General features: G+C 39.0%; 1 protein-coding gene across 1 annotated transcript; it reads right to left on the bottom strand.

Moving 5' to 3' along the window:
* Window positions 1-30,142: 30,142 nt before the first annotated feature.
* Window positions 30,143-57,031, bottom strand: TTLL6 (tubulin tyrosine ligase like 6). The gene is made up of 13 exons (XM_067470001.1): window positions 56,913-57,031; window positions 56,513-56,643; window positions 55,850-56,006; window positions 54,193-54,336; window positions 52,113-52,198; window positions 49,496-49,721; window positions 47,093-47,274; window positions 44,771-44,959; window positions 38,736-38,892; window positions 36,218-36,502; window positions 34,948-35,314; window positions 33,092-33,293; window positions 30,143-30,956 (listed from the first exon to the last, which is right to left on the bottom strand). Exons 1-13 carry the CDS (start codon window positions 57,012-57,014, stop codon window positions 30,950-30,952), a joined length of 2,235 nt encoding a protein of 744 aa, XP_067326102.1. The 5' UTR covers window positions 57,015-57,031; the 3' UTR covers window positions 30,143-30,949.
* Window positions 57,032-72,089: the final 15,058 nt, after the last annotated feature.

Genomic DNA, 72,089 nt, shown 5'->3' with positions numbered 1-72,089 from the left:
ATGTCAAAAATACGTAGTATGGTTTTACATAAGTTTTGTGCTACATTAGAACATTAAAGACAAATATCACTACTAACACAGCCATAAGGGGGAAAATAAGTAATTAAATAATAATACTAACCTTCCTTCACTCTGACCCTCAATCACCCCCCTCTTTTTTTCTCTTTTTTTTCTTTTTTCCCTTTTCCCCTCTTTTTTCTTTTCCTTTTCTCCCCCCTACCTTTTTCCCCCTATCCTAATCCCCAATACTTTTAATATTAAAATATAGCATGCTGATGAATAACAACTCTCAGATGTACCCTTGAAAACCTACAATAAAATTATATTAAAAATACGTAGTATGGTTTTACATAAGTTTTGTGCTACATTAGAACATTAAAGAAAAATATCAATTAAAATAAACATTAAATATTAAATAACAAAAAATAATATGTAAAACTAAACTAATCTTGGAATCTGCTGTTGCAACACATCTAATGAGGCCTTGATAATCTGAAATGTAGGGCTGTGTGGAAGGACTCTAAGGTCCCTTTGAGGACCCTTCCACACAACCCTATATCCCAGAATATTAAGGCAGAAAATCCCACAATATCTGCTTTGGACTGGGTTATCTGAGTCCACAGATAATGTGGGATTTTCTTCCTTGGTATTCTGGGGTATAGGGCTGTGTAGAAGTGTGCCCAGGCAGCCAAATAAATCCCACATTATTGGCTTTGATATGGCAGTATGGACTCAGATAACCCAGGGCCCTTCCACACAGCCATATAACCCAGAATATAAATGCAGAAAATCCCACAATATTGGTTTTAAGCTGGGTTTTCTGAGTCCATACTGCCATATAACCCAATTCAAAAGCAGATAATGTAGAATTTTATTGAGCTGTGTGGAAGGGGGTCCAGTTCAAAGAAGATATTGTGGGATTTTCTGCCTTGATATTCTGGATTATATGGCTGTGTGGAAGGGCCCAAATCAACAAACCACCTCTGAATATTCCTTGCCTAAGAAAGTCCTATGAAATTATTGCGGTTTCCACAAGTTCAAAGGCAACTGAGACATATATACTGAGAGAGAAATATGTGAAAGTCTCCCACCAATTGCATCATGATATTCATTTGGTATAGTCATTCCCAATATATGAAATTCTCATTCAGAAAATAGTTCATGCCAATATATACTGTTCATTTTCTAAAAGACAAGGGAGCACAAATTTAGGACTTGTTCCAAATGATATACATGCTCAATCTTCTAGATCTGAATGAAAAAAAATAGCGGTAAGCAAGATTTTTCAATCCATTCACTTAAAGTGCTTACACTGCACTCAGTCTTGTTTATTCTCACAGGCATCTGGTCATTTCCCTGCCTAAGATATTTGATTTACAGGCAAAGGAAACAAATTCATTATTGAAATTGTATAACCATCCAGGCCAGGTATGCCCCCAGTCATTTACATTGTAATTTATTTTTTATATTGCTGTCATGGGCAAAATGATTCAGCGGCACATTTATGTGCAAGTGGCATACGCATTTATCCCAGTTTAAGAATATATTCCTCCAAGCCCAGAAAACTTTAATGTTAAGGAGTTGTTTTAGAATTGGTTTGAAGATGGTATCCAGCATCACATAAATTCCATTTATGGACCAATGATTTACAAAGTATTGCTGAAAAAAATGAGGCAAAGCTGAATAATGCCTTAAGGTATTATACAAAATACCTTAAGGTATTATATTTTCTGTATTCAGAATCATTTAGTCCATTTCTTGCATTCTGATCTTACGACACTCACCTTAGGTGCTATGCTTCGGAAGTAATGCCGCAAAGGAGAAATAGTTAATTGTCTTTTCCAAACTGCAGCAAACTTTCAAATGGGATGAAATGGAGGAATTAATGTCCTGCTAGAAAAGTTTCATAAGAGATGGGAAATATTAACTACAGATAAGATCTCACCCCAGTAAAGGACATAGCTAATCTTTAAATTTAATGGTCCTTTTATAGAAAATGTTGCTTGGTTTTAAATGTAATAGACTAGGCTAACTGGAAATATAAAAAGATTTCTTGGGTCCTTTTCAATCATTGTTTATGGTTGAAGAAGATAAAAGTGATATATTTGTTATTAAATTGTTTTGTGTATGTATCTAAGCAAAGCTTTGTTGTACCTTTTCTGTTACAGATTAGTCTGATTTCCTACCTTGATAGCTGCTTATTACTTCATGTACTCTTAGTTGGGATTTAGACTTAGCCATGCTTAAATAAATAATAATAATAATAATAATAATAATTATTATTATTATTATTATTATTTATACCCCACCACCATCTCCCCCAACGAGGACTCGGAGCGGCTTACATGGGGCCAAGCCCGAACAACAGATTGCAATACAAAAAATACAAAATTACAATAAAATAAACAACATAACATTAAAGTATAAAACATCAAAGCATATAAACAATATACATAGAACATAAGAACCAAACATAAGGACAAAATCTACCCTCTGTTATTCTAAATTGTGTCTTCCCAAAGAGAGATGGACCTTACATTTTTTTAAAAGTGTATTTAATTAATTATTTTATTTTCATATTACAACACACCTACAATACACATATAAAAACATGTTTAATAATAATAATAATAATAATAATAATCTTTATTTATACCTCGCCACCAAGGGAACTTGAGGCGGCTTACATGAGGCCAAGCCCAACAATTACAACAAGGCAAACATGCAACATACAAATACAGCAATAAAATATAATGAAAATAAAGATACAAATGAAAAATAAAATACAAAAAACAATACAAAGTAAACATAGAATGCAATATAAAATCACAATAATTGAAAACCATGGGCAGGGCCAATTGCAAATATTAAAAGTTTAAAAGCGCTGGGTGAGATGAGCAATGTAGTGTATCTGGAAGGAGGATCAGATGGGACAAACAATGGGGTTTAATTGCACTAGAGGATAAAATAAAGTGTATTCAAGGGCATATTTATACATGGTTTGGTCAAGGTCAAGAATTGTTGTTCATTCATTGAAGGCACACTGGAACATCCAGGTTTTTAGGCTCTTCCTGAAGACTGCCAGGGTGGGCACTTGTCTAATTTCTCCGTGGAGCAAGTTCCAGAGCCAAGGGGCCACCACAGAGAAGGCCTTCTCCCTCGTCCCCACAAGTGGCATTTGCAACGGGGGCAAGAGCAAGAGATCGAAGAGATCATGTAGGTTTGCAGAAGTCATACATAGTCAACCCACCATCCATGTTGCAGTCACCCCTCATCCCATGCCTAGTGCACCCACGACCTTGGCTTTCATCACTAATCCTTGTAGAGTTTATGATAATTTTATTTACCCCCCTATACATCTAGGTCAATAGATTCCTGTTTATTTGGGGATTCAAAATTCTAAGTATAAGAATAAGAGAGGACAAACAAATTAAAGGGTTCAAAGTAAGGGGTCAGGAAATCAAAACTAGAACATATGTGGATGATATGGTTTGTATTCTATATAACTCAACAGAGAGCATTCCAAAACTATTAGAGTCAATCAAATCATATGGTGAGGTATCGAGATTTAAAATACACAAAGATAAATCTAAATTTATTACAAAAAATATAGACTCAAAAATGATTAGGAAATTAGAAGTGGCAGCTAAATGTAAAGTAGCCCCAAAGGTAAAATATCCAGGAATCATGATTACAAGCAAAAACATTAACTTATTACAAGATATGAAAAGGTGTGGGCGGAGATCAGAAGAAACCTGGATAACTGGCAGAGCCTGCCATTAACAGGGCTGGGCAGGTTAGCAATAATCATTTTAAAAAAAATTCAGAATATACCCATCATTAAAGGGACCAAAATCTTTAATCTATGGAAAAGGGACATCATGAAATTCCTTTGAGCAAGGGGGAAAAAAAGCTAGAATTGCATACAAGAACTAAATTGATGCCAAAGAGAGAGGGGGACTAAATTTACCAGACTTAAAAACCTACTATGAAGCCACGTGCATGAGTTGACTTAAAGATTGGATACAACTAAAGATTGTAAAGTGCATTTTTAAGCATGTGGGAAGATATTAAATTATTATTTGAATGTCCAATTGGAGGCCCCAAACTGCAGATGACTGTGTTTACATGAAAGTCTGGCACTGCAAGAGGTCCATGGTTAGGCTCTTACACAAAGTACAGGGTGTTCCAAAAGTTGTCATACATACATAACACATACCATATATACTCGAGTATAAGCTGACCCGAATATAAGCCAAGGCACTTAATTTTAAAACAAAAAACTGGAAAAATTGATTGACTCGAGTATAAGCTGAAGGCAGGAAATGCAGCAGCTACTGGAAAATTTCAAAATAAAAATAGATATCATTACAATTACACCAATTGAGGCATCAGTAGGTTAAATATTTTTGAATATTTGCATAAAACTAGAATTTAAGATAAGACTGCCCAACTCTGATTAAACCATTATTCTAACCTTCTTCAATGTAAATGGGCTTACTTATCCTTCCAATAATAATAAAGAGAATAAAATAATAAATGTAATAATAATAGAGGAAAATAATGGAAATGTAATAATAATAGAGGAAAATAATGGAAATGTAATAATAACAGTAATAATAGAATAAAATAATAAATGTAATAACAATAATAAAGAGAGTAAAATAATAAATGTAATAATAACAACAATAATAAAATAAAATAATAAATGTAATAATAGAGTAAAATGATAAATGTAATAATAATAATTAATAGAGTAAAATAACAAATGTAATAAATAATAATAATAATAATAATAATAATAACAACAACAACAACCAAGGGCTGAGAGCGGCGGTTAACAAATGCAGCAAATAAACAACAACAGAGTAAAATAATAAATAACCTTGATTCAAGTATAAGCTGAGGGGGACTTTTTCAGCCTAAAAAAAGGACTGAAAAACTAGGCTTATACTCATAGAATCAAAGAGTTGGAAGAGACCTCATGGGCCATCCAGTCCAACCCCCTGCCAAGAAGCAGGAATATTGCATTCAAATCACCCCTGACAGATGGCCATCCAGCCTCTGTTTAAAAGCTTCCAAAGAAGAAGCCTCCACCACACTCCGGGGCAGAGAGTTCCACTGCTGAACGGCTCTCACAGTCAAGAAGTTCTTCCTCATGTTCAGATGGAATCTCCTCTCTTGTAGTTTGAACTATACTCAACTATATAGAGTATGCATAATATGAGTTTGTTAATTCTTCCTATTTATGAAGATTTTGGGGGCATCTTGTATAAAGCACAATTCTAAGACCTTTAAAAGATCAACTGAGTGGTTTAAAGCTTTGCAAGCTTCAAGCCAATTTCATCATGAAACAGGTCCACAATAGGCAATACTACTTCACAAGATCTGCTGGATTTGAAGGTTCCACAAGATCTTTTTTTTTTTAGTTTGCTTTTCTGCTGCAACAAATGCCCATAGCTTCTTTTTAACAAGGCAAAACTGTAAAATAATAATGTTTTAGAAGCACTTTCTCTTAACTTTTTAAAAAAATCCTGACACAGATGTCCAGTTCTGAGCAAATATCAGAGACAGCTCAAAAGGGTTTCGGCTTATTTGCAGGGCTCTTTAAAAGGGTGGCAAAGGATATGTCAACAGAGCAGGTGTATGTCTAGCACCAGCAGCCAGCCAGCCAGTCAAGCAAAGAATTTTAAAAGGTCAAAGGTAGATGGTTTCAGTTGCTTAAAAACACACACCCATCATGGAGCGCCTTGTTTGCTTGGAAGGCGGGAGAGACTAGGCAGACATTATGTGAGAAGTAGGGAAGGGGACAGAATTCAGGTAGACAAAGACAGGAGTTATCACATTTTCCTCTTGGTGCGAAAAAAAAAAGCCATGGCTCACGTTCAGGATCTGTTTCAATAGTACAGTTGAATCCTTACTTATGTGGCATGCCTTTAAGAGTGTGTCTTTCCACACTACTGAATAATCCTAGTCTGATTTAAGAAGCATATTGAGGAGTCGCCATATTGGCAACGCAGAAAAATATATGAAAACCCACAAAACAGTGGTACCATTATTGTGCCTCAGTGGTGCAATGGGTTAACCCTAACCCTAACACTGGCCTCTGCAGACCCCTGTAGAGCCTCCGGAGCCACACTGGCAGCAGCAGGCCAGGGAGGCAGGCCTTCCCCGCCGCACTTCCAGGGTCCCTGGTCTCCACTGGACGTAAATATTTTGTATTTTATATTAATATTTTCAAAAACCAGCAAAACAGCGAGTCTGCTAAAAGTGAACTGCGAAGTAGCGAGGGAACACTCTACTGGATTACAGCTCCTTGGATCTCAACCAGCATGGTGGCTGTGGAATTCTAGGAACTATCTTTCAGAAATAATTTTTCCAAGCTCTGTCTCCACCTGTGGAAATCCATTCCACCATGAATCAAATCTTTGAAAGCATTACTCATGTGAGAATAGTTGACAAGACACTTGATCCATGTCGTCAAAGATGATAGCAGACCCTGTCAGCTGTCAGCCAGTCTAGTCTGTGCCTTCAGCAAAGCTTCCGCATGCAAGCTCTGCCCAAGAAATGGTATAGCTTTGAAATGAAGGGCACAGTGGGTCTCTTTTACAAATCCACACACAGAGCCTGAATGAACTTGAAAGGGCATCTTGATGGAACACCATTCCCACTATCCTAGATAATGACAGAGGAAACAAGGTTGCATTCTCAGGTTCACAACACTGGAAGGACCTCAAAACAGATGGTGATATTCCTGAGAATATGTTTGTTTGTTTTCTTGTTTACCACATTTGTATACCACCTTTCTCTGCCCAGAGATGACTCAAGGCGGTTCACAGTTGGCAACAATGCAATGCCTCAAAAATTATAAAAAATACTGTTAAAACAATTATAAAATTCAATTAAACATTTAACATATAATATAAAAAACTGTACAAGGCCATAAAAACATAATCATCAGTGTCTCCTTATGTTGGCTTATGTTGGGTATAAGCCTCCCAAAAGGGTGCCGACCACTGTCTACCACTGCAAATTGCTGCTTTTGTGCAGACAGATAGTATTGGCACTGGGCCTGTTGATTCTGATCCTGCACCCAGTAATCCCATCTCCAGATTTCAGTAGTTAAAAATCAGAAACTAAGATGATATATGGCTTTCATTGGTTGGTGCAGTCATATCCACTCTGGCTTTTATTCCAGAGGTTAAGGGATCTTTTTAAGATGCTGAATCCTATAACCATAATAGGTTCATAAACTACTCTAGTTTATTTTTTCAAGAAAACACTGCATTTTAGGAATTTTATAATTTTCAATTTTTAATAATTTTATTCATGAGATTTTTATGTACTGTTACTATACTTATGTCATTGTATTTATACTTACGTATGTGAGCCACCCCAAGTCCCTTTAGAGATGGTGCTGGGGTACAAATAAAGATTATTATTATTATTATTATTATTATTATTAACAGTTCACTCAACTTCCTGCTATATTAGTGTGCTAGAGCCCCTGGTGGTGCAATGGGTTAAACCCTTGTGCCGGCAGAAGACCGACAGGTCAGAGGTTCAAATCCAGGGAGAGCGTGGATGAGCTCCCTCTGTCAGCTCTGACTCCCCATGTGGGGACATGAGAGAAACCTCCCACAAGAATGGTAAAACATCACAACATCAGTACGTCCCCTGGCCAATGTCCTTGAAGATGGCCAATACTCTCACACCAAAAGCGACTTGCAGTTTCTCAAGTTGTTCCTGACACAGGGGGAAAAGAGTTTGCTACATGCAGTGATTGTGATTTTTCTTATATATCTCAGCATGGAAATTATGGAACACTACAAATTAAAAGTACATCTACACTATAAAATTAATTCAGTTTGGCACCATTTGAAATACCATGATTCCTGATTCCATAGCATTGAGCTATAGTGGGAAACGTGATATCAGACTGCATTAATTCTACAATGTAGATGTACCCTAGGATTTCCAGTGTCCCATATTATAAGGAATGACCTTTATTTAAGATCTCAAAAGCTTATACCTTATAGGATTGCCAAGTGTCCTTTATTATAAGGGATGTTCCCTATCTGAAGGTTGAAAACTTTTTCCTTTCATACAGACCAAATTAGACAACAAAACATCATGTATTTTTGAGTGGGGCACTTCATGAAGACAGAAGTGCATGCGTCATGTCATTGTGAATGTGAACATATGTTGAAAATACTGAGAAACATATAGCCAAGTGACCTGAAAATATTGCTTTTATTTGATATTTAGGAAATATATTTAGGGAAATAAAGCTACTTCCTGACTGCCAACCCTAGATGCCAAGAATTTAGAGCAGGGGTCCACAAACTTTTTAAACCGAGGGCCAGGTCACAGTCCCTCAAACTGTTGGAGGGCCGGATTATAATTTGAAAAAAAGCATGAATCAATTCCTATGCACACTGCACATATCATATCTTGTAGTGCAAAAAACACTTAAATGCAATACAATAATTAAGATGAAGAACAATTTTAACAAATATAAACTTATTAGTATTTCAATGGGAAGTGTGGACTTGCTTTTGGCTGATGAGATGGGATTGTTATTGTGTGCTTTCAAGTCGTTTCAGACTTAGGTTGACCCTGAGCGAGGGCTGGGTAAATGACCTTGGAGGGCTGTATCCAGCCCCCGCGCCTTAGTTTGAGGACCCCTGATTTAGAGTATCACTTACAGCTGTCTTGAAACTCAAATAATGCTATTCCAGATGTTGTTAAATTCCAACTAGCAGCAGCCCTCACTGTTGGCTGTATTGGTGGGGACTTCTGGAATTTGCACCGCAAAAACATCTGGAGGGTCACACAGTTCCCACTCCAGTTTATATGCTTATTTGACGGATGTTTGCCAGTATAACCAACATCTATTCATGTAGTGTTCTCACTAGTACTTTTGACTTCTCATCTGCTGCCTAGAGAAACTGTATTCTTCGCTGATATTCTCCTCCCAAGTGCATTCCTCTCCCTCTCCTCGTTTGTTTGCAGCTATATAACCAAACTGTTCCAGATGCTCAAGGTGATGTTCTTATTACGGTACTATTCTAACTTTGCCTGGGCTGCATGAGTACCCTTTATGGTATATACAAATCATGCTATTATACCTTCAGCTTATAAATGTCTTCTGAACAGAGGCAATGAAATAACCAAATGGAAATGTTGTCAGATGAGTGTTGTTGTTTTTAATTAAATGCCTCACAAGTAAATAATCTTAACAATGGCTGCAGATTGACTGCTCTCCGAAGAGCCCTTTCCAACAACTTTAACTAGAGTTTCACATGTATTGTGCTTTATTTCATTGATGCATGTGGAATCTCTAAACTTTGTTATGATGTTATGTACCTTTTGATTCCGGAAACACACAGAGGTAGCAGGATATGAGATTTGGATGACCATGTCTTATGGTCAGCAGGGATGCCCTTGACATATCAAGAGGACAAGGCTGGACCAAGGAAGTAATGCTATCCCTCTATTCTGCTTTGGTTAGACCACACCTGGAATATTGTGTCCAATTCTGGGCACCACAATTGAAGAGAGATATTGACAAGCTGGAATGTGTCCAGAGGAGAGCGACTAAAATGATCAAGGGTCTGGAGAACAAACCCTATGAGGAGTGACTTAAGGAGCTGGGCATGTTTAGCCTGAAGAAGAGAAGGCTGAGAGGAGATATGATAGCCATATAAAAATATGTGAGAGGAAGCCACAGGGAGAAGGGAGCAAGCTTGTTTTCTGCTTCACTGGAGACTAGGACGCGGAACAATGGCTTCAAACTACAAGAAAGGAGATTCCATCTGAACATGAAGAAGAACTTCCTGACTGTGAGAGCCGTTCAGCAGTGGAACTCTCTGCCCCGGAGTGTGGTGGAGGCTCCTTCTTTGGAAGCTTTTAAACAGAGGCTGGATGACCATCTGTCAGGGGTGATTTGAAAGCAATATTCCTGCTTCTTGGCAGGGGGTTGGACTGGATGACCCATGAGGTCTCTTCCAACTCTTTGATTCTATGATGCAGTTGTTCCAGTCATACTTCTCAAGCAGGTTCCAGGTGGCAGTGCTTGGGGATAGTTGCTCCTCAAAAAAGGAGCTCTTATATGGTATCTGACTGGGCGTCATTGTACCCCGATGGTTTTTAACTTTTACATGAAACAGCTGGAAGAAATCATCTGTAGGCATGGGCAGGATGCTATCAGTATGCTGATGATACCCAACTATATTTCTTCATGCCTTCCAAAACAGTTGTAGCTAAGGGTAGAGTGTCTTCTGTGAATGAATGCCTGAAACCACCCTGGCAGCCTTTAGAAAAAGTTAAAAACCTGGCTTTTCTGGTGTGCTTTGGGGGACTGAACAATCAATTTCCATGCCACATCCCTTCCCCAGTCCAACTTGCCTCTCGGATGCCCTTCATCTTATCCCTCAGTTAAAGATTCCATCTGAGCCCCCCACAAATCATAGCACTTTCTACCTATCTCACTCATGGGTTTCATCAAACTCTTTCCATTTTTATCCATGGGCCTCGCTCTCTTTGTCTAAGTCTATTACCATTTTATCATTTGTTTTTTAATTATGATTTTGTTATTTTCATTTCATTACTATATTTTTATTAAGTATTTTATTTAATGTTATTGTTTTGTTTATATGTACTTTTCCTCTATTGTAATTTGTTTGGGCTTGGCCTCATGCTAGGTGCCCCGAGTCCCTTAGGGAAGATGGTGGTGGGGTATAAATAAAGACGACGACGATGATAATGATGATGATGATTATTATTATTATGAAGGTAATGGGCTGGATGAAGAAAAAAAAATTGAAATTGAATCCAGACATAAAGCCAGAGGTGCTTGCCATTAAGGGTCCTAATCTGGGGCAGGAGGTGTGTCAACCAGTTCTGGATGGGGTTACACTCCCCGAAAGACTGTGTTTGCTGCTTGGGAGTGCTCTTGGAGCCGTCTCTCCAAATGTCAGCCCAGGTTTATGCAAGGTCTGCTTCCCACCCGGATCCACAGCTGTTTCAATACACTGCGATGTTTTGGTGCTAAATTTGTAAATAGAGCAATTACTATAGAATATTATTGTGTATTTATTTATTTATTTGCCATATTTATATCCTGCCGTTCTCTACCCCAGCATAAGGACTCTAGGTGGATTACAGTTGCATATACACAGTGCCTCAAAACAACAAATTCACCTTAAAATAGTTTAAAATTACAACATGTTTGAAATGGTTAAAATAATGAGAATCGTGTACGCATGAATGTGGAGACAAAAGGAAATACTCTATACAGATTTATAGATAGCCAAGATGTTGGATATTATGAGTATGGATAAACTGACCTTTTTAGTAGCAAAAACACAAGGCAGATACTTGAAAACAACGAATTGGACATTAGTTATAGATTACATGAAAGAGATTAAAATTAATTTGAAGATTTAAAGAATATCCGCTGGTAGATAGCAATAAGAAGAAGAAGGGAAAAAAATAAACAACAGCTCCAAGACATCAGGGGGAAGAGGAGCAAAGGGAAAAATAAATAAAACCACAAAGATGAAGATTGGGAAGATCAACACAATAATTTTTTAAATTATTTTTCCCTTTCCTTTCTATTTCCTTTTGCTTCCTTTTTGCTTTCTTTTTTTCTTTCTCTTAAAGTCTTTTTAAATCTATACTGTAAAAAACCACAATAAAATTATTACAAAAAATGGTCAAAATACATTCAAAGTTAAAAACACGCCATCCAGAGTTCAAGCTCTAAGGCCATCCCAAGGTCAAATTGCACATAATTCTATATTTGGGATACTGCATTGCCCTAATTTTCAAAAGCCTGCTTTTTCTGTCGATTTGTTATAAAACATGATGTTTTGGTGCTTAGTTTGTAAAATCATAATGTAATCTGAGGTTTAATAGGCTTTTCCTTAATTCGTCCTTATTATCCAACATTTTCACTTATCTAATGTTCTGCCGGCTGGTTTATGTTGGATAAGCGAGACTCTATTGTAGTACGTTATGAATTCAACTAATGCCGGGCCTAAAATCCACATTAGATATGTATATAGAAGATGTAAAAGTAAAGTGTCTGTATCACTTTGATTGTCTTGCTATAGTTATGGCAAAATAGTTAAAGATAACAGTGTAGAAAAGTTACTTCTGGATTGCAATCCTCAGCCTTGTTTGTTGTCCAAAAAGGTAGCCTTTCATGCCTCACAGTGAATGCTGTTCAAATATGTTGGCACTTGGCGTGGGGTTCTCTTTTCCAGTATTGAATGTATCCCGAGACTGATGTTTAAAACACATTATGGAGCCTATTTGAACATGTGACACCTCGTTCAGTGTGTTCTATGACTATGCAAGCATGCAAAGATATAATAATTCCAGTGTCAAACTGCGAAAATAAGCCATGCACTTAACGTTAGACATGTTTATAATTATATAACAATAATGAATATTGTAAAATGTTGCTTCAATAAACCAAGCTACTTTGAAAAAAGAATTCTTTCCTAAACTATTTCCAAATAGCTAAGGCTAACATAGGACCTTTCCGATCTCCAAACATTTTTGATTTCTTGGGAAAGTCTTAGCAACATGCTTAATAAGATATAATAAACAAAGAATTAACACAGGCTGGATCTACACTGCCATATAATTCAGATTATCAAAGCTGAGAATCCACATTATTTTGCCTAACAAATGCATCATATGACGCTAACATCATAAAAACAACCACAGTACAATCAAAATATTAAAAATTAAAACAACAATACTGCCATATAATCTATTTTAAAGCAGATAATCTGGATTTTATATGGCAGTGCAGAAGGAGTCTCAATGGCCTGAATTCTGTTGCTAGAGAAGACTTATTTTCCTATATTGTTGAAGCACAACCACAATCCAACAATTGATCAATGGGTCTACTCTACTTGAGGCTCACCAACAAAATTTCAGTTACTGTTACATATAATAGTTCTTACCATGCCAGCAACTGAAAACAAGTTTACTTGGCTCCGGGTTCTTCTCCAAAATTTCTGCAACTCAAGGTCAGATTGTGTGGCTTTATAGCAGTTGAATATTACTCATATGTCACAAGATGCAGAAATAATTGTCTTGCTGGAAATACATGAACCACTTTGTTAAAATGCGTAGATTATACTTTTCATCAAATTTGCCTGGAGCAACTGCATTATTAAATAAAAATCCAAAAGACTTCCCATTGGCCAAATGACAAAAATGGATTCTGGTCAGTAGGAGTAATCTGCTCCAAGACTAGAAATCTCACTTCCTTTGGTTAAATAATTGGCTGCCTGAAAACAAACTGTTCTTAATGCTTTTAGGTTTCACAAGATGGATCATAAGGACACATATGGGGCCAAGTTTTATCTTCTTCTGGTATATATCACCCATACCTGAGAGTTTTCAAAGAAGTATTCAAGTTAGTCCTATATACACGCACACACACCATCTTGCACCAGCTCCATTGATTGCCAGTCAAAGTGCTGGCTTTAGCCTATAAAGCCCTAAAAGGTTCAGGCCCAGAACATGTCTCCCTCTATGAAACATCTCAGAGGTTAAGATATTCTGGGGAGGCCCTGCTCTCGATCCCACCTCCTTCGCAGGTGCAACTGGTGGGGATGAGAGACAGGGCCTTCTCAGTGGTGGCCCTTTGGATGTATAACTCAGTCCACAGTGAAATTTGATCAGCTCCCTCCCTTCTGACCTTCAGAAAGAAAGTGAAGACATGGATGTGGTACCAAGCCTTTGGACAGTAATCAATGCAAGAAGTGACTATGGGATAGTTGGGGCACCTTATGTGGGCCATGGAAACCCATTGTGAGTTAGTCACACTGTCTCAGCCTCAGAAGAAGGCAAAGGCAAACTCTCCTTAGGTCACCATGGCTTGGAAGCCAACAGCAAAATGTTCAGATATTATCTGAAGAACTTGGAAAAATACACATGACAAGTGGGGGGGGGGGGGGGCTTCTCCTGTACAAGCCCTGCTGCTCAGTAAGGTTATGGGTTCACCTGGATTCAAGGATACATTTATTTATTTATTTATTTACAGTATTTATATTCCGCCCTCACCCCGCAGGGGACTCAGAGCGGATTACAATGTATACATACATGGCAAACATTCAATGCCATAGACACACAACATATATAGACAGACACAGAGCAATTTAACATTCCAGCTTTTCATGAGGGTATTCTGGCCACCAGGGGAGCTGTCCCTTCACCAACCATTTGTGACACTGATGAAGTACTTCCTCATTCTTTGCATGCTTGCTACAGATTTTTATGGCCTTGTAAATTAGTTAAATTTGCCTCCCCACATAAGCGGTACCTAAATTTCCTACGTGACAGATGCAACTGTCTTTCGGGCTGCAAAGGTCGACAGCAACCTACACAAATTGGTCGGAAGCTCACTCCGACCCGGGCTGGCTTCGAACTCATGACCTTTCGGTCAGTAGTGATATTAATGCAGCTGACTCCCAGCCAGCTGCACCACAGTACTGAAATGGAAGTTTTGGGAACTTGGATCTTATCTCATTCCTCCAAAGAGCTCCATTTTTCATCTTTTGTAAATGTTTGCCTTTGGAGAAGGAAGGAAGGAAGGAAGGAAGGAAGGAAGGAAGGATCTTCCCTCCTCCTTCTGAGGCAAGGCCGTTAAAAAACAAACAATGTAGAATTGATGCAGTTTCACGCCACTTTAGCTGCCATGGCTCAATGCTATGGAATCATGAGAGTTGAAGTTTCAAAAGTACTTTAGCCTTGGTAAGGTAAAATAAAATTTTATCTCCATTTTTATCTTTTTGAAAGTCAATAAAATATTCTGGCTTAAATTCGAATTTAAGTTGTAAGATTTCTCCCATTTTTTATATACCTTGTACCATTTTTTTAACAACTTCACATTTCCACCACATATGGATGAAGGTACCTATGTTTTTCTCACATTTCCAGCATTTCTTATTAATCCTGCCCTTGCTGTACTTGGCTAGTTTTTCTGGTGTTAGGTATCACGACTGCAAGAATAAGTATAGCCCACTTTTGGAAAGAGAAAGAGACAGCTACAATGGACAACTGGATTGAGAAAGCGATGGACATTATGAATATGGATCTGTTGAGCCAAATAAAAATAACCCAAAACAGATCACCATTAAACAAAACAGACTGGAATAATTTTATTAATTTCTTTAAAAGAGAACAGTTGCGAATACTTGTAAAAATAGAATAAAGAAGCTCCAAAGGCTGGATATAACAAATGTAAGGCGGCTACTACAATTAAAATAAAACATAGAGCAGTGTTTCTCAACCTGGGGGTCAGGACCCCTGAGGGGGTCGTGAAGGGGTGCCAGAGGGTTTGCCAAAGACCATCAGAAAACAGTATTTTCTGATGGTCATGGGGATTCCATGTGGGAAGTTTGAGCCAATTCTATAGTTGGTGGAGTTCAGAATGTTCTTTGATTGCATTGAACTATAAATCCCAGCAACTACAACTCCCAAAAGTCAAGGTGTATTTTCCCCAGGCTCCACCAGTGTTCACATTTGCGCATATTGTATTTGTCCCAAGTTTGGTCCAGATCCATCATTGCATGAGTCCACAGTGCTCTCTGGATATAGGTGAACTACAACTCCCAAACTCAAGGTCAATACCCACCAAACCATTCCAGTGTTTTCCGTTGGTCATGGGAGTTCTGTGTGGCAAATTAGGTTCAAATCAATTGTTGCGATTAATAATAACAATAACTAGCTGTGCCCTGCCACGCGTTGCTGTGGCCTATAGTAAAACTTATCAAAGTTGAGGTAGATATCTGGACTATTATGAAAGAGAGGTCCCTACCTATTCCTTCCCCCTTTTCCTCCCCCTTTCTCTACTTTCTTCCTTCTCTCCCTCTTTCTTTCTTTCCTTCTTTCACTACTTGGTTTCATCCTTCTCTCTTTCCTTCATTCCCTCCCCCTTTCTTCCTTTGCCTTTCTTCCCTCCCTGTTTGCTTCCTTCTTTCACTTTTTATTTCCTTTTATTTTACCACCATCATAACAATAACAATAATGCAATGCATTGCCTCTGGGACCTGACACCTCTCCCATTCCCCCTAAAAGGGTCTCATAGGAACAATAGCATCATCATAATAATAATAGAAATAACAACCTTTACCCGCCACGTGTTGCTGTGGCCAATCTTCCCTCCTTCTTTCCCTCCCTCCCTCCCTCCCTCCCTCCCTCGCTCCCTCCCTCCCTCCCTCCCTCCCTCCTTCCTTCCTTCCTTCCTTCCTTCCTTCCTTCCTTCCTTCCTTCCCATCTTTCCTTCTCCTCTTCTTTCTCTATCTCTTTCCTTCCTTCCCCCTTTTTCTTTCTCTTCTGCTGTCTCTCTTTTCTTTCCTTCCATCTTTCCTTTTCTTTCCTTTCTTCTTCCTCTAACTTTCCTTCCTTCCCCCTTTTTCTTTACCTCCCTTTCTCTTTCTTCCTTCTTTCCTTCCTTCCTGTCTTTCCTAGATTTTGACAGGGCGGGAAGGGGCGGGGTGGGGTTTGGAGGTGGCCTGAAGTAAAAGGAGGTAAGATTGGGGCAGGGGAGTGATGGAGCGTGGGGTTGCGTGTGTGTGTGCGGCAGGGGGTGTGTGTGTGCGGGAAGCGGCGCGGCGGGGCTTGGAGTGGGCATGGTTTCCGCAGAGGGAACATTGGCCGGAAGGCCATGTGTGCGCGCGATGGAACTTGCGGCTGGGCGCCAATGCGCATGCTCATTTGTTTTGCCGTTTTGTGAGTGTGTTGTGTTGTTTTTCATTTTGAGTAGATATGTTTGTACCTTGTGGGTTGTGTTATGGGCACGGGAATTTTGGTTAAGTTTTGTTGGGGGATTTTTGAGTTTTGTTCTTTTGCCGTTTTGTGAGTGTGTTGTTGTGTTGTTTTTCATTTTGAGTAGATATGTTTGTACCTTGTGGGTTGTGTTATGGGCACGGGGATTTTGGTTAAGTTTTGTTGGGGGATTTTTGAGTTTTGTTGTTTTGCCGTTTTGTGAGTGTGTTGTTGTGTTGTTTTTCATTTTGAGTAGATATGTTTGTACCTTGTGGGTTGTGTTATGGGCACGGGGATTTTAGTTAAGTTTCGTTGGGGGATTTTTGAGTTTTGTTGTTTTGCCGTTTTGTGAGTGTGTTGTTGTGTTGTTTTTCATTTTGAGTAGGTATGTTTGTACCTTGTGGGTTGTGTTATGGGCACGGGGATTTTAGTTAAGTTTCGTTGGGGGATTTTTGAGTTTTGTTGTTTTGCCGTTTTGTGAGTGTGTTGTTGTGTTGTTTTTCATTTTGAGTAGATATGTTTGTACCTTGTGGGTTGTGTTATGGGCACGGGGATTTTAGTTAAGTTTCGTTGGGGGATTTTTGAGTTTTGTTGTTTTGCCGTTTTGTGAGTGTGTTGTTGTGTTGTTTTTCATTTTGAGTAGGTATGTTTGTACCTTGTGGGTTGTGTTATGGGCACGGGGATTTTAGTTAAGTTTCGTTGGGGGATTTTTGAGTTTTGTTGTTTTGCCGTTTTGTGAGTGTGTTGTTGTGTTGTTTTTCATTTTGAGTAGATATGTTTGTACCTTGTGGGTTGTGTTATGGGCACGGGGATTTTAGTTAAGTTTCGTTGGGGGATTTTTGAGTTTTGTTGTTTTGCCGTTTTGTGAGTGTGTTGTTGTGTTGTTTTTCATTTTGAGTAGGTATGTTTGTACCTTGTGGGTTGTGTTATGGGCACGGGGATTTTAGTTAAGTTTTGTTGGGGGATTTTTGAGTTTTGTTGTTTTGCCGTTTTGTGAGTGTGTTGTTGTGTTGTTTTTCATTTTGAGTAGATATGTTTGTACCTTGTGGGTTGTGTTATGGGCACGGGGATTTTAGTTAAGTTTCGTTGGGGGATTTTTGAGTTTTGTTGTTTTGCCGTTTTGTGAGTGTGTTGTTGTGTTGTTTTTCATTTTGAGTAGATATGTTTGTACCTTGTGGGTTGTGTTATGGGCACGGGGATTTTAGTTAAGTTTCGTTGGGGGATTTTTGAGTTTTGTTGTTTTGCCGTTTTGTGAGTGTGTTGTTGTGTTGTTTTTCATTTTGAGTAGATATGTTTGTACCTTGTGGGTTGTGTTATGGGCACGGGGATTTTAGTTAAGTTTCGTTGGGGGATTTTTGAGTTTTGTTGTTTTGCCGTTTTGTGAGTGTGTTGTTGTGTTGTTTTTCATTTTGAGTAGGTATGTTTGTACCTTGTGGGTTGTGTTATGGGCACGGGGATTTTGGTTAAGTTTCGTTGGGGGATTTTTGAGTTTTGTTGTTTTGCCGTTTTGTGAGTGTGTTGTTGTGTTGTTTTTCATTTTGAGTAGATATGTTTGTACCTTGTGGGTTGTGTTATGGGCACGGGGATTTTAGTTAAGTTTCGTTGGGGGATTTTTGAGTTTTGTTGTTTTGCCGTTTTGTGAGTGTGTTGCTGTGTTGTTTTTCATTTTGAGTAGGTATGTTTGTTTCTTGTGGGTTATGTTATGGGCACGGGGATTTTAGTTAAGTTTCGTTGGGGGATTTTTGAGTTTTGTTGTTTTGCCGTTTTGTGAGTGTGTTGTTGTGTTGTTTTTCATTTTGAGTAGATATGTTTGTACCTTGTGGGTTGTGTTATGGGCACGGGGATTTTGGTTAAGTTTCGTTGGGGGATTTTTGAGTTTTGTTGTTTTGCCGTTTTGTGAGTGTGTTGTTGTGTTGTTTTTCATTTTGAGTAGATATGTTTGTACCTTGTGGGTTGTGTTATGGGCACGGGGATTTTGGTTAATTTTCGTTGGGGGATTTTTGAGTTTTGTTGTTTTGCCGTTTTATGAGTGTGTTGTTGTGTTGTTTTTCATTTTGAGTAGATATATTTGTACCTTGTGGGTTGTGTTATGGGCACGGGGATTTTAGTTAAGTTTCGTTGGGGGATTTCTGAGTTTTGTTGTTTTGCCGTTTTGTGAGTGTGTTGTTGTGTTGTTTTTCATTTTGAGTAGATATGTTTGTACCTTGTGGGTTGTGTTATGGGCACAGGGATTTTGGTTAAGTTTCGTTGGGGGATTTTTGAGTTTTGTTGTTTTGCCGTTTTGTGAGTGTGTTGTTGTGTTGTTTTTCATTTTGAGTAGATATGTTTGTACCTTGTGGGTTGTGTTATGGGCATGGGAATTTTGGTTACGTTTCGTTGGGGGGTTTTTGAGTTTTGTTTCCTCGTTGGATACCCCTAACAAATTTATATATATAGATAATAATAATAATAATAATAATAATAATAATAATAATAATCCAATACAACAGCCAGCAGAGTGATCTTGTCTACTGTGGAGTCATCTTGTTGTGCTTTTAATAATAATAATAATATAATGCTTTATTTGTAGACCGCCCTATCACCCCAGGGGACTCAAGGCTGCTTCCAGCATAATAAATAAATTCGATGCTTGTCTAAAACAGAAGTAAAACAGTGGATTGTTGTGAGTTTTCCAGGCTGTGTGGCCATTCCAGAAGCACTCTTTTCTGATGTTTCGCCTGCATCTATGGCAGGCATCCTCAGAGGTTGTGAGGTCTCTCAACCTCTGAGGATGCCTGCCATAAATGCAGGTGAAACATCAGAAGAGAATGCTTTTCACACTTTGCACATGGTTAGGGGCACTTTCTTCTCCTTCTCCATCCGTTATTGCAGGATAGCATATTGTTGATTACTTCCTACTACGATAGACACATTCAAAGTCCTTGAATTTTGAGTCAATCTGTAAGATTGATTTATCTAATGAGAGCTATGCTAATTTAATCAACAGTAGATCTTAGATACTGTTATGATTATGGCTGGTATTATTATTTTAGGGCTCAACTTCTGCACAAGCCTGTTGGGAGGTTATCATATTCTCCTGTTTTGTTGTTGTTCCCAGCCTGAGACTTTAGGAATGATAATAATAATCTTCTCTTTTTTACTTCCCTGGAAGTCTAATTATTTCACTTTTAAGTCCAGTACCTCTCTGCCACGTTGTTTCCTGCTAAAATTTTGGCTTGGAGCAGACAGCTTCAATCCAAAGTAACTTTGAAGGCAGAAAAGAAACTGGGGAAAATAGATTCGGATTGAAGAATCGGTGCGCCTATGCTTTTCTGCTCAGAGGGTTTGTGAAGTGTTTCAGGTTTAAAACGTTAAAAACGTGGCCAGGTTGTGATACTCGTTTTTGAGTGTTAAAATATCTAAATGAAAAAGATGCAAAAAAAAAAAAAACTAAAATTGGGGAGGGAAGGCTAATAGGGAGCAGGCTAAATAGAGAGAAAAAGCCTTCTCCTTCAAAGGAAATGATTGCAAATACTGAAGATTTCATTATAATACTGCAGATTTCTTTATTATAATAATATATCACAATAATACATAATAATACTATAGTGGTAATAAAATCTATATTTAAAAATGCTCTGTGCATAATGAGTACCTTAAAAACAAAAGAACCAATGAACGAAATTACACCAAATTTGGCAACAAAACGTCTCACAACACAAGGAGTGATCATCACTCAAAAATTATGATTTTGTCATTTGGGAGTTGTAGTTGCTGGGATTTATAGTTCACCTTTCTGAACTCCATCAACGATGGAATTGAACCAAACTTGGCACACAGAACTCCCATGACTAACAGAAAATACTGGAAGGGTTTGGTGGGCATTGACCTTGACTTTGGGAGTTGTAGTTCACCTACATCCAGAGAGCACTGTGGACTCAAACAATGATGGATCTCGACCAAACTTGGCACAAATATTCCATATGCCCAAATATGAACACAGATGAAGTTTGAGGGAAATAGCCCTTGACATTTGGGAGTTAAAGTCACTGGGATTCATAGTTCACCTACAATCAAAGAGCATTCTGAACCCCACCAATGACAGAATTGGGGCAAACTTCCTACACAGAACTGCCATGACCAACAGAAAATACTTAAGGCCATCCAGTCCAACTCCCTTCATCAGGGCAAGAAAACGTAATCAAAGTCCTCCTGACAAAGAGCCATCCAGCCATAGATATAGATAGATAGATAGATAGATAGATAGATAGATAGATAGATAGATATGATTCACACACACACAGCTATAGTATCCTAGTTTTTAAAGGGACCCTTAAAGAAGGACAATGATATGTTACACATTGCAGGGTGGGCAAACCAGACACTCTCCACATCAACACTGACAAAGAAAAAGCAAGAAATACTGTTTACCCACAAGCAGAAAGACATTACATATATTAGAAATCAACACTTTCTCATTACTTTATTTCCCAGATCAACAGACTGGGCCAAAGCAATGCGTGGCAGGGGACCGCTAGTATATTATATATATTTTTCTATTATCATTGATTAATGGGCAACCTGAAATGCAGCAAACCTAGTTTATGTCCCTAGTTTATCTAGAAAACCTCTAAAAATGCAGGCAAAATTAGAGTATATTTTTTGCCAGTGATTTAAATTCATGTTGTATATTTGGGGTTTTACATTGCAAATGAGCCTTCAAGTACTAACCCCATTTGCTCTATTCTTAAGGTGAAACAGCTCGAGATTGAATCTTCAAAACAGGTTTTGAAGAACAGAGTCTTCAAAACCAGCAAAACTAAATTTTCTCATAGCTTACCTACCCCACGCACTTCAGGGCAGGGGGTTGAACTGGATGAGCCATGTGGTTTCTTCCAACTCTATTATTCTTATGGGTCGCTCCTTGAAATCAGGAAGGTTAAGTTATGCATATGTTGAGTTTTGCTGGCTTCAGGGTCTCTGATCTAAACCCAAGGGGTTGGCACCAGGTTAGGGCTGATATTAGAAGCTAAGTAAGATCGGACCTACTTAAGACTTGGATGGGAGACTGTCAAGGAATACCGGGTGCTGTAGCAAGGAACCCATGGACCACTTCTTTCCCAAGAAAACCCAATGGAGTTCATAAACTGGGTTGTTGTAGGCTTTTTCGGGCTATATGGCCATGGTCTAGAGGCATTCTCTCCTGGCGTTTCGCCTGCATCTATGGCAAGCATCCTCAGAGGTAGTGAGGTCTGTTGGAACTAGGAAAAAGGGTTCATATATCTGTGGAATGACCAGGGTGGGACAAAGGACTCTTGTCTGCTGGAGCTAGGTGTGAATGTTTCAACTGATCACATTGATTAGCATATAATGGCCTGACAGTGCCTAGAGCAAACTTTTGTTGGGAGGTGATTAGATGTCCTTGTTTGTTTCCTCTCTGTTGTTGTGCTGTTGTAATTTTAGAGTTTTTTAATACTGCTAGCCAGATTTTGTTCATTTTCATGGTTTCCTCCTTTCTGTTGAAATTGTTCACATGCTTGTGTATTTCAGTGGCTTCTCTGTGTAGTCTGACATGGTGGTTGTGAGAGTGGTCCAGCATTTCTGTGTTCTCAAATGAAATGCTGTGTCCAGGTTGGTTCATCAGGTGCTCTGCTATGGCTGATTTCTCTGGTTGAAGTAGTTTGCAGCGCCTTTCACATCAGGTGTACCTGAGAAGGCAAGAAAGCTTAGAGAAGACAATGATGCTGGGGAAAATGGAAGGAAAAGGGAAGAGGAGCCAACCAAAAGCAAGATGGATGGATGGCATCTTTGAAGTGACTGGCTTGACCCTGAAGGAACTGGGGGTGGTGATGACCGACAGGGAGCTCTGGAGTGGGCTGGTCCATGAGGTCACAAAGAGTCAGAAGCGACTGAAGGAATGAACAACAACAAATGGTCTTTGCCTGGTTTCAAGATGGCTATCACCCTTGTTTTCCTCCAGATTTTGAGGATCTGACAGGATGCAATGCAGTTGTTCATCAGCTTCAGCAATCAGCATCTTGCTTTTGAGCCAAAGTTCTTAATTTGTTCCATCCGTAGATCATCCAGGCAGGCTGTTTTGCCATTTTTACATTTATTGGGAGCCAAGTACAATTCAGTAGATGTAAAAGGTTCATGAAGGTTGTTGCGCTCATTGTCCGGTTGTATGCCTATTGATTTCTTTCCTACTTTGGTTGCAAGGTTAGGTTTCCCATTCTTCAGAAATTGATGCGCTATCTGATCTGCCTTTTTGTTGGCATGAGTTTGTGATGGATCATTGCTCAATAGTCTTAACAGCCTCCATGTCCTCTGACTGTTTCGGCCCATGTCTACTTCTGTTATCAGCGTTATCCACTGTTCTTTCTTGGCTTCAGAGATGGAGGACAAAATAGTCTGTGCTGCATGAAGAGTTTGCTCACTAAATGGGTCTTCATTGTGAAGCCTGTAATAGTCTTCCAACAGGGCCCCCCAATTTACCACTGACTGCACATCTTAGTTGTTTAGAAATCACTCCCAGGTATTTCAACAGAATTTTCCTTTAGGTTAGTCACAGAATCACCTAAATCAGGGGTCCTCAAACTAAGGCCCGAGGGCCAAATACGGCCCTCCAAGGTCATTTACCCGGCCCTCGCTCAGGGTCAACCTAAGTCTGAAACTACTTGAAAGCACACAATAACAACAACAACAACAACAACAACAAACCTATCTCATCAGCCAAAAGTAGGTCCACAACTTCCCATTGAAATACTAATAAGATTGTATTTGTTAAAATTGTTCTTCATTTTAATTATTGTATTTACTTTTTAAGTATTTTTGCACTACAAATAAGATGTGTGCTGTGTGCATAGGAATTCACTCTTTTTTTTTTCAAATTATAATCTGACTCTCCAACATTTTGAGGGATGTGACCTGGCCCACTGTTTTAAAAGTTTGAGGTCCCCTGATCTAAAGATTAAGGGCTCTTCCACACAGCTATATAACTCAGAATATCAAGGCAGATAATCCACAATATCTGTTTTGAACTGGATTATCTGAGTCTACACTGCCATATAATTCCGTTCAGTGTGGATTTTATGCAACTGTGTGGAAGAAGACTTAATGGCACCACTCAGAACCTTTTAGGGCTTGATATATGCTGGAAAACTTGACATAAGCTGGAAAATTAAGGGACTTCAGTATGTCCAGAATCCTGCTTCCAGACTATTGAATGGAACCAATTATGGGAAGCACATATCTCTCCTGTTGTTCATGTGAATCTAGGCAAAGTGAAAAATACCTATTATGATCTTTAACAACCACTTGGCTTGTGACTAATCTATTTGAAGGACCCCATTTGTTCATACAAGTCTGCTCAGGTCCTTGGGAGAAACATGCCTCTGTACTCCGGAACTAACAGAGGCTCATTGGATTAAAAATACAGGAAGGGCTTTTTCCCTGTGACTGATTCCAGACTCTAGAACTAAGACTCTAGAACTGCCAAGGAAAGCAATGGTTGCTTTTTCTCTGGCAGGCATTTTGTTTTCTTGTTTTATTTTTGTTTTGTTTAGACAGGCTTTTATGTTTCAGACGTTTGTAGCTAAAGCTAGCATTAATATAAAGGTTGTCATAGTTTAAAAAATAATTTTAATTGCATTGCATTGCAGGTTTACCTGTCCGAATGCATCTCCTCCTATAAACCATCAAGGACATTAAGATCTTTCAGAGAGACCCTGCTCTCGGTCCCACCACTTTCGCAGTCGCATTTGGTGGGGACGAGAGACAGGGCCTTCTCTGTGGTGGCCCCCCAGCTATGGAACTCCCTTCCTGGAGAGATTAGGTCTGCCCCCTCCCTCCTGTCCTTTAGAAAGCAGCTAAAATCCTGGCTTTGGAATCAGACATTCATAGATTGATGGATGACTCGGTATTGACTAAGAGTTAATGGGCAACAACAATCGGTTGAGTTGGATGACGTTTTTAACTTGATGAATTGCTTTTTATATGTATTTTAGAACTTATTTATTGTGTATGTTGTTTTATGATATTTATTGTATAGCACTGAATTTTTGCTGTTAGCAGTTCTGAGTCCCTCCACGGAGGTAGAGAAGAATGGGATACAAATAAATAAGTAAAGAAAGAAAGAAAGAAAGAAAGAAATAGGAGAGCCAGTATAGGGGAAGGACTTAACTGTTGGACTATAATTCTGGAAACTAGGGCACCTTCTACACTGTCCTCATATCCCAGAATTTGATCCCAGGATATCTGATTTGAACTGGATTATATGAATCTCCACTGCCATATAATCTAGAATAAGCAGATAATCTGGGATCAGATCCAGGGATATAAGGACAGTGTAGAATCTTCTCCAGAGCCAGTATGAACAGCATAAGTCCTTTTCCTTTTGTCCTTCATACTACTGCATTTTCTGGATCATCTGATTCCCAACCTTTAGTCATTCACGTATTCAGCTCACAGAATTCATAACCATTGCCCAAGTTGTTTGAGGCTTCTGGGAGCTAAAATTCCAAACATTTGAAAGACCAAAGGTTGGGAACCACTCTCCTGGATTATTTCAGTTTCTTTAACCTTATGACAGTAATTATTATGTGCAGTTGGTAATGTAGGTCAACCAGCAACCTTGGACCTCACCCGATAGGGTATAACTGTATGGGTTTTTAGAATTCAGTTCTGGGGAGCTTTTTCTCTGAGGAGATCTATGCTCAAAGGCTCTGCTCTAAGGAGCAGGTTGGAGAGAAGCCGTTATGCTGCTTTAAAGGAGGCGATGGTGGAATAGCTGTTTGCTCAAGGTTTATGCTTTGCTTTCCCATTTGACTTAAGATGAAGATCTCTTATTTTGTGTTACTTACAAAGACTATGTAAGTTTCTTGCACTGTTTGATTTTTGTATGCAACATTGCAAGTTTGTATTTCATCTCTGCTATTAAGAGTAAAAACATTTCTACTCTTCTCTGTGAGTCTTGTGCATGGGACATGGCTAAGATCTGCTTGCTGCGCAACAGAAGGGACCTCGGTTTCGCTTGCTACGTTGTTGCAGTGGCAACTGATATAGTCCCACTTTACTGCAAATTTGAGTTCAAAGTGCAAAAGTGTTGCACTCAGTTAACTCAGCAAGGAAGGGGAGGACAGAATCCTGCCCTTTCCAGTGGGTTTAGACAAAAATAAACATCCACGGCCCCTCCTAGATCTTTTTCATTAATACCTTTGTCATCTTGACCACATTCCAAGGTTGCTTGGCCATATCTATCCTGGTTTTCGTCAGAGAGTATTGTTTCGGGGAGCATACTAGCACCACTTTGATGGCCGAAAGAGAGGAGAAGCTGAGAAGCCTTCTAAACAAGGTGAAAGAAGAAAGTGCAAAAGCTGGGTTGCAGTTAAACAGAAAAAAACAAAAATTATGGCAACAAGAATGATTAACAACTGGGAAATAGAGGGAGAAAATGTGGAGGCAGTGACAGACTTTGCATTTCTAGGTGCAAAGATTACTGCAGACGCAGACTGCAGCCAGGAAATCAGAAGACGCTTACTACTTGGGGGGAGAGCAATGACCAATCTTGATAAAATAGTGAAGAGTAGAGACATCACACTGGCAACAAAGATCCACATAGTTAAAGCAATGGTATTCCCCATAGTCACCTATGGATGTGAGAGCTGGACCATAGGGAAGGATGAGCGAAGGAAGATAGATGCTTTTGAACTGTGGTGCTGAGAGTGCCTTGGAGAGTGAGAAGATCCAACCAGCCCATACTTCAAGAAATAAAGCCTGACTGCTCGTTGGAGGGAAGAAGTGTAGAGGCCAAGATGAAGTACTTTGGCCACATCATGAGAAGAAAGGAAAGCTTAGAGAAGACAATGATGCTGGGGAAAATGGAAGGAAAAAGGAAGAGGGTCCGACCAAGGGCAAGATGGATGGATGGTATCCTTGAAGTGACTGGATTGACCTTGAAGGAGCTGGGGTGGTGACGACTGACAGGGAGCTCTGGCGTGGCCTGGTCCATGAAGTCACGAAGAGTCGGAAACGACTGAACGAATGAACAACAACAACTAGCACAATACTTTGGAAAGCATTCTCTGCTGCTTTTGGTTGCAGCCACCTAAATTCAGTAGTTTTGTGGTGGTGAATATTGTCCACTGCTCTATTGTATTATGAGACTACAGGGATGTGTTACTGGATTCTAACATTAAATGATGCATTAGAAAGAGCAAAAGCTGTGGGATAAAGTTTCTTCAATGTAATTTTTGTAATACATCAGTTGCCAATGCAACAACTTAGCAAGGCAGATGTATCCAGTTAGAAGCCCACAAATGCGGTACAAAAGCTTGGGGAAAGGCCTTTGATGTCTTTCTGAGCTTACAGTTTAAAGATAGCAACAAGGATGAATCCACACTTACTTCCTATAATACATGGTTGATTCACCCCAGATAAAATATATCTGAAGCAACGTCACTAAATCCAAACAACAAATAAGAATAAAGACCAATAAAACCATTATCTATAGACAGGATGAGACAACAGTCATATGAAGTAAGCCCTCAAGGCAGAGAACTTTATAGGAAAGGCTTCAAAAATGCACACATCAAAGACTGGTGGACAGTGGCTCCTTGGTTTATCGCAGCAGGGGCACTTTTTATATAAGGATGAGAAGAAGAAAAGATCCAAGACCATTCTGCAGGGGGTTTCTCTGCTTCAAAACTTCATCCTGAGCCCTTCGCCTTGACTCCATCTTGTGGCTCATTGGCTCCAGAGGATGAAAACAGATTTCTCTGGTCTTTAAAGATGCAAGAGAAGCCTTCTTTTCCTGGAACATACGCTTCCCCACTATGTTGTTCATTACTGGTTTCCCAGCCCCCATGGTCTTCGCTGACTCAGAGCTTGCTGGAGATTATTCAGACTGGAAGTCACGTCTGTTTTTCAGGCTCCATCATTAAAACTTAATCACTGGGAAGGGAAGTTAACTATTTTATTCAACCTTGGCGGCGTACTGTGAGCAAGTGGCTCATCAGTTCAACTCTAAAGCCTTCCTCCATCAGCCAATAAACCATCACATTGATTCATAATAACTACATAGCAGGCTAACATCATGCCACAACGCTTTCACAGGTTCAGATCATAGGACAACACCCCCAAATCACACAGCTACTAATAAAAGGCCTATTTATACAATCCACTGGCCTGCCATAACTCTTTTCAGACTCACTTTAACCTATTGGCTTGGAGAAATGAAATGTCAAGGCAACCAGTAACTCCTGGCAGGATCGGATATTCTGGGATCAAAGAACAATAAAATAATGATACTATATATACTCAAGCATAAGCCTCATTTTTCAGTCCCCCTTTTTAGGCTGAAAAAGCTCCCCTCAGCTTATACTCGAGTCAAGGTTATTTATTATTTTACTCTGTTATTAGTATTATTTTATTACATTTATTATTTTACTCTATTATTACATTTATTATTTTACTCTATTATTATTACATTATTTTACTCTATTATTATTTTATTACATTTATTATTTTATTCTATTTATTATTGTTTTTATTACATTTATTATTTTACTTTATTATCACTGTTATTACATTTCCATTATTTTATTCTATTATTATTAATTTTATTATTTTACTCTATTATTATTGGAAGGATACATAAACACATTTACATTAAAGAAGGTTAGAATAATTGTTTAATCAAGAGTTGGACAGACTTATCTTAAATTAGTTTTATGCAAATATTCAAAAATATTTAACCTACTGATGTCTCAATTAATGTAATTGTATTGGTATCCATTTTTATTTTGAAATTTTCCAGTAGCTGCTGCATTTCTCACTCTCAGCTTATATGCGAGTCAATATGTTTTCCTAGTTTTTTGTGGTAAAATTAGGTGCCTCGGGGTTATATTCAGGTTGGCTTATACTCAAGTATATACTATATTTCTAATTTCTAATTTTCATAATAGCCCTCCCTTGAATAGTGCACAACCCAACATTCTGTGACCTATTACAAAGCACACAAACACCCTTTTACAGCTCCATCTAGCAGCAAAGACCTTTGGGCCATAGTTGAACTGCAATCAGTGAGTGTATGTGTATGAGGACCCTGAATGTGCATAGACTTGTCTGTTCGAACAAAAATCTATGCAGATATAGATTGGCACTGGAATAGATTTGTGGGTAAGATGAGTTGCCTTGTTAAGACTGTCAGGCTAGAAACCACAGTATCTCTTATGTCCTCAGCTGGTTCTGGTCCTACCAGAGATATGATTATACACTGTAAAGTACCATAACCTTCCAAAACAAATGACATTTCATAAGCCACAATGTTTACCCTTCTAAAGAGCAAAAAGGCAAATGCTGCAATCTGAAAACCGCCACTTTCGTAGCCAATATATATATATATAGTCATCGAATGAAACTTGCATATATATTTTATTCCTATACTAAATTATATTTTATTTCCATAGGAGTCATTTAGAATTTAGATAGGCTCAGATCCGATGGAATGATAGTAAGCAATGGGACACAAACCATGACAAACAACTGAAGCATGAGTTAGACAAAGGGGAAACAGGGCAGAATTAAACAAGTCCAGAAATATCATGCTCTGCGCCAAGTGATATGACTGAAAGGACCATGTCTTTATTGAGTTCTGTGTTGAAGACAGTAAAGATGTTAATGTAAATTTTGAAGGGTATATAGAGCTGCTTGCTTAGAATACATACATAAGAGTAAATGGGACCTGGTCAACATTACTCCTGTAATGAGGAGTGCTTCCTACAATTGAAACCCATGACACAATCATTACCATAAAAATCAATATGTTTGTTAGTAAATTGGAAGAATGACATATCCCAGGATAATTTCTATATGCTGTAAAAAGCTGGAATCAATGTCCGAGTTGTTGCAGAGAAAAGCAATTGTTTATTGTTGCCATACTTTCTTCTGCTCTAAATATTACTGTCTCAATCACACTTCTGCACTGCCAGGAAGGCTCAGTCCTGCCAGGAAGTCCCAACCCCTTGACTCCTAGTAGTAATGACTATAAACTTTCATTAAAGTTGCATAAACAAGCAATTGCAGGGACTTTGCCCCAAATACCAAAGTCTCCCTGCTGTGCAATCATCGCCTTCAGCCTCCTTTTCCCGCTCAAGTAGCCCATATCTCATGCCAAGAATATGGCATACCATTTCGGCCTATAGATTATTTAAATGCACTCCACTGTCCCATCTTCCTGGCAAAATAACATTGTAAGCATGGGAATAGGGCAGGGATAGAAGGGGAGATAAAATCAACAGCAACAATATCTGTTGCAACAAATCTGTCAAAAGAATCTTGAGCAAATATTTTACAACAAGAGACAATATAATCCCAAGATGTACAGGACTGTTTTTATTCCAGGAAGGGAAGCTAATTCATTTTCTCAACCTCTGAACTGCCTGTTCTTTGCAACTTCTCTCTAGATTTATTAGCATGCACTATTTTGAAAAATGTGAGAAGTATACAGTTAACAAGAGATGACATGCAATCCAATCAATTAATCTTTCTCCTGTTTTCTTTTTTTAAAGCAGCAGTGAAAGCTGATCTTCTTAATTTTTTTCCTCCTAAGCTGCTGTTTTTCATCACAGAGAAGCACAACATGTAGCTTTCTCCCTGTAAATACAAAATCAACCAGGAAGAACTTTTAACAAAACAGATCGGGAGGCAGTTAGATATATCTCCTCCTGCACAACTTTGTTCCTTGTTGTAAGATTTGAAGATGATTTCCACTAGAAAATAAAATCAATGAGATACACATGCAGCTGTATCACATTTTGTCCTTAGGATTCCATTTGCAAAGTACAGTGACACAACTCCATCCTTTCTGAAGATCCAGAGAAGTATATGACTGGGACAATGCAGATATTATCCGATATCTGAAACTGACTGACTGCAGCATGTGTCTTCTTAGAAATTAATGAGAGATGATGTTTCCTTATACAAAACATCAGCCACATCATTCTGCAGGGAGCAGAAAGCCGGATGCTCCCAGTTCAAGATCCATTTACTCTAAAAGACACAATGTTCTTACAAGTCAAAGTTCTTTGCTGCATTGCATAGGATTGTACTGAATAGTACACTATAGCTGAACAGTTCAAATAAGCCAGTTTGCCTGTGCTTTTGGAGGATTTGATCAGACCCTAGAAGAGAAGGAAATGATATAATAAGAAAACATAAATGGTAGATTAAGTCAGTGGTTCTGAATATTTTACTCAAACAACATTTATGTACGAAATGCTTCCCCTATCTTTCAACATAACTTACAACATGAAGCTTGCAACAGCAACAAAAGCAGTGATAAAATGCTTGACGTGTAATATTAACCATTCTTTATATTCCCATCTTGAAAAGGTTATTGAGAAAACATACTATATTTCAATTATGGGTTCAGAGCTGGGCAACAGAAATGGCTTTGGTTGCTTCAGCAGCTGATCTAGGCTGGAAGAACACCAATGAAAAGCTAATTCTACTCTGCTCTCGGTGTCTTTCACTACAGGTTGTGTATCTCGTATTCACCGATCCAAAATCTGAAATAACTTAAATTCCAAAATTGAGATAGTGAAACCTTTGCTTTCTGATTGCTTGATATACATAAACTCAATCATAACATTTTTAATAAGTAGGAGAATTTATTAATGTCTAGGGAATTTCAATCAGCAAGGTTTGCAAAATTAGTGCTGTACATTTTGAAGATTTCACTATGACTTCGTTATAGAAATGAATGAGTCCATTAGACATAAAATCATGTTGTCTTCTGCAATGTTTTCACTCCATCAGGTTCAGATGAAATTCACACGTATTTTGTTTGTTTTTTTAAAAAAATATTATTGCCATATAGCATATTTTACATACTAGTAAAAAAGAACAAAATAACCCCGATATGCAAATACATTTTTTGATTTCAGGATTTTGAAAATTGAGATGTGCATTAGATTCGATGTACATCTTAATGGCACATTAGATTCACATAGATACGAGTAATATCCCTATTTTCACTGTCCTTTCTTGGACACCTTTGCAGTTATTACATCTAAGTGGATTCTAGGTAACAAAGTGAATGCTTACCATAATGACAGCCATTCTAACATCTTCTTTGGAATATACAGCTCTACTACACAATATTTCATAAATTCAGTTCCCTTAAATCAATGGTTCTCAACCTGTGGGTCCCCAGATGTTTTGGCCTTCAACTCCCAGAAATCCTAACAGCTGGTAAACTGGCTGGGATTTCTGGGAGTTGTAGGCCAAAACACCTGGGACCCACAGGTTGAGAACCACTGCAAGTACTTCAGCACTGATGAGACTGCTTTCACACAGTAAGTAAGAAGTGGAACAATCGTAAATGTGATGCAAAGCTCATCACTTTGGGATGGGAGCAAAGTATCAGCAGTGCCCATAGTTGGCAGGTCTCATCACTTTTCCAGGGATCCCTGTGTGTGTTTGGGGGGGGGGGTACTTATCTCAAACCATTTGTGGTACCAGCCAATGAGTCTAAAGTTGCTGGACTCTCATTGGCTGGTGGACTCCAATAACCCAGCTGATGTGACCTGGATGAGAAGTTTTCACTCCATTCTTGGAAGCTGAGTACTCCAGAGTCCTAGCCAGAGAGAAAGTTCAATCCAAGCTTAATCCCACTCTACTTCACTTTGTTTCGGCTATTGTGAAGTGTATGCATGCGTTGGCCACCCTGCTGCAACTTTGGAGATGGATGGGATGGGTTGTGGATCTAGGATATGGTTATCGATGTCTGTCAGGTACTGGAATTGAATGGGATTCTCTTAAGGAATTTGGGGTGTGTGGAAATGGTCTGGCCCAGCTGTGGGCAGACACTTTGCTTATAACCCTTGGAAGTGGCAAGTATACTGGGGAGCTGCCCAGCTGGGTCATTCTGGACCATACCAAGGAATCCAGTATGGCTATGGAGGCTCACAGATTAAGTGGCAGGTTGGTCGATGCCTGGATCCAGACTTATGTGGATGTCAATCCCATCAACAGTTGTAATCAAATAAAGTTGTGGCCTATTTCTTCCACTTAATTACAGTATGTCTATATGGTCTATAGATTACTATGATACTAATCTTGTCCTTGAGCAAACAACTACGGGGCACTAAATACCATGCCATGTTCTCCCTTAAATTATAGCATTTCCTGATTTTTAATTTATGTATTTATTCATATCCCACTTGTCTCCCATGGATGAGATTCAAAGCCAATTATCCCCCCCCCCCCCCCCGCCTTCACTGCAGAGAACCTGACAGCCACCTTTGCCCGTTACCTCTTCACAGCACTATTTCCCAATGTTGGAGGGTTGGTTCTTTGGGGTTGGTTCTTCATCCGCGAGACCATCAGAAGGTCCTGCAAACTGTGCTGTTGAACCACTTGCTGTTGAACACGGATGTGACTACTGTAGTACTTTCTCGACTTCCTGCAAGAAGCCGTCCTGTTGTCCAGAATTTCTCTTGGGAGAGAAGCACTTTCTATGTAACAAAAACACACAAGATGTGTATGGTGAGTTTCAACACACCCAGCAACACAGCAGAAGTAGGTTTTTTAAAAAGAAAAAACCAACAACTTTGATTTTAGAGTAATAAAAATAACTGGTGAGTAGGAGTAATACACCACTCCAAGACCATGCTTATCATGATTTTGGCTCCCTATTTTCATTCCACCTCATTCTTTTTCACCTGCAAAATCACCTGAAGGATTGATTTCAGTTTTTGTGGAGACTGCAGATGTCTTCAGTTTCATCTTCACTAACGGGATCTAAGTTCCAAAACTGAAGTAACTATATAACCTACCTATATAACCTACCTAGCGAATCTTCAGAGTCAGGGTTGATCATATTATGTGTTACATGAGCCCAGATATTTTACTGATAATGTCAAGGTATGGTCTAGGTCAGGCATGGGAAAACTTTGGCCTTCCAGTTATTGTGGGCTTCAACATTTTGGCTGTTGGGAATTGTGGGAGTTGAAATCCAAAACACCTGGAGGGCCAGAGTTTGCCCATGCCTGGTCTAGGTGTCCAGTAATACTAAAGAACTCTCTTGAGCAAGCTCCACCAACACCATAATACACAGAATTAGAATGTGATATAATGCAAACAAACCTCTGACTTACACACTCTCCCACTCCATCCCATCTTTCAGAATAGTACCCCAGAATCAAAACTTTTAAGTTTTAAAGTAAGCAATTCTTTATGATGCAGAGGAGGAGGAGGCTGAGTAAATTCTGGTGAATTTAAACTCTGGTTAGTAAAGCTACAAATCAGCCATTCAATCTTAGCTTATTTAGCATAGTTTAAACTAATCAAGAGATTCCAGAAATGTGGTCACAGTGTTATAACGAAAGTAAAGTCTTGGATTTCTTTCTTCCACCTGGAGGCATGCCAAAAGTATGTTCTGAGTCATGTACGTAACCATAAACCAAACTTTATGTCATATTCAAAATAATCCAAAAATGTGCAATTTCTTGACAGGCCTACTCAGTACCACCTACTACAATGCAGTCTGAGCCCTGCCATATGCATCTTCTTAAAGGAACACCAGAGGCACTCCAAGTGGCCAGCTACAGGTCAAAGGTCATTTAGTATAATATCAAGTTTTTAACTTTGTGTTTTAAAATGCATTACAACTGTACCCTCAATTCACTTCTAACATGATAAATAAATAAGTTCCCTGATGGTGTTTGGGGTGGGGGAGAATTGACCAGGGATGTTAGGGTGGAGTTCACCCATGTCCAGAGAGCACTATGAATCCCACCAAGAACGGATCTTGACCAAACTTGGCATGCTTACCTAACATTACCAACTTTAAATACTAGTGCAATTTAGAGCAATGATAGATGATGATGTGAATGGAAGTTCACCCACATCCTTATGCATTTTTCTATTGGGGCCATTGATAAAATCCAAAAGCAAACAATGAAATTATGTAATAAATAGAATTACAATTTATGTATCTAACCTGGGGATCATCAGGTACCTAAGCTAGATCTAAATGAATCAGAAATTTCTGTCCAGTGTCTTACATACTGTTCGATCAGATTTGCTACAAATGCTGCAATCAACTCTTCAGTTTCAACAGTCATATAGACCCCTCAGCTGCCAGAATGAGAAGAAAATGGCACTCACGTGCTCGGTTGGTGAGGTGATGAGAGTGACCTTGCAAGAGAAGCTTGAAGTTTTTCTCCACTGGTATGTGATTCAGCTTGCTGAAGAACTCTGAGATCATGATGGATTTATTTTCTTGTTCATTCTCAGATAATTTAATTCCCGCTGTCTGTTCAGCAGAGGAGGAGGAGGCTGCACGTCCTGTAAGATGAAACCGGAAGGACTCTTCTCCAAATGGACGAAAACTTTTAATAGTCAGAACATTCCGACAAGCCACCCTTGCTGGTGTTGTACTCTTTGCGCGAGGTCGGGTCATTGCTGGAAAACGTTTGTGAGGATATGGGCTTTGTTTACCACACGTTTTTGAATATTCATTTGGTAGCTGGAGCTGGCAAGGGAGTGAAGGAAGGTCTGTAAAAGAGTTCCTGCTCTAGATACCCGACAACTTCACTAACAACAACAACAACAACAACCCAGTTGGCAGAAAACCAAGAGTTCCTTGTATATTCCTTACATTCAAACCTAATGCTGCAGAGACTTAAAATACTTAATGGGGCAAAATTCATATTGCTGATTAATCCAGGATGGCTACTGATGTGTTTACATCCAGATGATACTTGCAACCAATGTAAAAACCATAAAACTAAGATATTTAATCTGGAGGGCCTTTCAACCTTACTGCTCTTGTTATTTACGTATTATGTTTTGCTGCTGCTATAGTTGTACCCACCCTAATAATATAATAATAATAATAAAACTTTATTTATACTCCTCCACCATCTCCCCAAGGGGACTCGGGGCATCTTACATGAGGCTAAGCCCAACAACACATCAATAAAAATAAAAAGCAATAAGCAAATAAAATAATACAATTAATATAACTCAACATATAGACAATAACACGCAAGGGTTTAAAAACCTATGGCTGGGCCAGATGTAATAGTTTAAAATTTTAAAAATAAACATTGGGCATGATCCGAGGTAGGTAGGATGTATCTAGTAGGAGGGTTTTAAAAGAAATGTAGGGAGAACAATGTTCATGAATGGAGAATAATAATAACAATAAAAAGGCCACAGTACTAATAAGAACCAAAGCAGTCCCTGGAAAAGCACTGGGATTGGAAATGCAATACAATAATTTGCAGCATAGGCATAGCTTAGTAAAGGTACTATAGTTGTACTCGCAGTATCCAAAATCCCACTCCACCACATCCACAAACATAGCTCGGGTTTTGGCAACTATTTTCCCCAGTGTAACTTCTCAAGGTCTGAACATAGTTCTGTTACTTACTGTAGGGTTCACACTCATGTCTGTTGCAGAGTGATGGCAACTAATGGTATCCCTCAGTTCTGGATTTGAATTGTACTGCTCTGGCGTATTGGATGAGTTCCCTCTGGAAAGGTCAGGCACAGAGCTGTAAGGTCTCACAGGTAGTTTTTCAGGGATCCATGAGCAGTTATTGGACTCACGGTTCTCAGGATGGCTAATCTTAGAATCCACTTTTTCCTCAGATTGTGGCATCTCTGAAAAATGTTTAAGCAGGAAGGTAGGCCTAGGGCTAGACTCTGTGGAAACCTGATGATGAACAGAAAGAGAAAAGAAAAGAAAACAATATGAAATTATGCAGGATGTCCCAAGGAAGTGAGAAGCTTTGATATGCAACAGAGTTTGAAAACACTGGGTAGGTTTTCCGGGCTGTATGGCCATGTTCTAGAAACATTCTCTCCTGACATTTCACCTGCCTCTATGGCAGGCATCCTCAGAGCTTGTGAGGTCTGAAAAAGCTACCATTTGAAAAAGCTACCATTTAGACTACAACTTTCAGACCTCCCAGCCAGCAACTGTCCCAAAACATCTTTAACAACCATGATACAATGCTATTCACTGGGTTAGTTAGGCTGGAATGACCTTCCCAAACTCACTAACTTAGGAGATACACACATTCAGGTCAGTCCAGTTCCTTCTCTTGTTCAGTAAACACATCATACAGGCCTACAGTATAGCCTACATATCCCCCAATTGTCCCATTTGGAACAGTTGTGCAAAATTGAGTTCAAAGTGCAAAAGTAGTTTGCATGTTAGCTCTGTAGGGAGAAGAACAGAAGAGAAGAAGGTACAGAATCCTTCCCTTTCCCTGTAAACTTAGGCAAAAGAAAACTGATGCAGCATTTCATAGCTCATGCATTCTTCCTTAGTACTAAGCTTTGCCATCCTAACCACACCATAAGCTAAACATTTCTAATGACAATCTGAACATGTGTTACCAATCAACAGCAGAGAGCGTTCAAGATGTCCAAAAAATGTGAGGAAGAACAAATGATCTAGGAAAGCCTACAGCAGTTTGCTTTTGCATGAGCCTAAGGGAAGGGATTCAAACCCACTCTTCCCTTCTCCTGCTGCTCAGATAATTGTGCAAAAATACCTTTGCAGTTTGGACTCAATTTGGAGAAACTGATATAAGCCAAGGGTGAATAATAATAATAATAATAATAATAATAATAATAATAATAATAATAATCTTTATTTATATTCTGCCCTATCTCCCCAGGAAGCAAGAAGAGGAGAAACTGAGATAATATAAAAACAGCTGAAAATATGGAAAGGCAGGTGTTTACTTAGGACTATCTCTGCCAAAGCAATACAATTGGAAGGTATGCCACACTCTGATCTTTCCTGGTTCCATGTGCCTGGTTTTCAACTTAAAATGCTGGAAGATGCAGACAAGCCTTCTGCTATTCAGAGGGTATACGCTGAAACTTTGAAGAATGAGAAGAAAAGATCTCACATTTTGATATCAATCTCTAACTGCTAGCAACATTATCTCTTCTTTGATTTCAAGCTACCTCCAGTCAGCTTTCAGGGATAAAATATCCAAAGCTCTATTTATTTGCCAGGATGTGGGCATAAAACCACAGCATACCTCAACCTTTCTGACATATAATGAGCTTCAGTCTCATTCATCCCAAGTATCTAGGGCATGGAATGCATGAAAATTAAGGAGGCCACATGAAGCATCTAACTTCTTACAGGTTCACATGAGCCCTGCCCAACTGGAGACTGAAATTTTACTACTTTTAATATCAAGTAGTAGTAATAGCAATATTGTGCAATACAGATGTATGTGTGTACCCATCTGAAACAAGGAATAAAACTACAGTGAGCTGTCCCCAAATGTATTAGGATGCATTAATTCTTGTTCCTCCATCTTGTCCATATCTCCCCAGTGTTCCGCATTTCTCTCATCTTTGTAACCTTTCACTTCTTTTCCTAATTGCCCCAGCAAAATAAAGATGTATAGTAAGGTTCTGTAAAATGTTATGTACCTGAATAGTGAGGTACAAATAACAAATTAAGGTAAGTTTGAAAGTAAAGGAAGAGGTAAGAGACTAACACAACTGTGAAGTATAGTGTGGGCAACCCCACACTATCAGTACTATGAAAAAGTTTGGTGTCATCTAGAACATTTGACTTTTCAGTAGCAAATCTTTATTAATTTCCACTGAATTCTATCACATAATAATAAACTTTATTTATATCCCACTCCCTTTCCCCAAAGGGACTTGGAACGGCTCGCAATCCAAAAACAATATACATAATATTAAACGGAAGGCTGTAAATCAAAGAGAAAACATAATAAATTAAGGATGAAAAATGCAATTTGATCTTAGGATGGCATTCTCTGGTGTTTTATTTGTTTCTTTGTTTTAGTCCTTCCAACTGATTTATGAAAGCAAAATTAAAGGGACTTTCCAAACTGTTTACCAATGAGAGGAAAGCCCCATGAAAAATGTTTCTCCACCTTTCTTACCTGGGCAGAAGCAGGCGCCATCCTTGTTCTGTCTGCCACCTTGCGCCTGGCAGCCTTTATCTTCTCTCCATTAGACTCTCCCTGAAGCTCAGCCTTCTTTTCTCTCATCATAATTGTTTTTTGCTCCTGCTTCAGACGTAGGTCCTGGAGCTGCTGCCTATGGATTGATGTTGGAAATATTTTTTCTTCATTTTTAATTTATTGTTTATTACTATTGTATTGCAGGCATTACATGTTTTATTCACAGTAAAATGTAATATGGTAGTACAATCCCCCATCCCAAATCCGGTCTTCTTGGTTGGCTTTCCATTTTCTAGGTAGGAGACATTACTTCTTTGAACATAGATGACAAATATCTTCCAACTGCTCAGTAATAAGTCGAACCCTCTAGCTAAATGTTGTTTGTAGATATTTCTAATGTCAAATTACTCTTGCTTCAAACTTATTTGAAGCCCTTGAGATGGATTGATGTTGAATTGTTTATTTATTAGCCACCCTGAGTCCCTCCGGAGAGAGAGAGTGGGTTAAAAATAAAGATGATAATGATGACTATTATTATTGGATTGTTGTAGGTTTTTTGGGGGCTATATGGCCATGTTCTAGAGGCATTCTGACATTTCACCTCCATCTGTGGCAAGCATCCTCAGAGGTTGTGAGGACCTCACAACCTCTGAGGATGCTTGCCATAGATGCAGGTAAAACGTCAGGAGAGAATGCCTCTAGAACATGGCCATATAGTCCAAAAAAATCTACAACAACCCAGTGATTCTGGCCATGAAAGTCTTCGATAATACTATTATTATTATTTCTCTCAACTTGATAGGACCCTTATAATGGCCCAAATAGCCCAATATGTTAGTTAAAAATGAACTAAAATAGTAAGAGCACACACAAGCATCAAATGCCTACACTGTTTTAAGAATCAAGTGCCATACAAAATGGTTTAATTGTGCCTGCCTTCCAGAAACTCAAACCAGATGGAGTCGACCTGACTTCCATGAGAAGGGGGACCACAACCAAAGCACTACTGCAGGGAAAGCCCTGCCTTGTATACTTACCAATCTGATCTCCAGGGCTGATGGGACATGTAACATGGTCTCTCTACTAAGAAACTCAAATTCTGGGCATGCATATATGAGAAGAAATTCTCTTTCAGACATTCTAGATCCAGGCCATTTAGGCTTTGTAGGTCTAACTCAACATCTTTAACTCAACTGTACTTGGAAGGAAATTGGAAGCTGGTTTAAAACTAAAGATATCTGGTCTGGAAAACACAAACCAGACAATAGCCTGGAAATTAGCATTTGCAACCTAGCGCTACTGACATTAAATTAGAAGTCTTGTTTTTCAAGGTTTCAAATTGCTCTGTTTCATTTTTTCTGGCTGGAATGGATTTAATTCTTTCCCCCCAATTATCTCCAACTTTATAGGTATTCATTGTATGTGACACTCAACAAGAGTGGTTCAAATGATTTCTACTGGCAATAAAGGTAGAAGGATGCTCCAAATGATAATCTAATCCCATTAGACGATCATTTTAGTATAATAGTCCCTGCCAACCTTTCTAAGCCTGGTAACCTACAGAAGCAATGGATTGCAACTGTTACCATTTCCATCTAGTATGACCATTGGAGGGCATTAGTGGACAAAGACAGTCCCATACCTAGAGCATCCAGTTTTCTTAACATTTCCAAAACCAGATCAAGAACATTCTTCCTAAACAACTTCCCTTGTTGCTTATGTAAAGGTGGTAAATAATCATACAAATTGACTATCCCTGACCAAAACGCTTGGGACCAGAATTTTGGATTTCAGGTTTTTTTTCTCCAGAATTTGGAATATCTGTCTTTGCATATATGTGCAAACTAAAAAAATCATCTATGTTTCGTACACACGTTATACACATAGCCAAAAAGTAATTTTATGTACAGTATTTTAAAGAATTTTGTGCAAAAAGCAGTTTGTGTACATTGATGTTTAAGAAAAGCAAAGGTGCATCTGTCTCAGCCACTTGCGTGCAGTATTTCAGATTTTGGAATTCTGGACAACGGATACTCAGTCTGAATTTTAAAAGTCACTATCTACTTGAACTGATGTTTGCAATTAAAGTGGTGTCAACTTATATAAATTCTAGAGTGCAGATGTCTGGTCTTGTATCCATTTCCCTGCAAGGGAAGGAAAAGAGGTATCATAATAATGCACTATCCACCATGGTCATTGTCCACTTTCCTTGTGCTGCAGCTTTGTCAGGAATTTTGTAAATGGATGTGAAAATGAAGCACACTGTTATGGTGATGCAGTGTATTAGAGGTCTTTACATAGAGGTGGAATTGGCATCTTTCAGGACTGCTTTGGTTGGATCTGCCTGCATGGCTACTTTAGGCTAGATGTGCCTTGCATCCTCTTCCAACTCTATAATTCTTCTAAGGGACAGTGATCTACGGCTGTTAACATTAATGGGCTTCTGTTATCATTAAATTGTAAAGCAATATAATAACATTAATAATTTCAATGAAAAAATCATAAAACTGTTAGCAACATAAATGTTTTAGCTTTTTAAAAAGCTAAACCAATAATTAAGACATCTCACAACTCCCCTCCCAAAATTAAAGAATTGCGGTACTGTAAAATAAAACAATTACTCAATCTATCAATTTTGTTGCCATTATGATGAATAAAGTAAGGACTTCGTCAATATAAAAATTATCTAGGTTTTCACTAATTCCAGTTTCTCTCTACACAGGACGTCAACATTAAGAGCAAAATCTAATGTTAATCATGCCTAAAACAGATCACTAAATTAACAAGATTTAACGTTAGTTGTGATTAATAAATCCTATTCTTCTGAATGTTCTATTATAAGTAGGACTAACTCTGGATTCATCTCAATATTTGAACACACATAACACACCCAGCAACTTATCTGCCTCTCATTTTGCCATTATAGATGAAGATTGCTATTGCTATTGTTAAGTGCCTTCAATTCAACTTCTATCATACGGCTTTCTTGGCAACATTTGTTCAGAGGTTTGCCATTGCCTATAGACTTAGTGAGTGTGACCTGCTCAAGGGTGGGTTTCCATGGTTGAGATGGGATACAAACATGGGTCTCCCAAAGACCTTGTTCAACACTCAAACCACTACATCACAATAATGTGTATATCTTCGTGAAGATACATGGACCTAAATCAAAGCACTAGTCCTCACTAGCCCACTGAAGATGTACACTTTATATAGGTGTCAATTTACCATTCAGCAATAGATTCAGTGGGTCTACTCTAGCTGAAATTAGCAGCTGATTTAGGCAAGGGTGGTGATGCCGAAAAATATCCAATGTACTCGAGAAAGTGCTGTACTGTATTTGTAAATCTGTGCCACCCCTCCTTGTCCTCAGCTGTTTTAAAAGGATCCCTCACCTCACATAAAGTTTGGTTAGACTCTGCAGTTTAAACATAAAACTCCTCTGTCAAAACTCCTCCTATCAAATTCCCAGTTTCCTGTTAGTCTGTGGAGTCTAATTGTCTTTTTGAAATGTAACTCTAAGCAACACACGCAAACGGAAAATGCACAGGTGTCAGGCCCGTAGCCAGGATTTCATTTCGGGGGGGGCTAAAAAATTTTCAGGGGGGGTTTCGGGGGGGGGGCTGAGTTTCGGGGGGGGGGGGCTGAGTCTGAGTGAAAGAGGGTCTAGCCTAGCAAACCTTTTGTATCATTACCCCAATACCCCCATACATATGGGATATATTGAGAATGGTGATCAAATCATGATATTAATAAACATAACAGTTTAAATAATGCACCAGTAAGGCCTTTTCGCGAACCACCATGAGAATTTCGGGGGGGGCTGAAGCCCCCCGAGCCCCCCCCCTGGCTACATGCCTGACAGGTGTGCTTTGGTAATGGTGTACACCATACATATGAATTACTGTCACATACTACTACTGTGTAGCTTCCTCTGCCCCTGGACTTGAAATAATCCTGTAGATATTGGTAAACAGAGGTCAACCAATGTCAGATAGGCTTACTAGTCAATCACAGTTCATAATTGCTGCCTTCCCTTCTCCTGAGTATTTTATGTATGCCCAACTCTGGCGCCACTTGTGCCTAAATATGTCTAGATTTAGCAGGCCACCTAGAAGTTACACATAGTCTTAGGCAATTGCTCAGAAGGACTAAGGTGAAAGAAATGCTGAAAATGTTGGGGTCAGGGCTGGAGGGCATTTGGGAATGCTGAACTTCTTGGTATTAGAAATGTTGCTGTTCTTATTCAACAACCAATGTGTCTAAATAGTTAGTGGACAAATCTATGAAAAGACAAAAAGTGTGCCTTTCTCGAGTGCTCTAACCCAGTAAAAATGCTTGAAGCCATACTTGTCAAACCTGCTGTGGCCTGACACAAAATTGTAAACTTACTTAGAATATTACAATTTATTTTGTAACTTGATTACATAGTTTTCAACCATGTACTTTGTAGATGACAAATGAATGGAATGCAGCAATCAGCATATGTTATGTTATGTAATCAGCATATGTTATGTCTACAAAAATCAGAGTATTTCACATTATAATTGCAAACAGTTCAATCAGAAGACCTGCTCAACAATTGTAAAAGACCCTCCAAGCAGGGCGATGCATAATTAGGATGAATACGCAACTACTTTGGGGGGGGGGGGGGCTTATCTATGATGGTGGATATCTTTATTGTGAGGCAAGCAAGCAAGCAAAGTTTATTGATTAGTCCACTGACCGTATCAACATTAAAAACAGAAACGTGCACAAATATACAATAATCACTATCCTAAGACTTCCATAATAGTGAACTAACATACATTCAAACTTGATTAAGTTAAAAGATAATTAAAAATATCATCATTAAAATGCCAAGGTAAAATTTCAAACCACAAAAATTAAAAACGAAGGTTAAAACAAAGGTTAAAATAGACCAGATATTACACAATCCCAAGCCACTTCAGATATCTGCGTCACCCCTACAGTTTACCCCAATTGCTTCCAGATATGCAGTTCTCAGCTGCGTTGCTTTATGAAGAAAAAGGGCTGTTTGGTGTGTTATCTTAGTATTCTGGCCAGCCATTAAGAATGTAGTTTTGATATGGGGATCCCAGTGAGTCTTCTGTATAATGAATGGTCCGAAGTATTGTACAAAATACAACTAAACAGTACATGTGTAATATCCTCTACCTCTGTCGCCCCACAGATACAGAAACATTCATTATATGGACCATGGTTAAATCTTCCATGTTTAACCATTGTATCTGTCTGTTCGAATCGGGTTCTAGTGAATACCCTCCTTAGATGTTTAGGCATTTCTGTCTTTAGGTATTCGGCTGTCTGAAAAGTATGTTTGAAGCGACTTAACCATTTCAGTGAGCCAGCTTTACTAAGGGTGGCAATGTCTTTGGGCCTCTATATCCTGTATTCATTGTGCCACTGTTTTTGGATCTAGTTCTTTTAGGAGATTTGGGTATAGAATTGGAAGTCCACAACTCCTAATGTATTTTGTCAGTTGCACTAGCCAAGAGGACTAATGTTGGGTTTTGGTCTGCTGTAACAGGCACAATTTTGGTAGCCTATCATTTGCCATGGTGTTCAGTTTTATCCAATATTTATATGCCCTAATTTTGGATAAACCATCAACTATATATACCCCCATTTCTGCTCTCACTATTGCAGCTGAGGTCCTTTTATCCACTACTAAAATGTTATGCAGGTGCTGTGCTTGACATGATGGTAGATATCATGAATGTGATGTGTGGACCCTTTTTTGGTTGTTGTTCATCAGTTAGTATTAGTGTTAGCATATTTTACATGAGACCCAAGACAAATCTTCTTCCAATGTGATCCAGGGAAACCAAAAGTGTGGACACCCCTGCTTTAAAATGAGAGGATGAATGGCTATTCAGCAATATTATAATAGAAAGGCTAAAACAAATAATGTGGACTTGGAAGGACTTGTTTTCTTTCTAAAACACTCCTCACACTATAAAGAAAATAGTTCACAAAAGGCTCTTTCCTACCTGGCGTACTCTTCACGTGCTCTGGAAGCTGCTGTTTCTTGGAAGAGTGAATTGTTGTGTTGGAAAAACTTATCATATTTCTCTGAATCAGAACTGGGATAAATTCGGCGATACCCTCCTGTGTTTTTTTCCTCGTATTTCTCTGCTTCCTGGAGCCAAGCAGCTTGGCAGTTCTTGTTTTCCCCGGCCCTGATAAAAACCACCCAAGTAAAACTGTTAACAACCCCAGAGAAAATGTCCACAGTGAGAGATTTCCTATTTGGTTTTCATAGTGCCATTTCAATCCTTAAATCATGTCTCCCAAAGGCTACAAGCTGAGGCAAGATTTCTTCATACAGATTTTAAACAAAGTTCAGAGATGCAGACACCTCATTTTGTATGTGGGTGTGTGTGTCTCATTTACTCCACACAGGTACAGACATCTCAGAAGCAAACAGGAATATGTATAGCTTAGCCTTCATCTCGCCTTTCTTCCCTTCCTTGGTGAGACACAAACAAAGAAAACAAAAGTCTATCTGAGCAAATTGCACTGCAAGATGGGAACTCAGGGCCCTTGTTCTTTCTTATTTCCTTACAAAAAATAAAATAAGGTGGACGGAAACATGTTGCCAAAATCCATGGCAAGAATTTGCACTCTGGCTTGCTTCTTCTTTTTATTTAACCTAAGCCCGCTGCAAACGTGAGTGAAAACTAGAGCACATAATCTTTGGAAAATAGTAAACAAAGCACACATGTAAACTTGCATACATTTAGTGGCATATATTTATGCATTCTTTATACCTTCTAAACCACTCAGAAACCTATAATAAACTATGGATAACAGAGCAGATGTATATATATATATATATATTTAATATTTCTGTATTTTTAAAATTTACATTTTAAAATGTTTAAACACAGAATTCAGTGTCCGTATCTCTGCACCAACCATTCTGTTCAGAGTCCTGCACTGAAATATTTACAGAAATTGTCAGTTTCCGCTTACATATTCCCTAGTTTTGCTGAAGACTGTGAAGAAATCCTACATTCCTTTAAAAATTAGGACAGCAGAGACCAAAAAAGGGAGATGTTTTGACACTAAAGTTGTGTTCTGAAAGACTAAACAAATCGGGCCTTATGACACATCCGTTCATACTGGTAACTAAAACACTCTGAAACCTGCTTCATCTTCTAATATTAGTTGAACACTTTCAGCATTCACATGTAATTTCATCTTATCAGAAGAAATAGTAAAATAAAATTCTTTGTTTGGTAATTCACCATCACCACTTTCTGCTTTTGCTCCATACATTCTAGCAGTTGTATGGTGATAGGATGCACACATGTACCACCATTTTAGGAAGATAAATAAATACAAAACCCAAGCCTGACTCTGTGGGACAAAAAAGGACATATGTCTGTGAGAAAAAATATCAGCGCACTTGGCAGAATCACTGTCAATAAAGGGAAGGACAAAACTAAAGCAAAAGGGAACATAAAACTTGGCTGGTCACATTTATCAGCTTGTGAACAATACATGTGTACCTAAATGGATTTCTGTGTGTTCCCTTCTTTAAAAAAAACCCCCCATATATGTGATGCCATGTATTCCCTATATTTTAGCTACTGCTGTTATGCAATAATCTGATTGGTAATAATAATAATAATAGTGTATTTATTATATATTTATTATTATATTTATTATTATATTTATTATTATATTTATTATTTATTATTATATATCTCATTTGCTGTGACATACTGTGTTTTTGTGTCAGTAAAATAATAATAATAATAATAATAATAATAATAATAATAATAATAATTTATTTCTACCCTGTCACCATCTCCCCGAAGGGACTCGGGGCAGCTAACAAAATACAGCGAAGTGCCGCATATTAAGAATACATAAAACATGATGCAACAGGATATCTTCAATCAATCCAACAATGCAAGCTGAATAGGAATGACACTATGGGTAAGCGGTATTACATATTATGGAAGGGAAAAGGGAACAAGATCTCTTGCTCTCATTTCACCAATAACCATGTATGTTTAATAGTGTCTAATTCTAGTCTAAATTACTAAATATGTCTAAGTTCAACATACACTTTTAATTTCATTCTATGACTTTTTGTTTCAAGACACTGTTACTCATACTGAATTAACATGGAAACTAAATGATTAAAAAGTTGCATCTAAATTATGCAACATCTGCACTCTCAAAAACCCATACCTCCAAATCTGCTGCATTTAGAGATATTTTGTAAGAGATTTACAAATGTTACACAAACATTTTCTGTACTAAAGCTCAGAACATAATAGGACACGAAAAGCTCACACCTTGCTTCTTGATTACGGCACTGCTTAAGAAGCCTCTCCTTTCCTCGCCGTTTCTCTTCTTCCAAAACTTTCCGTTTATCACATGCCCCCAAGTTGATCAGAACTAGAGTGTCATACAAGAGTTGGTCTTTGACTTCTCTGTCCAGCCACGAATCTGTACTAAAGCTCGGAGAATGATTCACCTAAAATTAGAAGAATCACAAATGCATCTATCTGCATGTGCTGCATTTTGAAATATAAAGAAAAGCATCGCTTGGAGAAGAACTCTAAAAGGACAAGGAAGAAAAAAATAAGCAAAAGTCAAGATTTAATTCTTCTAATGAATTAAATCCATTGCCTTCAAGGTACATTCTGATCTTCACGATTATCAACCACAATAGTTAACATGAACAAGAGAAACGCACACAGAGATACTTTTAGCGGCAACTCCACAAGTGCAGTGGTTGGTTCAAGAGATTTACCAATGTATGAACATCTTTCTAAAGCTAGATATTTACTTACTTATCACATTTTTACATATTTATTTATTTATTTACTACATTTATATTCTGCCATTCTCCTCCTAAGGGAACTCAAAGCAGTTTCCAACATTACAAAGGCAAAATTCAATGCCATACATACTTGTGAAAGCCAAAAGATAATAGCAAGACAATAACACGTGCCTATAAATTAACCTAATACTAATACTAAAGCATCTTCCTGAGTTGGCTGCAGTATCTTCCTATTCTGACTTTTCACAGTTCGAATTAAATCACCGCTAACAATTGCTTAGTTGGGCCTAACCAGGGGTTCTGCAGCATCTTTTACAGGTGAACAAATACATTATTTTAAAATCAGAAGCTTGTGTTATAATAAAAGGTACACGTCTTTAAGGTGCCATAACATCTTCTGTTGTTTTATTGTAACAAAATGAAACAGTTACCTTTTAGACACTGTTAGGCTGAACGGCAAGCTTGTTGGATTCTTGTGAGAGATTTGCTTAATTTTTGTGAAGTTTTTATAGTAGAAGTAACTACTAACTAGATTTCAGAATTAAGACTTTGATGGCATTATTATTCAAAGGTAGATTAATTCGAATTCCATACAGAAGATTAACTACATTTCAATAATATAGGCCTTAATTCAATTGCTAGTTTGTACTACAGTAGTCTCATTGAATAAATTGTGTTTACACAAGTATTGTCTTGCCAAATTCCCAACATTTAACTGGGTTTGCTGGGACTAGCAATTCCATTGAATTCTAAGCAACAAACTGTCACAAAACATTAAATTTATTTAGATAAAGAATGATAGTTTGAAATTGTAGATGGTCCCCAAAACAATGCAAGTATAGTTAGTTAGGAAATGGTTTAATTACAGATTTATTTTTTATTGACTGAAGATAAGAGCCGTTCAAAGGCCACTAAATGCAATTTGGATCATTTAATTAAAATGACTATATTCTTCATAAAAACAAATATTTCATAAAGCATTTATTTTTAAATCATAATAAAATTCTTCCTCTCCGGAACAGAGATTTTTACAATCATGGTTAGAAAAGCAGGAAGTATTTTCACTTTTTAGCTCAAAGATTTGCACACACACACAACTATATAGATGCTTTTTGATTAAATTTGAATTTCTATCTACAATGGAAATATATAATATTTTATTGTCTTTTATATAGTCTTCTGTATGCTTAATCGCTTTAATCTAATTAGCAACAATATATTCAGTATAATCTATATTTTAATTGGGCATTTCATTTTGCTGGGTTTGTTCTATCGCTCCATGGGAGATGCCTGAAATCTAAATAAAGAGGAATCAACCAAATCAGGTATGATAATTAAACTACAGGTTTGAAGGAAGTAAAGGAAATGTTTCTATAAATGAGATGTTACCGGGTACCATAGGACAGTGTGTGGACAGCTAGCTTAAACTGTGAATTTGTGGTCGTATGAAGGTGAGGGCATGACTTTTAAAAGCACAGCCACAGATAACCAGATCTGGGACATTAAGAATTGATACTGCCTGACACTAGTAGAAGGCGGGAAGCATCAACTATCCTGGTGAACTATTGCTGAGACTCAATTTGTCCAATGTTATGTTTTAAATCCTCCTACAAGATTTGCTTGCATGCAACCAATTGACTGGAAATTCCAGTGTGGCACAGTATAATTGACTTTTAAAAAAATAAAACAAAGCATTTCCTGTAGTCTAGTGCCCTCTGCTGGGAACCTATAAGATTGGAAGACTTGCCAGATAGCACTGGTTGGTCTGCCAACAAAATGACAGAAGGAAAGAGCTTTGAACAAAGGAGTCTAGGAAATCAGCTACTTTTATTCCCCCAAAGAAAGCTAGGAGAGAAGGAGCAGCAACGTTTTAGAGTCTAAGACAGGGCTCCTTTGCTTTGTAAGAACATACCTCAAGCAGCCATGGTTTCAGCTTTCGATCTAGCAAAATATCAAATCCTAAGATCTCAAAGCAAGCGCACCACAGGGTGTGGTTGGGGAAGCAGGTAAGATAGTTATGTTTGATGATAGGATGAGCCGATATCAGCGTTTTAATAACGACCTCTTCAATGTCCTTCCACAGCTTGTCAATCTCGTAGCCATGTTGTTCCATGTATTTATTAAACGTCGACAACTTCCTTTGAAAATGAGATCAGAAAAGAGTGAGGTGATACATGTGATAGTGTTGCTTTGAGAATCTTTTCGAGTAAGGAACAAATGTCCCAGGAAGTGGTAGCATTTTGTTGCTATTTGCTTCTTTTAAAAAGCCAAATGATGTTGAGCCAGTTGAAAAATGCTATTTCCCTTCTTTTTCTGCTGTATTAAAAAGGGTAAAGGTTTCCCCTTGACATTAAGTCCAGTCAGTGTCCGACTCTGGGGGATGGTGCCCATCTCCATTTCTAAGCTGAAGAGCCGGCATTGTCCGAAAACACCTCAAAGGTCATGTGGCCAGCATGACTGCATGGAGTGCTGTTACCTTCCCACAGAAGCAGTAGTTATTGATCTACTCACATTTGCATGTTTTGGAACTGCTAGGTTGGCAGAAGCTGGGGCTAACAGCCAGTGCTCACTCCGCTCCCCAGATTCGAACTGCCAACCTTTCAGTCGGCAAGTTCAGCAGCTCAGCTACACCACCCGCTACACCACCAGCTGCTGTATTTAGTTTATGTTATTCCTATGGCTTTTTAGGAATTTTAGGAGAAGGTTTTTAAAAAAATCAATATAGGTGACTGTCAATTCGATTGTGAAAATCAAAGGTGTGTCTGATCCTAATTCCTATTTTCTCCCTATTTCCCTTCTTCCCCCACCATGCTGTTTTTTCAATGTTTGTTTTAACATTTGTTAGAGACTTTGCAGCAGACAAGAGGCTCCCAAGTTTGGGAAGAGTGCTGACATGTGCCAATTTCAGCTTGGTCAAAGCTGGAAGATTGGAAAACTTCAATAGGTAACATCATAGGAATCTATGTGAACTAAGTATTTGTGAAGATTGCCGGCAAAAGGTGCAATCTTGCATAAGTTTTGAAAGAAAAAATAATAGCCACACTGCTGGTAAAATAAACATCAAGTCCACATTGGAGACCAATGTAAAAACAGTTATAGTCAGCCCTCCATATCCATGGATACCTCAGCAAGCAAGAGTCCAAAAGTGGCAGGTTATAACCCAGAACCTTAATTAGTGGCTGATGCCAAATGGGAAACTCCCCCCTGGGCACACAGAAGACTGGATGACTTGGAAGGCGCAGAACCGACTGCGCTTTGGCACCACGAGATGCAGAGCTACAAACTGGAGTCCACAACATCTGAGTGTGGAGAAGAGCAAACTACAGACCATTTACTGCAATGCAGTCTGAACCCTACCACTTGTATAATGGCGGACCTTCTTATTGTGACACCACTCGAAGTAGACATCTTCTGGTCAAAGGAAATTTAGTATAATGCCAAGTTGTTAACTTTGTTTGTGATTTTTCTATACATTATAACAGTATTCCCAGTTTGCTTCTGACACGATAAATAAAAATCCATGGATACTACATCTACATATTTAACCATACATAGTTTGAGAATATTCCCTCAGAATTCCAAAAAGCAAATTTGGATTTTGCCATTGTCTGTAAGGGACACCATTTTGCTACCATAATATATAATGGGACTTGAGAATCCATGGATTTTGGTATCCACAAGGGGATCTGGAATTAAACCCTAATGGATACCAAAGGCCTGCTAAATGCTCTTTCCTGTGAAAGACAATACCTAAAATAATTGAAAGTTGAAACTTTAGAGCCATCTTTCTCCGAGATCAGGGAGAAATCCGAATATTCCAAAAGGCAGTGAATATGCAGAGAGTGGACTGAGAGAACAGTCAACACACCAACAGCCTTTGTTTGGTCTTGGGAGTTCCAGGAACATCTGCTCTAATAACTCCAACTCGTTTATTGATCTGCCACATTGCAGAGCCTGTTTTTTGGACAGCACCACTGCACTGCAGAACTGAGGCTGTGCTGCTGGCATCTGACCCTTTTGCTGGGAATGCGCAATAATACTATGGAAAACAACCCAAAGCACACCAACCCTTTGTCGCAGTGGGCAGAACACTGCAGAAGAGCAGCAGCAGTCAGACTAATACAGTGTTAGTAATCAACAGAAAAGCTAGAGAAGGGAAAAAAAGATGAGGCGACAATAATTAGATCGAACTGACCATTCTGTGCAAGATTTAGAGAGGTGGCTAATTACACCCACCGAAAACAATAAAACAGAGGGCAGCAATCCAGCAATTCCATTTGCAACAAATTCATTTGTATTTCCTTTAGGGGGGATAAATCCAGGCTCTTCTCGCCTGCTCCAGGCCCCCTGCTGTTCCTCATCTGAGCTTTTAAAATGATTTATGCCACCTAATGATAGAGAATGTGCCACGTGCCAGCTGAATTTAGAGAAATGTTTCCTAAACATGCATGAAAATGGCTGTAAAGATTCATGAGAGCAGACCCACCAGCATCCCCCCAGCTGTGATTATTTTGGAAAACATTCTGTACCTCTTGCTACCAGAGTCTTCGTCTCGCACAAAATTAGCACTGTGCTTGTTAATTGAATAATTAGTCAGGTGCATGCAGACGTCATCCTGTAAATAATTAAACAAACAAGCAGGTTATGAGGCCATAGAGATTACAACGTCCCTTATGCTCCTTTTTCAAAATGGAGGTGGGGAGAGCAGAAGACGTACTGCCTACACCTTATGAAAAACCTGGAGAGATTAGACTGTTTTTATCCATTTCTGAATTTCGATTCTGTTACTATTGCATTAATTTCTTAACATAATTTATCCTGACTGAAGGATTTTAAGTACATTCATATCATTGCTCTTTTAGACATTTGTATATATTTGTGTGAATGTGATTGACTTGTATGGTCTGGGCATTAAATGGAGGAAACCCCGATTCTATCTCCACAATGTGTGGGCAAGGGGGAGACGATAATCTACATATATTACATAGCAAGAATAAACTGGGTAAGGAAACAATGTCTTAAATCCAGAAACTGAAAAATATAGTCATCATATTTTCTTACTGATGGAATTTTACAGGAGAACCAGCAGATTCTCACTTCAGCTTGCATCCACACACTGTTTTTATAGCATTTTTTTCTTTTTTAACAAGAAGAAATCAATGGGGGTTGGGGAGGAAAAAATAGACAGACTTGCTACTAGGAGACCTCCATCTGGAAAGGCTCTGTACTAGGAAGACACTCAGCAAAACAAATGACAAAAATATTTTCAAATTTTAATGGCTATTTGCTTTATGTCTTGTGTTAAAAACAATGAAAGTAAAAAGAGCCTATTTGAATAGAATCATTGAACTTTGCTTGGTTGGAGGCTCAAATTTCTTGATGAAATAAATCCTAAATCCTAAAAAAGACCAATGAATGAAAGGTATGTTGATCAATTAAAACATATGTAACTTCCAGTGATACCATACCATACTCTGATGGAGTCTAACTGCAGAATCCTATTCCAACATACAAACCATTGAGCCAGGTTGGATCTCATGTGTTCTATAGCTTATGACTATTTTATGCTATTTCTCTTCCTATTTATCTTTTACAGTCCTAACTTTCCCCCATAATCAGAATAATCCTTATTCATCATAGTCATATCAGGTGGAACTATCATTCGAAGACGGTTCCACATAGCTCTTTAATCCGGGAACAATTGCATTTAAAAAATGTGATTGAGCCTGGATTCTAGTCCGCACATGCCCCAGAAAGCGTGTGCTTTTTGGGGAGGGATGTCCACATGCCCTCCTGGAACCAGAACACCCTCTCCCCAAAACCCCTTAAAAACAGGGGGGGGGGGAGAGAAAAATAACTTACTGCTGCCAGAGCTATCCTGGTGTGTAGAAATGACGTGCCAGGAAAAGGGGGGCAGATTTTCCTCCCCTCCCTGCTCCTGGCACATCATTTCTATGTACCAGTATAGCTCCAGCAGCAGTTTAATGATGGCTGGGTAAGTTATTGTAGCCCCCCCCCCCCCCGCCATTTTTAAGAGGTTTGGGGGAGGGGGTTAGAGCACTCTCATGTTTTCCAGGCTGATCAGCCCGGGAAATGCAAGGTGGTTGTGCAGACGACCCACTCAGAAGTCCCAGAACTTCCAAGGGGGACATCCAGACAGCAGTCATACTGGATTTGACCAGGTCTTTCCAGTATTAAATTAATTCGGCACAAATCAGGGTTTTCCTGCTTTGTGCCCAAACCATTCATTTTTCCCTGATGCTTTGTTTGGATGCCCAAGGGGGAAATGAGGGAGAGCACGTACTTTAGGTGCTGTTTGGATGCGCCCCCAGGTGGAGGTATACTGATGATGTAATTTGTAAGCCATACCATACAAGCTACTTCCTAATTACAAATATTATGTTCCAGACCTCAAATTTGTCCAAATACTTCTGTACTAGAAACTTACATATCAATAACTGTGGCAGAATAAACAACTTGATCACACTGCTGCATTTTCTGGGATATCCATTCTTGGGAAATGTTGAAAGCATTAGACGAAACAGTCTGGCATGAGCCAAAAGCTAGAAATATCCTAGATCATCTCTGCAAGATTCTACTTTTACTCACCAAATTGCTCTGTGATGGGTCTGAGTAGGCAGATGTTGCAAAGCGTGCCAGGCCCTCCTTATAAACAAATACCCGTAGTGGATCACATGATGTCACCAGCACATAAACTCGAAGATCAAACTTGAACCCATCAATAATAAAAGGCTTGAAGAGAGAAGAAAAGTGTCTGAATTAAATACCTAAGTGGCAGAGAACTCGCTTCTCTGAGTAGAGTGGTGAAAACCAGGAGATAAGTCTGTCATAGGAGAACCCCAAAAAAAGCAATGACCCCTTGACTTTCTCTGCCATTGCCCCTCTTTGGCCTTTCTGAAAGCTTGGGTGGAGAAATGGTGGTGGGGGCCAGGGAAGGCTAGCCCCCTGAGGTGGCGCTTCTTCATCTCTGTGGAATGATCCATGGGTCAAATCAGAATCCATAATTTAACTTCCCAAAACTGCCCTTGACTTATATATGAGTCCAAATATATTTGGTAATAATAAAACAGGTGCAACCTGGATAAATAAATGAGTTAGTCATGGGAGTTCTATGTGCCAAGTTTTGTCCAGGTCCATCATCGGTGGAGGTCAAAGTTTCTCTGGTTGTGGATGAACTACAAATCCCAGAAAGAAGGGTCAGTTCCCACCAAACCTCTCCAGTAATCAAATTTTGACATATTGGGTATGTGTGCCAAGTTTGGCGCAGATCCATCATTGTTTGTGTTCACCGTGCTCTCTGGATATAGGTGAACTACAACTCTCCCAAATCACAGTCAATTTTCCCCAAAGACCTCTAGTATTTTTTGCTGGTCATGGAAGCTCTATGTGTCAAGTTTGGTCCAATTCCATCTTTAGAAGAGTTCAAAGCGCTTATTGATTACAGTTGAACTATAAATCCCCAAATCTACAACTCCTATAAATAATGGTGAATTCACCCCAAACCTCTCTAATATATTCAGTTGTTGATAAATTCCTCTGTTTGCTATGTGCTATAGAAAAGATTAGGAAAGAGTTAAGGAAGAGGCAGTGGGTGGGGTCATACAAATTCCACAACAATTGTGAGAGTAAGAAACACTGGGATGTCTATTGTGGAGGAAAAACAGAAAATCTAGGATGAAATTGTCCCCGTATGAAAGCCTTCATTTGGGTAGTGGGCAGTATGATGTTTGTGGAGGACATTGGCAGGCCTCTTCTACATGTTTATGGCCCTCACCATAACCTGCAATGTCATTGGAGGGAGAGCTTTTGGTGTCTACTGAGAAGTAGGAGCTGTAGCTGTTTGTGGAGGCAGGAGCTTGTCTGTGTAAGTGGACACTCAAGCCACATACACACATTATTATGGATATAGATTTATATTAATTACATTCCATACTGTCAAGTGCCCTTGGGGCAGTTTTAAAATATCGCTCTCTTCCTTCTAAACCCACCACTTTTTTCAAATCTCCATATCTCCCACCAAACAAAGAATCCAGCTCCTTCTACATTTCTAGTTACCAAACATGAGTTTTCTTCCAGTCCCCTGGGTTGTCTCACCATAGGTTCATTAACCATAAATGTTCCCCCACTGATCTCCCCTCCTAGTAACAGAATGTTTATGAACATCTGCAAAATTGCACCAATTAATGGCTAGAGTGACTCATCGATGGCATAAATAAGTCATTTTAAGACTAATATAAGAGATTACCTTTGAGATATAGAGCTGACAGATCATATCCTCTCCAGGTTTGATATCTTTCACAGTCCTTGTGATAAAAATGCCTCTGCCTTGACAGCCAGAGTCTGGTTTACAGATGTAAGTCTTATTCTTTTTTAATCGGCCAAAGGCTTGCAGTTCTCCATAGCTAGCAGCAGTGAATAGGAAAGCAAAGTAAGATTGTTGACATATAACTGAACCCTGGTAGAGCAATTGTCTAAATTAAAGTTGTAATGGGAATACTAACCTAACCACCAGAACTGAGTTTGTTTTTAAAAAGCTACTTAGACAAGCCCTTTGCTACAATTCACACAGATTCTGGGCTACAACATCAATTATTTTATTATTATTTACAGTATTTATATACTGCCTTTCTCACCCCTGGGGGGACTCAAAGCGGTTGTAATTGCCCCCCGAACCCCTCAGGCATTCCTCAGGAATTTAATAAATATCTAGAGAGATAATGGCATTTCCTCAAAAAGAGGAACTGGCAAATATATTAATGTCCAGCTATGTGAAACACATCTTTCCCTCCAGGTTTACATCTCTCTGCAGCCAGAGCAATGTGTCTACCTGGTTTCACATCTGCTTCCTGAATACAGTTGCTATTCAGGAGGGAAGGGGGGGGGGAGGTCAGATTTTGGGAAGACTCACTCTGCAGGAAGACACCAGGTTCTGGGAAAGAAGTTAAATTCCTTAGGAAAGAGCTTTAACATCCTGCCCATATTCCGAGCCAGAAGGTCCTTCCTACAGATTTCAGACATTCCAGGAAAATGGTTGACTTTCTAGAAAAAGATGTCAAAGACAAAATCTTAAATGCCATTAAGGCCCTTTCCAAACAGGCTCTATATCCCAGGATTTGATCCCAGGTTTTCTGTTTATCCCAGATTATCTGGCAGTGGGGACTCATACAAAAGAATCTTAAAGCAGAAAATCTTGGATCAGATCCTGGGATATAGGGCCTGTCTGGAAGGGTCCTAAGACTTTGGATCTTTTTAATTAATTAAAAATATATAAAGATTAATTAGCTTTATCTCAAGGTGATGAGACATACCTGGTAAGTTTTCATTTCCATCACTCGCTCTAGTGAGACAGAATAATCTGTCCAATACAGGGTCCAATCATCAACCTCACCAGCCTCCCGGAGGCCACACATTTTAGCCGCCCGTCTCACTGCAGGGAGAGGAGATCCATCACCATTTACACCAGTGTTTCTCAACCACCCTAATGCAGCAACCCCTTAATACAGTTCCTCATGTTGTGGTGATCCCAAGCATACAATTATTTTCGTTGCTACTTCATAACTGTAATTTTGCTACTGTTATGAATCATAATGTAAATATCTGATATGAAGGATGTATTTTCATTCAGTGGACCAAATTTGGCACAAATACCCAATATGCTCAAATTTGAATACTGAGAGGGTTGCGGGGAGGGCAATTAATTTTGTCATTTGGAAATTGTGATTGGTGGGATTTATAGTTAGGGAGAAAGAGAATTCTGAAGTCCACCAACAATGGAATTGAACCAGACTTGGCACACAAAACTCCCATGACCAACAGAAAATACTGGAAGGTTTGGTGGGCATTGATCTTGAGTTTTGAAGTTGCAGTTCACCTACATCCAGAGATCATTGTGAACTCAAACAATGATAGATCTGGACCAATCTTGGCATGAATCCTCAATATGCCCAAATGTGAACACTGGTATGTGAACTCCCAACTTTGACATTTGGGAGTTGGAGTTGCTGGGATTTATAATTCACCTACAATCAAAGACCACTCTGAACCCCACCAAACATAGAACTGGGCCAAACTTCCCACACAGAGCCCCCATGCCTTGAAGGGAGTCAGTGATGCAGGCCTCCCTCCAGCTTCGCACTCTCTCCCTTGCCCACATATGTGCACCACGTTGCCATGTGCTTAGCACATCTGCTCTCTCCTCCCCACTAGGAGTTTCAGAAACAGCCCTCCCCTTGGCTGAGAGGCTGGCTGAGAGGCCAGTAAATCACAGTGGAGGAGGGCTTTTGGTGGGAGGATTCGTTGTCTGTTTCAAAAAAGGAAGAGAAAGACAGGCAGAGAGATCATCAGCCTTCTCTGTCAAAGAGGTTCCTAAGACCATCCGAAATATATGTTTTCTGAGGGTCCTTGTTGACTCCTTTGAAACCCCTTTGTGACCCCCCAGGACTCCCGACCGCCAGGTTAAAAAATGCAGAGATGTTGGTGAGTGAGATGTGTGAAATAGTGTAACTCAAAGGGACTCATTAAAGGTATATCTTAAACTAAATATTCTCACTAGCATGGGTATTTGAATGAAGCATGGGTATTTTAACTATGTGAATGAGGAAATCATTTTCTTAAATCTAGAAGGTGCCAAGCGACAGGATACTGATGATGCCACTGGAAAATTCTCATCTTCAGATTACTATTTTTATTTGATGTATGTGAGGCAGCCATGGGGGGGGGGGGGAGCAATATGGAGTTAGGAATAATAAGAATTTAAAATGTAATGAATGTATATTTTTAAAGCTTGTTATTTAGTTTGCACATTGTATTTCAGATGCCACCATGAGATCTAAAGTCTTCTTAAAAACAAACAACCAAGAACAAAAGTAAGATGTCTCAAAATTCTACTTAGGATCTAGAAATATATGAACAATTTTTTCTCATCCAAGGGAGAGAAAATGCAGACTTTTTTTCACAGAGGCCAACAAGGTGCTCACCACTCTCGTATTTGCAGTTGGTCAGATTTATCACTGGTCATCTGGAAAACATAAAAAGAAGAAGAAAGACAGAGGCAGACAAGCAAAACCAAGTCATGGCAGGAGGAAAGGGGTCTCAAAGAACATCAGAATCTTTTGGATCTTTAAGTTTTTAGCCTTTGTTATCTCCAAGACTGGATGGAATATGACAGCTGGGAAGTGCTAAAGCTTATTTAAATTCTACTTCAACCATGGGTGCATTGAAGGATCCTCTAGAATGCCCACATTCCTATTACTCCTTGATCTGCTTTGCTGAGAGCAGGTAGCAAGATTGTTCTCTTCCAGTTAGGGTTAGTTTAGGTCCTTGTGAACTCAAATGAGGACCCACAGACAAAGTTGCCTCCTTCCATAGTTTTTGCCATCCAGAATATGTTGGAACTAGAGGGAGAGCAATGACCTCTGTACATGGCCAAAATGAAATGTGTTTAGTTATTCAACTGAGGTTCAGAGTACAGTCATCATCCCTTGAAGAATATAGTAGGCCCTTCACTTTCACAGGGGTTAAGAGAACAAGACCACCATAAAAGTGGAAAAATAACAAACTAAAAAAGTTTTTTTCTTTCTTTTTTAACACTCTAGGAATTTTTAGAGCTTGCAATGCAACTCTATGGTCAATTTCTGCAAGAAGTTTTAAAAAATAATTTTAATGTGCTTTTAAAATATTTTTTCTTTGTATTGTTTTAACTGGTTTTTATTAATTCATTGCCTTGGGAGTCTTTGTGGGCTAAGAGGTGATACTTCAAATAAATAAATAAATAAATAAACAAACAAACAAACAAACAAACAAACAAATCTGTTCTTGGGATTTGACCTTGAAATGCTCACTCAGAAACCTCTTTTTGGTTTAGCTACTGAAGTCTTTCTGTATGCATGTAGTAATACTGTCTTGAGAATTTTTAAACTGTATATTAGCAACTAGTCAAGTTGCTAATATATATTAGCAACTAATATATATTAGCAACTAGTCAAGTTGCTAACTAGTCAGTTCTAAACAAATTAGAAAGACCAAAGGTCCTGGCTTTTGTTCCTGTTCTTTCCTATTTTATTCTGGAAATCCAAACATATTTTGTTTATCACTCTAGTTTTGTCAGCTCCTAGTATGATCTCCCCAGATTGATTGATTTTAACCCACTATAAAATCAGAAACAAAGACAAAATCTAAGCTGTTTCCATCAGTCTGCATCCTTTCCCTCATCTCTCTGGCATGTTCTCCTCTCAGGCTAAATAATACCACAACTGCAGTCTCATGTTAATACTGAAAAAGACTGCCACAATCAAAAGCAATTTCTTGATCAACGAGCTCATTTTTTCCCACAGTCCTGGACAAGGAGGTATTGGATGAATCACAAACAGTACGGTTCACTTGACAGTGAAATGCACAGAAATTTCTGCAAGGCCAGAGAGGCATGAAACTAGATCGAAAACAGTTAGCCCTAGACAGACTGGGAGTTTTTGCTCTACGTAGAAAGTAATACATTTGATTTATATACAAAACAGAACTAAAGGATTGTTGAATTTGGATTATGGTACATATAAGTGTACACGCCATGATGGCTGTATGATACTTCTAGGATCAAAATCACCCTGTCTCTGAATACCAGTTGCTGGAAAACAACAGGAGGAGAAGACATGCTAAAGTGTTTCCTAAAAGCATTTGATTAGCTACTGTAAGAAGCAGGATATTGGAGCAGATAGATTCTTGGTTTGATTCAGTAGGCATTTTTAAAGTGATGTGCTTAAATTCAAACAGTCAGGAAACTCACAAGAGACTTTAGAATCATAGAATCATTGAGTTGGAAGAGACCTCATGGGCCATCCAGTCCAACCCCCTGCCGAGAAGCAGGAATATTGCATTCAAATCACCCCTGACACATGGCCATCCAGCCTCTGTTTAAAAGCTTCCAAAGAAGGAGCCTCCACCACACTCCGGGGTAGAGAGTTCCACTGCTGAACGGCTCTCACAGTCAGGAAGTTCTTCCTAATGTTCAGATGGAATTGTCCACCTTGTCCACCAGTGTCCTTTGCCCTAAGATTTTCTCATAAGTTTAATACAAGGAAGTTTGGAGGGGAGAGGAGAGATATAATGAGATGCATCCTGTGTCTTTGGGATAGATTGACAGGCATGAGCAAGAGGAATTCCTAAAGACACGCTATTTAGTTCAACCATTTCTTCTCCCCTGGATCTTTTCCACTGCATAAATCTTGTACCACTTCCCATTTCTCATTTGCACTGTAAACAATCCATCATCTATTTCCAAGAGCATTAGAATTGTCTTCTCCCAACCCCAGCCAGATGTCACAAACCCTTTTAGAGCTCATTTCTAACCTCTTTTTTTTCCTCTTCTTCTTCGCAACAGCACTGGAACACACACTTTTTGTGCTTTCCTCTTCACACACTGTTTCCTGGTCAGTTGCCTCCAGGACACTTTCTTCTCTTCCCAGCTGACTTGGAAAAACATCTAGTTCAGACTCATCCTTCTCACCCAGTTCTTCCAGCTCTTGCTTCTTTCTGTGAAAGGAGCCATATCTCTGATCTTTATCTGATAAGTTCATCCTGCCCAAGACAAAAACAAAATAGCAAATTGGATCTATAGGTAATTAAAAAATCATACCAATTATTTTTGGATCACAGAATTTACAAGATAAAGCTTTGAAAACACATAGTGATCCCTTCCATCCATATTCTTTCTGCACAGGCCTTTGTAAACAGTTATGTTTGGCTGAATCTCCATGAATGTTTTCAGAATTTTTAAAGATCAACTCCTTTTCTTCCTTTCAGAATATGCAAGCATCCATCGCCTCTCTTTTCATAAACTATTAAATCCATGTGATCAAACACTTCACAAAACACACATTACTGTGATTCTAGTTCTCTAAAGGTTTGGTAGGGTCAATAGATCATAAATATATGTCCGTGTAGGCATTAAAGCTACAAATATTCCTTTCCATGCAGCTAGTTCTTCATCAATGGCTTACCCCTGTTCATCTCTATGGAGTTGGTCCTTCTTCAATTCTAGAGTGCAATGCTATATTCCAAAAGTATATATACCTTACTTGAATGCTACATCAGAACTGACACCCGATATGTAGAATGAGAGAACTCTGGATCTACAGTTTGAAACTTGAATCTAACAGGGTCAAGTTCTCTTGCAAAGCATGTAGTTCAAAGAGAAGTTAAAGTGCTTAAAATCTTTACATGAGGTCTATGCATTGCTTGTATAGGAATAATACCGATAATCTCTTATCAAATATGTTCTCTTGTGCTACCAAGATAGATTCTTACAAAAGTGGGAAAGTAAAATTTGTGTCCAAATTCTCAATACAATTGTGCATTCTTGTTCCAAGTGATTTGCTCCAAGTTCTCCCCAGTGCTCTGTGTTCACAATACTAGCTACAAAGCTGTAAATTTAAACGAAGCATGCTAAATCTCATAAATAGGGATGGGTGAATCTCTCAAGCTTACAATAATTGAAATTTACTGTTTTCTACATTTTGGATTATAAGTCTCAAATCTCCCAACTTTGTCCATATTTCTGCATGCATTTTTTCAAACTGTACCACTTTCTATGTACAATTTTCAAATGTACACATTTTTTTAAATGGTGAACCTCTCTGAAAAAAATCTTACATAGAAAACCTGTGATAAGTTCATCTTAGGGTAATCATAAGTCCAAAATGACTTGAAGGCAAACAACAACAACACTGTAAGCTAATATGTTTACCGTATATCAATTTTTAAATATAAACATCCTTTCTCCATACATTTTAATGTTTCTCTCTTTCTCTCTCTCAAGGAATTATTGGGGAAATTTATCAGGAACTAACAGCCCTATCGTACAAGACAAAACACACCTTAGTAGAGGCTTGGAAACATAGCCTCTACTAATAGGCGTGTGTTAATAGGTGTGTGTTTATCAATTATTTTAACTACTGTTTTAATATTTTTTATTTTTTAATGTGCTGTTGATTGTTTTATGATGATGACACTGTATGGTGCTTTTGTGAGGCTGCCCTGAGTCCCCCTCAGGGGTGAGAAAGACGAGTATAAATATAGGAAATAAATAAATTAACAAAAACTTAGGTCTTGGATTGACAAAACCCAAAAAATTAAACCCTAAGGATCAAAGAAACACAATGGAAATATTTACAAAATGGTATAGAACCCCCTTACAATTGGCACACATTATGGGAAACATTTCTAACAGATGCTGTCATAAGTGTGGGGAAATAGGTACATTTTCACATATGTGGTGGGATTGTACTGAAACCTAAAAATATTACAACACAATCAGAGAAGTAATAGAGGAAATAATAGGGCAAAAATTACACTGGAATAAAGCCAAATTTCTGTCCCTCACTATAGAGTTAAAGGAGGGCAATAAAGAATGGACAGAAATACTAAAATGGATGGTATCTGCTATACACACCACAAACACACAAGGTTGAAAAGACAAAACAAGGTTGGATCTGGAAACTTGATGGTCTTACCACTCTGAATATCTATTTAGTGACTTTATCAATCAAAGAAAAAATAAATATTTGAATACTCAAAACAAGACTGGAATATGAAATGGTATTGTGTAATAGACAAAAGGGAAGGAAATGATAGATACAGAAGATTGAACCAGGCCATCCAAACAATTAGATCAGTGTATTGATATAAGCTGACCCAGGTGGGGGGTGGGAAGAGGGAGGGTAGGGGTGGGTGTGGGAGGATTCAAGGGGAAACTAATGATCTATAATGAAAAAGGAATTGCAAAACTGATCTCATGACGTAGTTTCAAAAACTGTAAAAAGTCATCTACATTGTTTCAGAGAAGGTTTGTACTGTAACACATTGTTATCTGTATGATTTTATAATTCAAAAATAATTTAAAAATTAGAAAAAAAGTTCTTTCTTTCTCTCTCATTATTTCTTTCTCTCTCCGATGACTCACATCACAAGCTTGAAGACGTATGTTATTTCCAGGAAGTGTAAACTGTGTCAGCATGATATTTTAAAATGCATACAAAGTATATTGCTTAGTCATCATATTGAGATACTGCTTGAATGCGTTATTATTTTTTAATCTTCATGCAACTAAAACAGTCCATTCTGAACAAAGAAATTAAGAGGCGGACAAAACTGTAAGGGAAGCTATTCCCTGAACAAATGCCTTATTATTAAAGTGCACTCTATTAGATACCCAATATAAAGGTGAGAAGGTATAACATTAGCCGTAGTTGCAACCATCTCATCAATTTTTCATTTCTACATGCAGTTTCTTATAGTAAGTATATTAAACAGGACAGCAGCTACAAATGGTTTCTGCAAAACATACTTTTTTCATTTTATAGAATTCATTTTTAAATCAATATCTTTTTAATATACAGAATTCTTAATGTTTTAGCAATTATTCTGAAATAGGTTATACCATAATTATCAGCAAACAAAACTTCAGAATAATCAGAAATGCAACTATTATATATATATATATTCTGTTGGATTTCAGAACAAGATTGCAGAACAAATCAAAATACATAGGCAGAAAGAATAGTTTTTGAAATAATGTGCTATACAAAGCAATCCCATGTGTGTTTCCGAATGATATTTCCTTACACAGAAAAATCTTTGTGTTGTTAATTAAAAAGCATTATAGAGTTATTCCATCTTTCCCTTCTCAACAATTTTTTAAAAAAAGGAACGGGAAGAAAGACTTATCAGTAAGAGAACATGAAAGGCTAAAAAGTAAAATATGATAAGAGCGAGGATAATAGTATGTTGATCAGCATCCAAAATCAAGATCATTGTTTTCAATGGGACATACTGCATGATAAGTTGTTTAGGACTGGAGCTCCACATTGCAATCCTATATATTTCTAGTAAGAGGAAAATCTCACTGAGTGCATTGGAATTACCTCTGAGAAGATATGTACAGATATGTACAGCATAAGCTTTTCCTTAAAAAGGTATTCAGACAAAGTCATATATTACTTTTGAACTCTTTGCATCTTGGAAAAATAAACATCAAAATTGACAAATAATTTTGCATAAATAATTTTATACCAATGTGTTTTTAAGATGCTCTCTTTACAATGATGGGACCATATCTTGTACTGACTAAAACTAACCTGATCTTGCAGCTCCATTTCTGTGAAAGGGTTGTAGGTTCTTCCCAGACCTGTTCATAAGGGAAGGGGTAAGTTGTGGCAGTTGTCATCCTGATGACTCTAAGTGGGGTAAAAATAACAATAAAGAAAATCAAACCCAATGTAAATCAAACCCAAAGTCCCACAAAATCAAAAGCTCTGTGCCACACGCTGTGACTGTGGCACAGGACTTAAAACAAATCAGGTGTTATTGTGAAATAATTATCTATAGACACAGAAAAAACCTGCCAAGGTAACAGAAACAGTCCCACTGTCACCAAGGAAATGTTTGTGTATTTCATTCACAGTTGCCTGAACATGTTTGTCCATTATGGTCCATTGTGATTACCCAAACACCAAGGGCACAGGCATGTGTATACAGTTTGAAACTATATATAAGGACGCAGAGTTAAGTGTGTCTTATGACATATTTTTAAAAACATGTTTTTAATTCCAATCATGCTCACAAGTGAAAGCCTTTCCTACAATCTATGCTGCGTGCATGCATCACTTTTGTATAACAACATATATAATGATTATTTAATATAAATAACCCTGGGTGAAGAAGAAAATACCACAGTCAAGGGGGCACCATGGAGAAGGCCCTGTCTCTCGTCCCCACCAGCGGCAATTGCGATGGCGGTGGAACCGAGAGCAGAGCCTCCCCGGATGATCTTAAAGTCCTCAGTGGTTTGTAGAGGGAGATACTTTTAGACAAGTAAACTGGGCTGTAACCGTTTAGGGTTTTATAGGTTAAAACCAGCACTTTGAATTGTGCTCGGAAGCTAATAGGCAGCCAGTCGAGCTGGCATAGCAAGGGAGTGCTTTTCATTTTTATGAAGTACAGCTGAAGCATCTTTTGCAAAGTCAAGGAGGCAAGGCTCACAGAACAGGCAAGGAAGCAACGAGGCAAGGAAGTGGTTTTGCTCTGCAAATGATTACACTATGTAACAACTTTTGAAACACAATAAAATTCTGTCTTCAGATCTAAAATAGAAGTCTGGCTGGAGTGTAAAGGCTGGATCAACTCATTTTTTGTTACATAGTGAACTGCATTACACCATGTAACAAAATTTGAAATACTTTGTTTCTGGTTAGAAAGTATTATTCTTGTTTAAATGTGTGGTACTTACTTCAAAAGTAGTTGTTATACTCCAAAAACTTTTGTTTCTGTGATTGCCACAAACAATGCTGAATGGTTGATATGGGCCTTTCCACACAGCTATATAACCCAAAATATCAAGGCAGAAAATCCCTCAATATCTGCTTTGAATTGGGTTTTCTGCCAAAGCAGAAAATGTGGGGTTTTATTCAACTGTGAGGAAGGGGCCTGTGGGATATTAATTGAAAAACTATAGCAAAATTTGCTGCAGGATGTCCCGCAAAAACAAAGTTTTTGCAGTTTAATAAACTTTTTCTATGCTTTTATGATAGAACCAATTAGGAAATGACATTTATAATCCAGGAACAAAAACCGTGTTATATAAGCAAGGAATCCTCAAACTTTTTACACTGAGGACTAGCTCATAGTCCCTTAGGGGACAGACTATAAATTGTTGCTGTGTACCTTCAAGTTGTTTCAGACTTGGTGCCCCTAAGCCAACCCTATCACAGTTTTATTTGAAAGGGATTTGCCTTTGTCTTCATTTTAGCCTTTTATTTTCATGTTAGGAGTGACCTGAGAAACTGCAAGTTGCTTCTGGTGTGAGAGAATTGTGTGTTTTTCAGTGTTTTTATGAGTGACGGTCACTCGTTGGCCTGATACGCATATTGTATCCAAATTTGGTGCCAATTCATCCAGTGGTTTTTGAAGTATGTTAATCCCACAAACAAACATTACATTTTTATTTATATAGACTAGCCGTCCCCTGCCACGCGTTGCTGTGGCCCACATGGGGGTTCTGTGTGGGAGGTTTGGCCCATTTCTATCATTGGTGGGGTTCAGCATGCTCTGTGATTGTAGGTGAACTATAAATCCCAGCAACTACAACTCCCAAATGTCAAGATTCTATTTTCCCCAAACTCCACTAGTGCTCACATTAGAGCATATTGAGTATTCGTGTAGAGTTTGGTCCAGATCCATCATTGTTTGAGTCCACAGTGATCTCTGGATGTAGGTGAACTACAACTCCAAAACTAAAGGACACTGCCCACCAAACCCTTCCAGTATTTTCTGTTGGTCATGGGGGAACTGTGTGCCAAGTTTGGTTCAATTCTATCGTTGATGGGGTCCAGAATGCTCTTTGATTGTAGGTGAACTATAAATCCCAGCAACTACAACTCCCAAATGACAAAATCATTTTTTTGAGTGAAGGACATACATTGGGTTGTTAGGTGCCTTGTGTCCAAATTTGGTGTCAATTCATCTAGTGGTTTTTGAGTATGTTAATCCCACAAACAAACATTACATATTAATTTATATAGATGGTCATGAGCTGCTGAACTTGCTGACCGAAAGGTCGCAGGTTTGATTCCGGGGAGTGGCGTGAGCTCCCGTTGTTAGTCCCAGCTTCTGCCAACCTAGCAATTCGAAAACATACAAATGTGAGTAGATCAATAGGTACCGCTCCAGCGGGAAGGTAACGGCGCTCCATGAAGTCATGCTGGCCACATGACCTTGGAGGTGTCTGCGGACAACGCCGGCTCTTCAGCTTAAGAGATGGAGATGAGCACCAACCCCCAGAGTCGGACACTGACTGGACTTAATGTCAAGGGGAAACCTTTACCTTTACCTTTTTTATTCCTTGCACTATCCAATACCATAGAATCCTGAGATTTGTAGTTTGGTAATGCACCAGCACTCTTTGGCACAGCAGAATAAAGACCTTGGAGTTCATGGTATTGAGCCAAGGCAGTTAAAATGATGTCAAATTGCAACAATTCCATAGTTACTGCCCCCAAATGAAAAAGAACCTATGAGGTGTTTGAAGTGGAAGCTGGAGTGGCAGAAAAAAAAACAATCAGGCCGAATGGGCGGGGCTTAACCAATTGGGGGCGTGGCCTTTTATCCCGTGCGGCCATTTCGCCTTCTTCTTTCCCCCTGTCATTTCAGCGCCCTCAACCAATCAGAACCATTGCCCCGCCTACTGGCAGAGTTAAACCCACCGCCTCCTTCCTTTCTCCCCATCTTTGTCTGTGTCCTGAAGGTCCCGCCCTCTCATCCCTATTAGCCAAACTAAACGAGACATACTGCTCTCTCATTGGTCAAAATGTAGATCCCGAGCCGCCTTGTCTTTTCAAACAACATTACAGGCGACACCAGACAGGAAATGTGGAGGCTGCGGGGAGTTACATACCGCCGAAACCCAATGCGGCTGCGCAGAGAATTGCACTTCGCTTCCCCGTTTGTTCCCTCCCAACCTCCCAATTTTGCGCATGCGTACTTCTGGATCCAAACGACTCTTTGTCTCTTCCCGGCTCACTTCTGCCCCCCGCGCGCGCTACAGATTGCATGAGCGCGAGGCAAACGGTCACTCTGGGCTCTTCCAGGAGCCACGAGGCTGGAGGCTCTTAGCCAATCAGCGCTGTGGAAGAACTGCTAATTTGAATATTGAGGTCTTCTCTGCTTCCACCCGCCAATCCCCCGCTTTCGAATATTTTCAAAGTGGGAGGCAGTCAAAGCGGTGTCAAACTGCATTAATTCTACAGTGTAGATGCTGTCAAAATTCATTTTTTTCCTGTTCTCCCTATAGAAAGATTTACTAGTTTGCCTTCAAATAATTTCAGGCTTCTAGTGGCCTTATTACAGGGTTTTCTTGGCAGTATTTGTTCAGAAGAGGCTTGCCATTGCCTCCCTCTGCAATTTCAAGATTAGTTTTAGTTATTTAATATTTATTTTACTTAAGTGATGTTTGTCTTTACTGTTCTAATGTTGCACACATCCTATGTAAAACCATACTACGTATTTTTGACATTAATATTGAAATCTGAAATATATACAAAAAGTGTAGTATATACAGTGTCCTTACTTTCTGTATATGAGGCCGAGAGTATGTGACTTTTGCAGCCAGAATTCTAATTTACTCTCCCTCTTACTTCCCTTGACTCTTGCTATGTCAAATCTCCTGTCAGAAACCTAGATTGCAAAACTTCTAGCATACCAGCAAAACAGTAAGGGATTTCCAAACCATGCCTCTTGGAGCTGAGCCAATAAAACAGAAACTAACTGTTAATATAAGAATGAAAACTCTGCTTTTCTGCGTTTTCAGTGGGTTTCATTTAGCCCAGCGTTTCTCAACCTTCTTAATGCCACAACTCATTAATGCAGTTCATCATGTTGTGGTTTGCATGCTGCAAGTCGCTTCTGGAGTAAGAGAATCAGCCGTCTACGAAGATGTTACTCAGGGGACGCCCGGATGTCTTGCAATCCTGTGAGGAGGCTTCTCTCATGCCCCCCTGACACGATAAATAAAATAAATATGTTGTGGTGATCCACAACCATAACATTATTTTCATTGCTACTTCATAACTGTAGTTTTGCTACTGTTATGAATTGTAATGTAAATATCTGTTGCGCAGGATGTATTTTCATTCACTGGACTAAATTTGGCACAAATACCCAATATGTGGGTGGTGGGGTTGTGGAGGGTTGATTTTGTAATTTGGGAGTTGCAGTTGCTGGGATTTATAGTTCATCTACAATCAAAGAGCATTCTGAACTCCACCAACAATGGAATTGAACCAATCTTGGCACACAGAATTCCCATGACCAACAGAAAATGCTAGAAGAGTTTAGTGGGCATTGATCTTGAGTTTTGGAGCTGTAGTTCACCTACATCCAGAGAGCACTGTGGACTCAAACAATGATGGATCTGGACCAAACTTAGCACGGATACTCAATATGGCCAAATGTGAATACTGATGGAGTTTAGGAAAAATAGACCTTGACATTTGGGAGTTGGAGTTGCTGAGATTTATAGTGCACCTACAATCAGAGAGCATTCTGAACCCCATCAAGGACAGAATTGGGCCAGACTTCTCACACAGGATGCCCATGACCAACAGAAAGTACTGTGTTTTCTGATGGTCTTTGGCGACCTTCGTAAACCCCCCCCCCCCCCAGGGGTCCCGACCCTCAAATTGAAAAACACTTATTTAGCCGGATTCAAGATACATGGTGGAACTTCAATGAGATAGAGGCTCATATTCTTCTGTTGAGTCTGTCTAGAACTATCCTTTTGTATTAGCTAAAGTTGAATGAAACTGTCACAACAGTATCCACTGTAGACTGCAATGTGGAGACAACGGAACCCGTCGGCAATGTCAGGTTTACGATGTGGTCATCCATTAGAAGTCCGGCACCCCGTGGTGCCATTGCTATCCCAACACGGATGGGGTGGTCTTTGTGGTCAACATCATGGACTATGAATGCTTTCAGAAAGCCAGATATCAGTTGGAGTCTGTAATGAATGCTGTAGAACTGGTGATGGTGCCTTTTTTCATGTAATTTTGATGCTGTTGCTTATGTTTTGGTTTTATTTTTGCTGTAATATGTTGTCTGTGCTTGGCCCCATGTAAGCTGCTCCGAGTCCCCATTGGGGAGATGGTGGTGGGGTATAAATAAAGATGATTATTATTATTATTTGGTACTGCTGGCCAACAAGAAAGACTTACCTGGAGCTCAGTCTCCCAAGGAAGTGGCAAAAGATAGGACTGAAACTAGGAAAGACATGACCATGTTCCAGAAGCATTCTCTCCTGATGTTTCACCCATATCTATGGCAGCCATCCTTACAGGTTGTGAGATGACACAGAGCTACTTCTGGCGGGGCTCCATTGGGTTTCGTTCCGGCAGTGTGCCAGCGGTGCAGAGACATGGAGCCCTGAAAATTTGAGTGTACACCCAAAAGAAGAAGCTGCGGAGGATGCAGGAGGAAGCCTGGGAACATCGCAGGAACAGATCCCACAATCATCTATGGTAAGGGGGCAAAGTGTTATGCTGCCCCATGGATTCCCCCATTGTCCCCCGGCTTCCATGTGATAAGGTCCCTAAACAAATGCAAAATGCTGCTTTCCTTTTGCATTAACTTTTCAAGTGCATAAATAGACAGTGTTTCTGAACTTACAACAGAAGTATTTAATTGCAAAACCTGTATCTTGAGATTCTGAACTTACAGCGTTGCTCAATTCTCCCCCCCCCTCAAAAAAAGAGGGGGCATGGGCAAATGTGGGTGATGCCTAGATTGTTGTTCATTCGTTCAATCGTTTCCGACTCTTCATGACCTCATGGACCAGCCCACGCCAGAGCTCCCTGTCGGCTGTCACCACCCCCAGCTCCTTCAAGGTCAATCCAGTTGCTTCAAGGATCCCATCCATCCATCTTGCCCTTGGTCGACCCCTCTTCCTTTTTCCTTCCATTTTCCCCAGCATCATTGTCTTCTTTAAGCTTTCCTTTCTTCTCATGATGTGGTCAAAGTACTTCATCTTGGACTCTACTATTCTTCCCTCCAATGTGCAGTCAGACTTTATTTCCTGAAGTATGGACTGGTTGGATCTTCTCGCAGTCCAAGGCACTCTCAGAACTTTCCTCCAGCACCACAGTTCAAAAGCATCTATCTTCCTTCGCTCAGCCTTCCCTATGGTCCAGCTCTCACATCCATAGGATACTACGGGGAATACCATTGCTTTGATGCATAGATTAGGAGAAGATAAATCCCAGCCATTGTGGCAAGCTGAAAGTGTTTGCAAGTTTCTTCAAGCATTTGGGGAATTGATTGGTATAATAAGAAGAGTGACTATCCTGGCATGCTCCAGCTCAAACCTAAGACAGGTTTGAAACATGAAACCCATTTTTAGAGCTTTGTGTGATAATGTCCTAGGTATCTGTAGTAATAACAAGACCCCAAATAAAATAGCTGTATGTGTTTTGTGACCATCACATATGCTAGACTGTAAGTTGCATGTTCAATGGAGAATTCTGGTCTCTACTAGTATTCAAGTAAAATTTAACTACCAGTTCAGTCAGCTTCTGAGACAAGTGTGGTGTAGTGATTTGTGTGATGGACAATGACACTAGTGGCTAGGACTTGAATCCCCTCTTGGCCATTGAAGCCACTGGTGACCTTAGGTGAGTCATGCCCTCTCAATGTCAGCGGGAGCCAAAGGCAACTCCACCTGACAGATCTTGCCAAGACATCCCTGTATTAGGCTTGCCTTAGAGTGATTATAAGTGAAGGCACACAAACAAACTGAAGACACACAGCAACATGTCAGCATCTGTATGTGGAATGGAGAAGGGAACCATCTTGTCCTTTGGCTTATCAAAATGCTTTCATCCAACCCTACAGTGGAGAAATATATGGGGTATCGTTTCCCACTGCTGTCTTGGAAAATTCATATTTTT

This window comes from Anolis sagrei, chromosome 6 (genome assembly GCF_037176765.1).
Source record: "Anolis sagrei isolate rAnoSag1 chromosome 6, rAnoSag1.mat, whole genome shotgun sequence".
NCBI lineage: Eukaryota > Metazoa > Chordata > Lepidosauria > Squamata > Dactyloidae > Anolis > Anolis sagrei.
This window is presented reverse-complemented; position numbering and strand designations above follow the sequence as displayed.

Excerpts from the sequence above, each read along its gene's own strand:
- TTLL6 (XM_067470001.1), bottom strand. The coding sequence starts at position 57,014 with ATGTGTGGCCTCCGGGAGGCTGGTGAGGTTGATGATTGGACCCTGTAT. Across the intron at positions 49,722-52,112 it reads GAAGACTCTGGTAGCAAGAG|GAAGTTGTCGACGTTTAATA; the intron begins GTACAGAATGTT and ends TCATTTTCAAAG. Across the intron at positions 38,893-44,770 it reads GCACGTGAAGAGTACGCCAG|GCAGCAGCTCCAGGACCTAC; the intron begins GTAGGAAAGAGC and ends ATCAATCCATAG.